Genomic DNA, 72,089 nt, shown 5'->3' with positions numbered 1-72,089 from the left:
GCTGTCATACCTTAGTAGTGAGTTACGCGCCATGGGTTTGCGATAAATTTCGCTCTCAAGGCCTTGAGGTGTAGCAAAGATGGACAGATCGAGAAAAGCCAACCTGGTCTTATTGATCTCTACGGTAAATTTAAAAAAATAATTCCGTGTATTCAACCAATGATGGAAAGCAAGAATAGATTCATGATTGCCACGCCAAATTACTAACACATCATCGATGTAACGCTTCCACAAGCGAATCGAAGCAAAAAAAGGGTTAGTGGGAACTAGAACGTATTCTTGTTCGAAGGCGTGGACATACAAATTCGCCAGACTGGGCGCAAAGACACTCCCCATGCTGGTCCCTGATATCTGCAAGTATAAGGTTTCCTCAAACTTGAAAAAAATTTCTTTCATTGCCAGCCGGGCGAGCGCCATAATGAAATGTACCGGTGTGATAGATTTCAGGTCAGTGGCTTCCAAAATCAACATTACAGTCTCCAAGGTTTCATCTTGGGGGATAGAAGTATAAAGGGATTCAACATATATGGAAACTAAAAAGTCTCTCTCCGTGTCAAATTCGATCTGCCCTGCTTAACTTCTGAGATCAGACGAGTTCAGGTGCTTTCAGGGTGGTATGGTCGTATGACCTGAAATCTATCACACCGGTACATTTCATTATGGCGCTCGCCCGGCTGGCAATGAAAGAAAATTTCTGCCGAATTTCACATGTTAGTGACATTTCCAGATACCTTGGCCACATCTGCGCATGTTGGCAGGTCAGTGCGCACACCGACGCAGGGACAGGATGTGCCTAGAAGATGCTTTAGTCCTACGTGCTTCCATGCTCCCGCACATATATATAGAGTACATGATATCTTTGGCGGGTCTGTGGGAACTCAGGGGCCTGCCCCAGCACCAGCGCAGCTCAAACCCACCTCTTTTATGGCTTCGACCCCTGGAAATGAAATAGGTCAGGTGACGCATGATTCCACACCAGTCCATGCACACCCCTGCCCGGTACCGTATCCCAACCACACATACAGCGCACTCCACTCCTGCACCCCAGAAATCCTCAGCCAGGCCAGGACTGTAGGTGTAGTCTTAATATTAGCAGTACATCAACCGTGCAAGGGCAACGAGTCAACATGTCACATGCACAACCAGCATACCACCAGCACAGCCGCCAGCTTCTCACAGGGACAGTCAACATGTCACATGCACAGCTAGCATGTTATAGGTGCAGAGAAAGCAAGTCACGGGTGTAGACACAGCATGTCACGGGTGCAGACACAGCCCTCTTCTCACAAGTCAATTGAAAGCCAAGATTCACGGGTGCAAGGACAACCAGCATCTCGCAGGTGCAGACCTAGAAAGCACCTCACAAGTGCTGCAAAGCCTGGATCTCACAACTGTAGGCACAGCCAACATCTCAATTTCCAGCAAATCTTCACAAATGCAGAAGCAGAGAGCATCTCAAAGTGCAGAGACAGCTAGCATCTGACAGGCTCAGAGACAGCTAGCACCTGACAGGCGCAGAGACAGCTAGCATCTGACAAGTGCAAAGGCAAGTAACAGTACAAGGACATGTCGCCAGCTAGTCACATGCACTCATAGCCACACCTACAGGCGACGCAACAGCACAGTGAACCTATCCGCCCAACACCGGACTGTTGGACAGGCCACATGAAGGGCTTGCTCCCTCCCCGCATGACAGGGCCCAAGCCCCGGACTCCCAGGTGTTACCCACAAGGGCAACCCGCACCCCGTCTCCCAACGGAACTCCTGCCCCCGGACAGCCATGTATCATGGGGCCGAACCACTACCGGCTCCCCCGGCCGGATCAGCCGCCGTCTTGGGCGCTACGCCACGAGGCCGCATGGCCTCGGCTCGACCCTAACCCTGGGCCTGGCCGGCCCCGACATCCCGGCACCACCATCCCCCCAGGAGGTGAACGGACCACTTGGCAGGTCAATGGGAGAAAGAAGTGTCGATGGCTCTCCCCCGCCAGGTGCCGATCACCCTCCAGCTCCCCCAGGCGCTGGCTCCACCCCCTGCTGGGTGTCTGGACTCCCTCATCCCGGACCCCCTGACCTCCAAGTGCGAGGGTCCGGACATCAAAGGGCACCAGACCTATAACTAGGGCAGCTCCAGGGCAGGAAGGCAGTTGTATCCTGGAGTCGAGAGACACCGAGAGAACTCAGCCTTGACGGACTACTGGCGCTGCCGTAGCCCTGCCTTGTGAACTATCGTCCTGCCTGCTGGCGCTGCCGCGGCCTTCTGCATCATCCATCCTCGTCGGGACCTGCTGGCGCTGCCGCGGACCATTGTAACGACCACCTTCATCGGGACCTGCTGGCGCTGCCGCGGACCGTGTAACGACCACCTTCACCGGGACCTGCTGGCGCTGCCGCGGACCGTGTAACGACCATCTTCACCGGGACCTGCTGGCGCTGCCGCGGACCGTGTAACGACCATCTTCACCGGGACCTGCTGGCGCTGCCGCGGCCCGTCCAAGCTAGAACACCGAGCTCGAGGATTGTGAGCTATCCACCATACCATTTCAGCTACCAGATTGGTAACCAGACTGTCCCGCTACCCCCCTTTTCCCAAACCAAGAGACTCGAATCGAGGGGACCCCTGAGTCCAGACCTCCTTGTACCATTTCATCGTACCTTAAGAAATCACCTATAAAGAACGCTAAATCCTATCCTTGTGTGGTGTATATCTGTGGGGGGGAAGTTATTCATCTGTACGATCGCTGGAGACGGCTCTCCCTGGAGACCTCTCCCCTTGTCCTCGGCCGACCCTCCCGGTCCGTCTAACATTGGTGGCCAGCGGCGCGATCCGAATCAACGCGTAATCGTACAGAGAGTAGCTCACCCCACGACAAACCCACGATGTCAACCAAAGAGAGCGGATCCACCGAGAAATTCCAGATGGATAAATTGGAAGAGTATAGCCATCGCGAACTTGAACAATTCTGCATGGAACTAGGCATTGCTACCACCGGCCTGAGTACCAAAGACGATTTGAAGCACGCCATTGAGTCGTGGGCGGAAACCGGGGTCGCCGGATCCCCAGACCAAAACGGTGCAGCATCGGAGGGGAACGCCACAGCTCCCGAGGAGCGAGGAACGGGCCTCTCGCAGGAAGAGATCCAAGAAAGAGAAAGAAACAGATTACATGAGTTGGAAATGGCACGACTCAAGATGGACGGTGAACTAAAATTAGCCGAGCAAAAACTGAACCTAGAACATCTGCGGCTCCGAGAAGAACGGGAAGAAAAACAGAGGCAGAGAGAGCTCGAAGAAAAAAGACTAACATTCGAACACGAGCGCAAACTGGCGGAAATAGAACTTCGGAAACAGAATAAAGAACCGGAGGTGCCTGAGCGACCGCACACCCCGGGAGCAACCGAGAAGAAAGTCCACATCCCCAAGGATGTTGTCCGAGAGTATGTCCGAGAGGACGACATACAACAGTGGTTCAAAGCCTACGAGATCGCCATGACCTCCCACCGGATCGATCGCAGTGACTGGGGAGCCGGCCTATGGGGGAGGTTCGTCAACGAAGGCCGCGATGCCCTACTGCAGCTCCCAGACCATCAGATGTCATCCTATGACCACATGAAGGCTGCCCTCCTCACCCGATATGGGCTCACACCCGAAATGTACCGCCAGAGGTTCCGAGACTGCACCCGGATCCCGGGTACAACTTGGGTGGAATATGTCAACTATTTCAGCCGAGCCTTCGAGGGTTGGATCAAGGGAAGCCACGTAACGACCTACGAGCAACTCTTTAATCTCATGGTGTGGGAGCACCTGTCTAACAACTGCTTCGTCGAGCTCAGGCAGCACCTCCTCGACAGTAAATTGACTGACCCACGGCAACTCGCCGCCGAAGCTGACCGGTGGGAAAGCACCCGAGTGGGCCGGAGAGGGCCACACGAGCCAAACCGAAACAACCAAGGTCAGCACCGTCCCCGAGGAGGAGGAGGAGGCCAGGGGCGAGGGAGAGACACCGTCCCGGCCACTCCCGCGGCCAGCACCCCGCCCCCGGCCGGCCGGGGCAACCCCCCGATGCGCCCGGGGTTCCGAGCCAACGTCACGTGTCACCGATGCCAGCGAGTCGGCCACTACGCCAATGACCCGAGCTGCCCGCAGAACCAAACGCCAAAGCCCCGCCAGGTAGCTGCCGCCGCCCTGGGGGGAGAACAAATCTCCGAGGAACAAGAAGAATATGAGCAGGCACAACAAGAGTGGGAACCGGCCGCCATGGTTCTAGCGTGCCTAGGGGGAAAAGACATGGTCCCGCGGGCTCCCCTACCCGCCAACACCAGGAAATATGGCCAGTGGGTGAACATTAATGGGCGCCGGGCCGAAGCCCTACGTGACACAGGGGCCAGTGTGACGGCCGTCCGCTGTCACCTGGTAAAACCAGAGCAGATCCTGCCGAACATTCTCTGCCCCTTCCGCTCAGCCGACAATTCCGAAAGTCTATGTCGGATGGCCTGCGTCCCCTTCGAATGGGGAGGAGTCTCCGGCATGTTGAAGGTGACGGTCCGGGATGATGCCCCCGTGGACTGTCTCCTGGGGAATGACCTTGAGAGTTCCCCGTGGGCCGCCGTCGAAAGAAGAGAGCACCTGGGGATGCTGGGCCTCCCGGACTGGGCCTGCGTAACCACCCGGTCCATGGCCGCCCGTGCCATCCCCCGACCAGAAGAACCAGAATGGCCAGCACCTCCTCCCCCGGTCGCTCCAGTAGAGGACAACGACTATACCGACCCCCCAGAGCCAACCCCCGAAGGGGTCGCCCAGCCCCAGGACCTTCCCGGCCTGGCTCAGTGGCGTCAAGAAGGGGGGCCCACCCAGGAACAGTTCCGCCAGGAGCAGAAGACCTGCCCCTCCCTCGAGGGACTCCGCCAGCAAGCCAGCGCCCAGAGCGCAGGGGACTCCACCGGAACCCATTGGGTCTATTGGGATAACGACCTGCTATACAGTGAACAAAGAATCGCGGAGTTAGGGGCCAGTCGAGTGCTGGTGGTGCCCCTCCGTTTCAGAGACTTCCTGCTAAATTTGGCCCACGATGTTCCCCTGGCTGGACACCTGGGCCAGGACAAAACCTACAGTCGCCTGGTGACCCACTTTTTCTGGCCGAGGATGCGGAACAACGTCCTCAACCACTGCCGGTCCTGCCCCACGTGCCAGGCCAGCGGGAAGAGCGGCCGCAAGCTCAAGGCACCTCTGCAACCCTTCCCAGTGGTCACCACCCCGTTCGAGAGGGTAGGAATAAACATTGTGGGGCCCCTGGACCCCCGCACAGCACAAGGACATCGGTTCATCCTGGTACTGGTGGACCACGCCACCCGCCACCCCGAGGCTGTGCCCCTGCGAACTGTAACAGCTCCGGTGGTCGGCCGGGCCCTAATGGGGATCTTCTCCCGGGTGGGCTTCCCCCGAGAAGTCGTCAGCGACCGAGGCACAAACTTTATCTCGAAATATATGAAGTCCCTCTGGCAACAGTGCAGGGTCACCTACCGATTCACGACCCCCTATCACCCTCAAGGGAACGGACTAGTTGAGCGATTCAACCGCACACTCAAGGGAATGATTGGGGGATTGGAAGAGCCCCTCCGTCGCCAGTGGGATGTACTACTTCCGTGCCTCCTCTTCGCCTATCGAGAAGTTCCCCAGAAGTCCCTCGGCTTTAGCCCTTTCGAACTCCTGTACGGGCACCCTGTGCGAGGGCCCCTCAGCCTAGTCAAAGAAGGTTGGGAGATGGCCCCCCTAAAGACCCCTCCAGACGTCTTCAAGTACCTCCTGGCACTTCGCAATCAGACCCGGCGCTTCAGGGAAATGGCAAAAGCGAATCTTGAGGCCAGTCAGGAGGACATGAAAAAATGGTACGATCAGAATGCCTCCTCCGTCGAATTCGAACCTGGTCAACAAGTGTGGGTGATGTCCCCCACCGAACCATGTGCCTTGCAAGATAAGTGGACGGGGCCCTTCAAAGTGGTCGAATGCAAGAGCCCCGTCACCTATCTCATCGACATGGAGTCCCCCCGGAACCCCCTCCGGGTCCTCCACACCAACAGACTCAAACCCCACTTTGTGCGCTCGGAACTCAGCCTCCTGATGGCTACAGACAGTGGGGCGGAAGAAGACTCCGAGCCCCTCCCTGATCTCCTGAAGACCCAGGAGAAAGACGGTTCCGTGGACGGGGTCCGGCTCTCCGATGCCCTCACCCCAGAGCAACGCCAGGGCTGCCGGGACCTCCTGCTGCAGTTTGCTACTCTGTTTTCCCTCACCCCAGGGATCACCCCTTGGTGCTTGCACGACGTGGACACTGGGGACAGTCCCCCTATCCGACACCGGGCCTACCGCATACCAGATCGGGTGCGGGCCTGCATCCAAGAGTAAGTATCCAAGATGCTCACGCTCGGGGTCATCGAGCCCTCGGACAGCCCCTGGGCCAGCCCGGTCGTGCTGGTCCCCAAAGCCGCTGCCCCCGGCACCACTCCTGAACTCCGATTCTGCGTCGACTATCGGGGCTTGAACGCTGTCACCAGGACCGACGCTCATCCTATCCCCCGAGCGGATGAATTGATCGACCGCCTGGGGGCCGCCCGCTACCTCAGCATCTTCGACCTGACAGCGGGCTACTGGCAGATCGGTCTCACACCCCGGGCCCAAGAACGGTCCGCCTTTTCTACCCCCGATGGCCACTACCACTTCAAGGTCATGCCCTTCGGCATGAAGAATGCCCCAGCTACTTTTCAGCGTCTAGTGAACCAGGTCTTGGCGGGACTCGAAGAGTTCAGCGCCGCCTACCTGGACGATATCGCTGTGTACAGCCGCCACTGGTCCGACCACCTCCACCACCTCCGAGAGGTCCTGCAAGCCCTCCAGCGGGCCAGCCTCACGATTAAGGCCGGCAAGTGCCAAATTGGTCAGGGGTCCGTGACCTACCTCGGGCACCAGGTGGGAAGCAGTCTGGTGGCCCCTCTGCAACTCAAAATTGCTGCCATCCAGTCCTGGCAACCCCCAGTCACGCAGACCGAGGTCCGAGCCTTCTTGGGACTCACCGGCTACTACCGGCGGTTCGTGAGGGACTATGGCAGCATTGTGGGGCCCCTCACGGGTCTCACGTCCAAAAACCACCCGAAGACGATTAACTGGACCCCCGACTGTCAAGCGGCCTTCGAGAAGCTGAAGGCCGCCCTGTGCACCGCCCCTGTGCTCCAGGCCCCCGATTACAGTCGGGAATTCATTGTACAAACGGACGCCTCCGACCACGGCATCGGGGCGGTTCTTTCCCAGCTGAACCCCGAGGGTCTTGACCAGCCGGTGGCCTTCATCAGCAGACGCCTCCTGGCCCGAGAACAGCGCTGGAGCACAATCGAGAGGGAGGCCTTCGCAGTGGTGTGGGCCCTCAAAAAGCTCCGGCCCTATCTCTTCGGTACCCACTTCCGGGTGCAAACCGATCATCGACCCCTGCAGTGGCTAATGCAGATGCGGGGGGAAAACCCAAAACTATTGCGCTGGTCCATCTCCCTGCAGGGAATGGACTTCACTGTGGAACATCGACCGGGCCAAGACCACGCCAACGCAGATGGCCTGTCACGCTTTTTCCGCCTCGACGAGGAGAGTCCCCAAGAGGATGGGTGACTCTCCCCGCCTTCAGCTGGGGGGGACGCATGTTGGACAGGCCACATGAAGGGCTTGCTCCCTCCCCGCATGACAGGGCCCAAGCCCCGGACTCCCAGGTGTTACCCACAAGGGCAACCCGCACCCCGTCTCCCAACGGAACTCCTGCCCCCGGACAGCCATGTATCATGGGGCCGAACCACTACCGGCTCCCCCGGCCGGATCAGCCGCCATCTTGGGCGCTACGCCACGCGGCCGCATGGCCTCGGCTCGACCCTAACCCTGGGCCTGGCCGGCCCCGACATCCCGGCACCACCATCCCCCCAGGAGGTGAACGGACCACTTGGCAGGTCAATGGGAGAAAGAAGTGTCGATGGCTCTCCCCCGCCAGGTGCCGATCACCCTCCAGCTCCCCCAGGCGCTGGCTCCACCCCCTGCTGGGTGTCTGGACTCCCTCATCCCGGACCCCCGACCTCCAAGTGCGAGGGTCCGGACATCAAAGGGCGCCAGACCTATAACTAGGGCAGCTCCAGAGCAGGAAGGCAGTTGTATCCTGGAGTCGAGAGACACCGAGAGAACTCAGCCTTGACGGACTACTGGCGCTGCCGTAGCCCTGCCTTGTGAACTATCGTCCTGCCTGCTGGCGCTGCCGCGGCCTTCTGCATCATCCATCCTCGTCGGGACCTGCTGGCGCTGCCGCGGACCGTTGTAACGACCACCTTCATCGGGACCTGCTGGCGCTGCCGCGGACCGTGTAACGACCACCTTCACCGGGACCTGCTGGCGCTGCCGCGGACCGTGTAACGACCATCTTCACCGGGACCTGCTGGCGCTGCCGCGGACCGTGTAACGACCATCTTCACCGGGACCTGCTGGCGCTGCCGCGGCCCGTCCAAGCTAGAACACCGAGCTCGAGGATTGTGAGCTATCCACCATACCATTTCAGCTACCAGATTGGTAACCAGACTGTCCCGCTACCCCCCTTTTCCCAAACCAAGAGACTCGAATCAAGGGGACCCCTGAGTCCAGACCTCCTTGTACCATTTCATCGTACCTTAAGAAATCACCTATAAAGAACGCTAAATCCTATCCTTGTGTGGTGTATATCTGTGGGGGGGAAGTTATTCATCTGTACGATCGCTGGAGACGGCTCTCCCTGGAGACCTCTCCCCTTGTCCTCGGCCGACCCTCCCGGTCCGTCTAACACGGACATTTTGCAACTTGCTTTTATATGGTGTACGCATAATTATACATTTGCCACACTTGCCTCATACCATCATCTCCTGCATATTTTTCCTTTTCTCGCATAATTTAGCCAACCCTGCCAGTTATACTATAATAAAGTAAACAAACTAAACAGTTCACAGAACTTACCCCAGTAAAACAAGCGTCTTCAAATAGGTCGTGTCTCCAATGAATTTTGCTGATTCGCCTTCTTTGAAAATGTTCAGTGCTGCACGTTTAAATAGCGCATTGGATGCACGAAAGATATCACTAATGGCACTAAGTACACAAAGTAATTGCTAAAAATGTCCTAAAACATGCCGCCCTAATTATCGCTTGCCATGCAGCTTTTATGACTAATGAAGGCGTGGCGGTGGCGCCAGTAATACGCCTGCTCCCGATCACAACACAGAAAGTGAGAATTAACACAGCATGAGACCGCACAGTAATCATTAGCACAGCATGTCGACAGGCGCCCCAAGCTGCTGGAGCACTCAACTATAATTAATGCGCAGCACGTCTTCCGGAGACGAGCACTCAACTGGAATTAACGCGTACAAGCTGTTCCACTGTGAAGCGCGTTCACAGACCAGAATCGGCTCGTGCCCAGACCAGAATCGGCTCGTGCCCAGGTCTGTCTCCCTTGGGAGTAAACACGGCAACAATAATCTCGTTGGCGGCAGTGCTTCGCGCTGCAACGCCTGCGAGACCTAAAAAAGGAGTTCCCTGAATGTGAGCAGTAGAAAGAAATAGGACATCCATCTAAAGGATGGTAATGAAGCAATGTTCCAAGAGAGGGGTACAAGAAATTATTGTTTACTGTGTTTTAAGTTTCCTAGTTTACTCAGATGCTGCTAGGTCCTGCCTCGCCACCCACCACTGCTGCAACTGAGGAAGTAGTTAAGGTGGCTATAAAATGAGATGTGGAGAATGATCAGGTATTTGTGTCCTCAACCCAGGACATATCCGGGAGGGGGTCATGACTCTTACTTTGATTTGGACAACTCTGGACATCCGATTTGGATTGATTTTGATTCTGGACTTTTTTTAATCTGATTGTTGCATTTTATATATTCCCATTTCTTAACACGTCTACTTCATTTGAATGATTTCAATCGTTATTACATTAACTATCATATCACTGCTTGCTTCATACATGTTTAATCATTGTTTACTTTCCTACAATGCTTTCCCTTTTCACATTTTTAGCTTCTTTTTGTGTATAGGGCCGGTGAGATTGTTACATGCAATTCTTTTTTTTCAATTAAATACTTGTTTGCCTTACTACTAAACTAGGGTTCGGCCACTGTCCCCACACAATTGCTTCACTCCACCAATCTGCTCCGTGCACACATAATAAATCACACTTACAGTTTGTCAACGTATGGTTTGTCACTACCTATAGACATCTCGTTTTCATCGAACTAATGCTGGTGTCCCCTCTGCTTTCCAGTGCATACCGCTGCACCTTTTGACCAGTATTAAGGCTAGGTCTATAAACCTTTTACTAACTTTATGTGCTTTAGACTTCAGAAAATCGCTGTCTGCCATGTTAAAAGAGGAAAGTAAAAATGACTTCCCTGCATTACCACATGCAGAGGCGCAACTAGAGCCAACTTTCGGGGGGGGGGGCTAAGAAAAAATTTCGGGGGGGCTGAATCTTTAAGCAGTAGGCAGAGTGGAGCTGCAGGGGCTCTTAGAAGGGGTGAAATAACAGCAAGGCCTCAGATTCCGCCGCTGTGCTGACGGAATCTTGCGCGGGCGTGGTCATGACGGAACGGTTCCGTCATGAGCACAGCTCAACCGTGGCTCATGACGGAACCGTTCCGTCATGAGCACCGAAGGGGTTAAAGACCTGTGAAGTGCTCGGGTGCGGCTGTGTGTGTGCCTGGGAAGCCGTCTCATCCCGGACTGCCACACACGAAGGGGGGGGGGCTGAAGCCCTTTGAGTCCAATGGGTGTTGCGCACCTGACCACATGTATGCGCACCCATCATGACACAAGCATACACTTCATCAGCCAGTTTGAAACAGGTTTCTTTAAAAAACACCATTGCAAAATTTCGAGCAGTATGCTTACTAGCATATGCCAATACATGCGTAATGAGGCGTGTATTCAAGTGTCAATGCCAATAACAAGCACTGGCAAAGTCAATAACACAGTTATTTAGAGCTGAGAACTATTGCCTTTGATTGATTATTTGCATGACTGACTAGGATAAGTGCATGACTGACTAGGATAAGTGCGTGACTGACTAGGATGAGTGGTGGTGTGTGAGTGTCTGTATAGGTGTATGAATGCATATGATAGTGTTGTATTGATCAGTAACTACATGTCTGAATGGTTGTATAGATGAATGAGTGCACGTGTCTGTAGACCTAGTAATTAGTGAGTGCGTTTGTAGTAACTGGTATTGGGGTGTCGATGGTTTTGAATATGGTAGTCTGTATTTTACAAGAGGTGTATCAAAGGTTATATTAGGGTGTGAGGAGGTACAACAGATTGTCACGTGGATGATGTCATCAGTGATATCATTTGAGATGTCATCAGTGATGTCATCAGTGATGTCACTGACCATGTCATGAATGCTGTAATATGTGACGTCATCAGCAGTGCATTGCGGGGGCGCGAGTTATAGTTATTGCTTTGGTTTTGTATGAGTGAAATGTCCAACTAACAATAAGGTCCCTGTTTATTTCAGTGAATTTGAAAGGTTTTTTAAATGCTGATTTGTAACTATAACATCCCTGAAACCTATGTTTTTTCCAGTGAATATATATATATATATATATAATGTAAAAAAAAATATATATATATATTCAATTTTTAAATGCTAATGCACTTTTTAAATGCTAATTTGTAACTATAACATCACTGAAACCTATGTTTTTTTTAGTGAATTTCAAATGTTTTTAAATGCTAATTTGTAACTACAACGTGCCTGAAACCTATGGTTTTTTCAGTGAATTTGAAAGGTTTTTTAAATGCTGATTATTTTCTTCTTTAAACCTATAGTTTTTTCAGTGATTTTAAATTATCACTTTATTGTTAACCTAGTTCTAACAGCCAATATCTCCAGTTTTCCAGCAATAGCTTCCACAAAAAAAGAATCGGTCACAAATGAGAACAACAACTAATGGTAATAATATACAGCGAAGACGTCCCCGTACAAAAATTAACACAAAAGCACCAGTTCCCGATATTTTCAACAAGCAGCCAGATCTGGGGTGCAATTCAAAAACAGGGAATAAGCCACGTTTGCAGTAAGAATCTAACATCTGCATTTTACTGGTGTAAACCAGGACGACTACCTACAATGTGAATGGGATCGTAGCCCAGAATCACCTCTGAAGCGCAACATATGTCATAGAGTTACTGACAACGCAGCTCAAACACCCATGAAGGCCACAACACGCACTGCCACCAGCCCCAGGACGTTCCCCCCGGACCACCCCCTCCCTACTACCACCGAGGCAGCGCAGAACAGGACAGCGGACCTTCCAAAAACGGCATGGTCCCTCAGCCACACAATAAGTGAATGTTGCCAGATATGGCAACCAAGTATGTGTGAAGGACGCAACTCCCCCATCAATAATAATAATGCACACAATACCAAGTGTAGCGGTGATGTGCTGGACAGACCTCACTATACAGATCATAAACCTCTCCATCTGTATATATACTGCTGGTGCTTGTAGTGTTGTACACAATAGACGCAAACATGTTACCCCAGGCAGTGGGGAAGATCTCGAACATGTAGCTGTGTTGTCCTCCCCTGGAAGCAGAAGCGCAGTGGGCTCGTCCAACGTACGCCACTCCAGCATAGGAGTATAAATAAATAAGCCGTGGCTCTGGGTGTGGTTCAGTTGTGAACTGTGAAGGCCAACGCGTCTGCCAGAGTGGCGGGCCTCAACTTGCCACGTGGCTGCCGCCGTGACCACGGGCCTCCTTGATACAGGCCCCCTGTGAACCCAGCGGCACAGCACCGCAGACTTATGTCTGTACAGACTACTGCCTTCGATCTACACTGTAGACAGCAGGCCTCACAATTCAGATGGAGTAGCGATTGCAGAGGATGCAGTGCAGTACGCAAGATACATTGCTCCCATTGCGACCCTCTCGGACCATGCATCATCACAGGGTGTGCACACGCTGAGTACTTCAGGTGCCACTAATTCAGTGCAGCACAAGTCATCGCCACGTGGGCTTATTAAGACAGAATTCAAAAGACATTGGTCTGAGTGTGGCCCCCCGGAACACGCATCAACGAAGGATACGTACAAGCTGAGCGTCAAAGGTACTACTTACTCAGTGCACCATAACTCATCGCCACGTGGCCTTATTAAGGCTGAATTCAATAGACAAAATACATTGCTCTGAATGCAGCCACCCCGGACCACGCATCATCGCAGGTTACGTACACGCTCAGTACCAAAGGTACTACTAACTCAGTGCACGATAAGTCATCGCCACATGGCCGTATTGAGGCAGAATTCAATAGACAAAAGACATTGGTCCGAGTGCGGCCCCCACTGGACCACGCATCATCGCAGGGTACATACACGCTGAGCGCCAAAGGTACTACTAACTCAGTGCACCATAAGTCATCACAAGGAAGAGTGAACAGTTTTATGTCAGCAGTGAGGCATACTATCACTCGAAAATCGAATTGAGGCAGAATTCAATAGACCAAAGACATTGGTTCGAGTGCGGCCTCCCTGGACTACGCATCATCGCAGGGTACGTACACGCTGAACGCCAAAGGTACTACTAGCTCACTGCACCATAATTCATTACCACGTGGCCGTTTTGAAGCAGAATTCAATAGACAAAACATAGCTCCGAGTGCGGCCCCTCCGGACCATGCATCATCACAGCATACGTACACGCTCAGTGCCAAAGGTACTACTAACTCAGTGCACCATAACTCATCACCATGTGGCCTTAGTAAGGCAGAATTCAATTGACAAAAGACATTGGTCTGAGTGCGGCCCCTCCCGGACCATGCATCATCGCAGGGTACGTACACACTGAGCGCCAAAGGTACTACTAACTTAGTGCACCATAAGTCATCGCAAGGAAGAGTGAACAGTTTATGTCAGCAGTAAGGCATACTGTCACTCGAAAATCACCCAAAAATACTTTTTATATAAAAAGAACAGAAGAATCAAAGTACATTAAGGATTACAATCCAGTGATTTTGAAGATGTGGAATACCAATATGGACATACAATATGTTGCAGATAACTCAATTGCTGTTCCTCGCTTACTATCCATATAGAAGTCCATACCTGGAAAACATATGTCTATATGAAATATTGCAACATAATATTTTTTTTTAAAAATGTTGCAGCAAAAATAAATGAAGGAAAATATGCTGTAATTGGATCTGATGTATGTTTAATAAAGCGTGCCAAAGGAAATTTGATGAATCATAGGAAATTAAGTTGTGATACTCCAGATAAGAGAGAGTTTTTCTATTTAGCTCTTCTACAATTCTTCAAACCTTGGCTGACTGAAATGGAATTACTTGGAGATTTTGACTGCTATGAAGATTCTTTCAATGCATGTAAAGACATTGCTACCAGTGCGGCCCACCCGGTCCACGCATCATCGCAGGGTGCACACACGTGTTTCAGGTGCCACTAACTCACTGCACCAAAAGTCATCGCCACGTGGACTTATTAAGGCAGAATTAAGTAGGCAAAAGACATTTCTCCCAGTGCAGCCCGCTCGGACGACGCATCATTGCAGGGTGCGCACACGCTGGTTGCTTCAGGTGCTACTAACTCAGTGCACCACTTATCATCGCTGGCTGCACACATGCTGAATTGCCAATTATTGTGCAGCTCTACTGAACGCCACGTGGCTGTGGGCCCCTGCTGACCGCTGCCACTGGCCTACACTGCGGTCAGCACGGCTCTCAATTAAAATTGAGTGTTTATTCATTAATTACAGAGTCCAGTAGGCAACTAATTACAACGTCTTCGAAACCTAAATAATATCCTTTTAGTATCCTTGCTTCAAGAACTTTGTTGATATCAATTATAGCTTTAGTACAATCACGACATTCATCTTGCAAGTCCAAAGGAACATTGAATGGTAGTCTACACTGCGGCCAGTAGAGCTCACAGTTCGAATTCAGTCTTGATTCATGAATTTCAGAGTCCAGTAGGCAACTAACTATAACGTCCCCGAAACCTACACATTTCGACAATGTAATCCATACATATTTCATCTTTTGTTACCAACACTGCGGTCAGCAGAGCTCACAATTTACACTAAGACATGATTTATTAATTGCAGACAGAATTGTACTCCATGTCCTCCGATTTTGTCAAGGTGAAGTGACAAAAAGCATTCCTCGATATCTGTGCTGACTACTGCCTTCCATCTTCATTGCGGATAGCAGGGCTCACAATTCACATCGAGTCGCAATTGCAGATGACACAGTCCAGTAGGCAAGAGACATTACTCCCAGTGTGGCCCGCCCGGACCACGCATCATCGCTGGCTGCGCCGACGCTAAATGCTTCTAATGCCCCTATCTCACTGCAGCAGAACTCATGCACCCTTTCTGATACAATATTTTGTGTATAATTTCACATCTGCTGTCCTACCTTAGTGTATCACAAGTCATGAACCCTTTACGATAGAATCCTTTCTGTATGATTTCATATTTGGTACCTGTACCTTAGTGCAGCACAAATCATTGACCCTTTATGATTGAATCTATGTGTCTGATCCAATGATTACTGTTGTACTTGTTGCCAGCACCAACCATTCCCGGAGGGTGAGCTTACAATCACCCCACACGCATCCATAACAGACGTCACTGGACATGCGACCCTGGTAATAAAAAGGAGTCGAGCGCACGTGCCCGTACCCAGTTCCACTATCTATCTGTGTCCGTGTGTTCTTTATGTATGCAACATGCTGCCCCAGGCCCTACCACATTACATAGTGCTCTGGACAGCGTATGCAACCATCTTACCTTTGACAGTGGGGTAAAACTTTAGTTATGTAACTTTGTCTTGGTCATTGTACAAGTACGTACGTAGAGACTGCATCATTAGAGTACTGCAAGCAGAGTGTATAGTGAACTTATAAGTGCCTGAGGATCGTCACAGTAATTATATAAGTACATATGTTGGCGCAGCCTAACTCCGACAACAAGCTTGTCTCTAATTGGCTGCCCTCCATGTGCCAAAAACTGAAACCTCAACTTTCCATGGCCCTGTATTGCTACAGCTGCAACACTCCACTGAATGTGCAATAAAATTCATATCCACACAGATGTCTCATGTCCACCATCTTAGATGAATATAGGGTCAGTAGTTCCCCGTAACTTCCATGTTGGACATATTGTTGGACTTGGCTTACAGAGTGACACTTTGGCTTTTGCAACCTGGGTGACAGTAGCACTCCAACACGGACACCCGCATCCAGTGTTGTCAGATTTTTTAAGCTTTCTATAGCCCAAACCCAACCAATAGGTAGCCCAAAGTAGCCCAATATTGCTACTTTAGGGAAGGAGGGGCAGGGACAGCGTTAAGCAGGCAGTGAATGCATTGGAATTGATGTTGCAGCAGGATGCCAAGTAAATATTTGTCTAATAAAGCGCTTTAACATACTACTTTGCTGGAGCGCTGTATAGATATTTTAAAATCTGGCAACTAGTACAAACCAAACTTTTACCACACAACTGGCAAAATATAGCCCAATTGTGCGTGATCTAAACCAATCTGGCAACACTGATGCCACAGCCACTCCCGCACAGCTGGTATACACTCACACCACACCCATCTAGCACAGGCGTCACAGGACATGTGACCCTACTAATAAAAAAGACCAGGCGCACGTGCTCTACTCCATTTTAGAGTTGCTTGCAATGCATGCACTGCGGCCGGTACAGTCACGGTGATGGCCCGTCCCGGTGGTCCGGACAGTAGATGTTTTGTGTGCGCTGCTGCACCGCAGTGTACGCCTGAGCCCAACAGGGAGGGCGTACCGCCATGTGCGTGGCCTCACTTCTCACTGAGTTAGTAGCACTGCAAGCACTGAGCCGGTGCACAACCTGCGATGATGATAGGTGCACTAGTATGTCCTCTGCCATGGCGATATCAAGACTCAATTCCAAATGTGAGACCTATAAGCTTGCAGAACGGAGCTGCATGATGTGGAGGGTGCCGTGACCGTGAAAAGGTGAGCAGTGAGGCCTTGGTGCGCAGCGTCGGGCAGATACCTCTGGGCGGCGGGAGTGGATGGGGTACAGCAGCCTAAATGCAGAAAGATGCAAGAGCGAACTAGGCGTACGCACTCGTATATACTCTGCCACAGCATCGGATTGGTAACGCGGGCACTGGTGCAATGCCTGAGGAGCCGGTGCCGAGTTGCAACTGTGGGCTGCTTTTTGGAGCAGTCTGGGGGGCAGATTTGGGCGGTGTTGCTGTTGTTTGGATACAGCCAGCGGCCCAGTGGGTGTCTGAATGGCCTTTCTGGAGGCAGATGGGCGTCATTACCTGACGTTTAGCAACAGGCAGAGGTGTCCCTTTCTTTCACTCGCAGAGCCGCCCATTAATGTATGCATACCTAGCAGGGCAGGGGTCCTGAGCAGAAGTGGCCTCACTTGTTTTTAAGTCACCAGTGTAAATGAATCCTTGCATTTTTGTGTATCTCCCCCACCCTTTCTTTTTTAAATAAAATTTCTCCGAAGCTGTGTTTTGAGGAAAGGCAATATGCAAATATTTTTTTTAGCGTGCCCGGGCCGATTTTGAATCCGAATCCAATGCTTCTCTGCCATTACTAATTCTGTACTATCTTTCAGATGTGGGAGCTTGAGAGTTCCACTAGGTCGCGGCTCGTGGTTGGAGACAGAGCGGTGGCGTAAAGGTAAGCTGTGACGGTTTTGTACACAGTGTGGGCACTCAGTGTCCCTCCTCATCTCTTCCTTTCTCTCCCTCACACTCTTTCTATCTCCCTCTTTCTCTTACACTGTTTGTCTCTTTCTCTCTCTCTTCCTCTCTCTCACTGTTTCTCTCTCTCTCTTCGTCTTTCTCACTCTTCATCTCTGTCTTCTACTCACTTTCTTTCTTTTTCTTTCTCTCACTCTCACTGTTTCTCTCTTTCTCAATGTTGTCTGCTCACTTTTTCTTTCTTTCTTTCTCTCTCTCTTCCTCTCTCCTTTGATGGACGCATGACGCACAATCTTATCTTGCTTTTTATCTAACAGACTGTGAATCACAAATCGACGTTCAACCCCCCAACACCACCAACACGCGAAAAATCTGAGATGATGCGTGGCCATCCTGAACACATGACCAAGTTGCTTTGGCACGTGGTGGACCCTCTTACACACATGCCGGTGGCGGGAGGTGAGCAGAGAGACTTCTTTCCACAGCAGCGGGCAGTCACCTCTGGGGGGTGGGAATGGCTTCTCTCATTCTTTCTTTTTCTCTTCCTCCCTCTCACTCTTTATCTCTCTCTCTTCCTCTCACTCACACACACTGTTTCTCTCTTTCTATCTTCCTTGTATCTCACTCTTTCTCTCTTTTTCTCTTACTCTTTCTCCCTCACTCTTTCTCTCTTTGTCTGTCTATCTTCCTCTCTCTCACTCTTTCTCTCTTCCTTTCACTTTCTCTCACTCTCACTCTTTCTCTCTCTCTCTTCCTCTGTCTCTCACACTGTTTCTCTCTTTCTCTCTTCCTTGAAACAGAGAATTACACGTGTGCAGTTGTATGTACTCTGCAATAACTAAATCTATACTATCTTTCAGATCACTAAACTTGAGGGAGCACTATGTCCCGGTACGTGGTTGGAGACACACCGGTGTCACAAAGGTGAGCTGCGAAGATTTTTTCCAGTGTCAACACTCCCTCTCCATCTCTTCCTTTCTCTCTCTCTCACACTTTCTCTCTTTCTCTGTCTCTTCCTCTCTCTCTCATTCTTTCTTTCTCTCACTTCCTCTCTCTCCCTCTTCCTCTCTCTCACACTGTTTGTCTCTCTTTTCCTCTCTCTCATACTGTTTCTTTCTATCTTCCTTGTATCGCACTCTTTCTTTCTTAATATTTCTCTCTTCCTCTCTCTCACTCTTTATCTCTCTCTCTTCCTCTCTCTCACTCTTTCTACCTCTCTCTTCCTGTCTCTCACACGGTTTCACTCTTTCTCTCGTCCCCTCTCCCACTCTTTCTCTCTCTCCTCTCTTTCTCTCCCTGTCTTCCTCTCTCTCTCTTTCTCTCTCTCGCTTCTCACTCACACTGTTTCTTTCTCTCTTCCTTGTATCTCTCTCTTTCTCTCTCTCACTCTTTCTCTCTCTCACTCTTTCTCTCTTTCTCTATCTTCCTCTCTGTCTTACTCTTTTTTTCTGTCTTCCTCTATCTCTTTCTCTTTCGCTCTCTCTCTTCCTCTCTCACTCTTTCTCTCTCTTCCTCTCTCTCACACTGTTTCTCTCTTTCTATCTTCCTTGTATCTCACTCTTCCTCACTCTCTCCTTTGCTGGACGCATAACGCACCATCTTATTTTTCTTTTTGTCTTGCAGGCTGTGATTCACAAATTGTTGAGGGATGACACGCCATGGCTGTACATAGTTTTATTTGTTTTTGTTTTCTTTTAATAAAATATTTTACATACATAGGGGCATATCAGCAACACCCAACGATAATTATTGCTCAGCACTCTTAGCGTGAGGATAATTATCGCCGGGTAACGTGGATTTTTATCGCTGAGATAGCGTGCTATTAGCAACGCTTATCTCCTCAGCGATAAAAATCCTCACGCTAACTGCCTAACGTGAGATTATCGCTGGAAACCCAGCGGTAATCTCACACAATGTGGCGTTAGCTTGCTGATAGGGACTCACAAACTTAGACATGATATCCACCCTCCATAGTATATCATGGCTAAGTCAGTCCTGAAGCAGGCGTAAGGAAAATAGCGATAATAGGGGTTATCGCTACTTTTCCTGACGCTATGCTTCATAGTGTGGGGCTTGATGATAGGAGAAATGTCGCTTAGCGACATTTCTCCTGTCATGTTAGGTCAGGAACGCCCAGCTTTGCATCTCATTAGAGATGTAAAGCTGGGCGTAAAGAATCCCCACGCTAAAGCAAGGTTTCACGCGTTTGCGTGGCCTTGCTAATTAGGCGATAAAATTATCGCCGCTTTTCGGCCGAAAACGGCCGCAAAAGCGGCGATACATTTTTATCGCCTGCTTGTAAATATGCCCCATAGTTTTTATTTGTTGTTATTTTGTTTTAATAAAATTTTTTATATGTAAATCCGTATATGACTAAGGTTCTTATTTGTCCAACCTCACAAGCATCTTTTTTATTAAAACTGCAACACCAGCCGATTTGTTAGGCTCCACATTTAAAAACGTTCCTGTCACATTTGTTTGTGGGGGGTGAGCGGGGATGGCGGACAAGCAGCTGCTGCTGGGGGATGTTGGAGTACTGTTGGGTGTCTGACCTGCATCATTGTTACCTCCATTGCATCTCCTCTCAGAGACCTGAAAACCGGCGGCCTGGTTTGTAAAAGTGCGGGCCCAAGAAGTCGCACCGGAAGAGCTGCGAGCCCACCAGTGGTTCACAGAGGGAGACTTACGGGCCCAAGAAGGTTGTTGACGGTATGCTAGTGATGTGGAAAGAGGGTGCGTTACCTGCTGATGAGGGAAGAGGCAGCGTGAAAGGGGTATCTCTCACAAACAGAGCTCCGGTATGTTTTCCAAAATGCCTCGGACAGATGCAAGCTGACGGACTGAATCACAAAATTGCTTTTCAATGCTCATATAGTTAGACTTATGAACAGTTCGCACCCAGGCTCGCAGAGGGACAACTGCGGCCCGTCTGCTCGACTCACACAGGCAGAACTACGAGCCGTCCCCTCCCAAAGGAACAGTAGCGTAGTAGCTCGCAGAGGTACAGGCACAGCAGCGTACTAGCTCACAAAGGTAGAGAGCTGCGAACCGACAGACTGGCTTCTAAAGGCATACCTACAAAGTGGTGAAGTTGGGCACAGGGAGGGTGAAAGGATTATCTTCCTACTAGTGTCCTGTAGTGGAAGTCATGCTGCCTGGCGCTCACCTGTTTCTCCTTTATTGTTAATAAATCTTATACCTTCACTGCGTCCAAATCATCATTACACAGAGCTCCGCTATATTAAATTGCCCCGGTACCTTTCTTTTATATTTTTACTCGATGCGAGGCACAAGATGGCTGCTAACTCTTCCTGGTTTCAAGTGTTAGCAGCCAATCAGACGACACTTCCTGCTTCGAAGAGTTAGCAGCCAATCTGAGGCAAGCTCGTGCTCGGGAGTAAGGCACCGACCAGATATAAATATATATTTTTTCCCTTTAATATCTCAAAAACTACTGAACGGATTTACACTATTACAACAAAACCACGCTTTCTGGACCAAGACTTTCTCCCTGCCAAATTTGGCGTAATTCCGTTCAGCAGTTTGACCTGTAGCCTTGTCTAAAGTTTCCTATGGAAAATCCATTGAGAAAACACGTTTTCACCCCCTCCCCTTTTTTCTCAGCCCCCCCTTGACCAATCACCCCTAAACTTTCAAGATAGGAGCTGATCAAAAAAGAGAAACTTTTTGGAAAATTTCGTAAAGAATCAACAAATGACTGCAAAGTTATAAGCAGATGGAGAGCTCCAGGAGGGGGGCCGCGCAACCCCCTTCCCAACATGAGTGGAGCCCCGAGACTACGGGGACCCCAGTGGGACCAGGAAGCAGCCCCAGCGAGCCCCGCTATTATTTTGTAAGAAATGCCCCAGGACCTACCCACCCCGGGGTCTCATTAAAATAATACATGGAAACTCGCGACCCGAGCGCGAATTACGGCCAGGCCTAGGGGGTCAGGGTGTTTCTACTCTGCCCCCTTCTCTTGTTTTCTACCTTTGTTTCTCTGTTTTCTAGCGACTCGCTTCTACCGAGCTACAAGATGGTTGCCAACACTTCCTGGTTTGGAGTGTTGGCAGGCAATCACAGTGAAGCTCGTGCACGGAACTTAGGCTCCGCCCAGATATCAAAACTTTTATTTTTCTAATTTCTCAGCAACTACTGAACAGATTTACACCATTTTAAAAAAAGATCGCTTTCTGACCCACGCACTACCTTGTGCCAAATTTGGGGTAATTCCGTTCAGTAGTTTCAGCTGTAGCCTTGCACAAAGATTCCTATGGGAAATTGATTTTTTCACTCTTATTTTTTTGAATCACTCAAAAATTACTGAATGGATTTACACATTTTAAAAACAGGTTGCTTTCTGATCCAAGCTCTACCTTTTTGCCAAATTTGGGGTCATTCCGTTCAGCAGTTCGGGCTGTAGCTCGTCGCAAAATTTCCTATGAAAATTAACATGGGGAAAATGCATTTTGGGACCCCCTTTTTTCTCATCCTCCGCTTGGCGAATCACCCCCAAGCTTTCAAGATAGGAGCTGCCCTCAAAAGTGCAACATTTTGGAAAATTTCATAAAGATTCGTTAAACGACGCTAAAGTTATTAGCAAATCAAAAAATGCTTTTCCTATGGAAACTAGGTTGTAACTATAACATTAGGTTAATTTTGTAAAGAATTTTCTTTCTTTTTTTATAGAATGTTTGTGGATTTTTTTTGTCTTAAAAGTTGAGCACGCCAACCAAAAGAACAGTCCGAAAATAAAAGAGGAAGAAAACAAAGGCTGTTGGCGAGGTCACTAGTAAGCCATGATTAGATCATGATGGAGGGTCATATCTCTCTCCTACAACAATGACAGTATGGCAGAGGAGACAGTCTATCGCTATACTTCTGTATTGCTCTACTATATTGCAATTCTGCCTCAAAAGATTTATTGGCACCGCGGTACCATGAGCAGCTGCTGGTAGCGGGACAGATGCACTGAGTGTTGGTGAAGGTGCTGATGGAGCAGAAGAAGTACAAGTGCTGCTAGAGGGTGTTGGAAAGTGGAATATAGCAGTGGTAAATATGCATCTACTACTGGCAATAAGGCCACTTGGGCTCAGAATAGGTCCTATTGCTGTGCTTAACCCTTGGTAGCTTGACTGCGAGCAGGCAGGAGTAACTTAAGAGACAGGTATGTAAAGCATTTAAAACACACATTTCAGTAAAAAATTAAGGCATAACACACAATAAAAATCCCAAACCAATTTATAGAAATAGGAAATATATTTATCTTTCAAAGGACACCAAAACAAAAATAATCCAATGTAGGGAACCGGAGATATGAATTTAAAAAAATTGAGCACTGTATAGCACTTAAAAACCTATTGTGCCACATTGGGACATCTGGTCACGCTTGACCGGGACAAAGTCTCAGGCCGACCGCGATGGAGCCCTGCTCAGATATCACTCGCGATAGGCCTTGGTCAAGATCTTACCTTCTGACTTCAAAACTTTTCTGGAGCTTTTTCTTCCGGGGTCCCTCGATGCTTTACACCAGTACGGGATCGATGAGGGTTCACCAGCTTGCTTACCAGGGAGCTCCAGGTCAAACTCCGGAAGTTGGACCTCTGGAACGTTTCAGCGGGATGGACCAGCAGGGCAGGCCAGCTTGCGTTTGAAGGTCGCCGGCTTGGCTCTTGCCATTGAGTCGGTCCCTCTGGAGCTTTTATCTAAAGCTGCTCCAAACTTTGCCAAACTTCTGGAACTTCTTTCTGACGATCCTCAAGGGGGATCCAAAGTGTCTAAAAAATACAGTCCAAGGGTCTGGAATCTCCATGGTGGTTCTTGAAAGTTTGGGACTTCAGTTCCCACAATCCACTTGGACAAGACCCCTACAAATCCACTGGTCTCACTCCAGGCGGCGGATTCTTGGTGGTGAGGGTCCAGGTGAAATCTATTAACCTGTAGCTTGCAGCTTGTTTCAAGCAGTAGATCTGAGATGCTCTGTGCCTCTCACATATGTATTAAGTGTTCTCTGGGGTCAAGCAGGAGAGCACTCATGTCCAATGAGGCCCAGAACAACACCTCAGAGCATGACCACTTCCTCCAAAGTGTGGCATAATCTTCTTCAAGAAAGCACTATTTCTACAAAATTCAATATGGCTACACCTGCAGCAGAGGAGCAAGAACTAGGTATACCAACCTCCAGTATGCCTCATTTCCATAGCTCTCCTCTTCCTACCATCTGGCTGGGTCAGGGGAGATTGTGGGTTGATGGGCCTGGCATTCCCTGCCTGTCCCATACCCCTTTGAAGCTTCATGGTTTACAACCTCTCCCCCCGTGCTACGGCATCCCTGTGTAGCAGAGCTCTCTCTAAGAGATAGCCTCTCCCTGGGTGTGCCTCTTATCACTTCATCAAAGAAACCTGGCTAATCCTCTTAACTCTGACCAATCAGGGGAGACCACAGGAAGTCAGAATTTTGGCTTGCAGACAAGAAAGTCTCATAACTTTTTTTCTGTATACTTCAGGATAAATTCAACATAGCTTATTGTTTGATTTATCCATACCATTCGCTTAAGTCCTTAAATCAATTTTTGTGAATTCCTAGCAATAGCTATTAATTAGTGAACTACAGCCATGTTCACCTATGTAGCTGGGGATATGCAATGGAGAAAATTAAATGTACAATTTCTCCAATGCCAGGGCATATTAAACATCTTTAATAAGGACTCTGCTTATAGTAACATGACCCCCACCACTGGGACACATAGGGGAGACATTTTGGGAAGCCCTTTACTATAATGGGGGAAGTGAAATGTGCAATCTACCCTACCCCCAGGGCATATAAAATCTCTTTTATAAGAGCCCTACTTATATGAACCCGCATCCTACCCATCAGCCACCTAGGGGAGACCCTTTGGGTCCCTAATATACCAAACTATTGTAGTTTATCACTTTTCACGTGCCCCTACCACCAAAGACAAGCTGTGCTGTAATGCAGGGCTGCTTTTAAATTGACCTCGGGCTCTCAGCAGTGCACACATGCAAGTGCAGGAAGGGCCGCTGGCCTCTAAACTGCCATGTCCTATTATATACTAGGGACCTAAAGGTAGTTTTAACCCCCCTGGCCTATTATCTACTAGGGACTTATAGAGGAGCTCATGCCAATAATAGGTACCCTTATGTTTGTGTGTGTTTTCACTGTGTGTTTTCAATATAGGACTGGCCCTGGGCCTGGTTAGACAGAGCCCAGGGACAATAAGAGTCAGTTACCACCAGTACTAGGCAACCAAATATGTGGGTGCCCAGGGCACAGGATGACTTTGCAGCAGAGGGATAGATGCAGCGGGTGGTGGTGGAGGTGCTGCCAATCTTCCTGTTTTGGCCTCTTCTATCTCCTTCTGATGCCTTCTCTACGCATGAACCAACCTGGTGGAATGGACTGTATTCTCATTCCCAGGGTTCCGAATGAGTACTGTTTCATATTCAAATGGGAAATTACTTTATTGTTTCCTACAATTGACAGAGTTCTAAGCCAACAAAATATTATAGCATTGAAAAGAGAAAGTCCTGCGATAATATCTCAATACCACTGCGGTACCCATATAGTTCACTAACACACCTCCAGTTACAATACTAACACATATATCATTACAAAACAAAACTAGCCTTCAAAACCTGGATCTGTTCTTTATATTAAAAAAAAAATGGCTGGTGTAAATATAATTTTAAAACTTTAGGGTTGTACCTCTGTACTATCAATCAATCAATCAATCATAGGCATTTATAAAGCGCACTACTCACCCGGAGGGTCTCAAGGCGCTGGGGGGGGGGGTCCGCTACTGCTCGAACAACCAGGTCTTGAGCTTCTTCCTGAAGGAGAGGTGGTCTTGGGTCAGGCGTAGGTCGGTGGGGAGGGCATTCCAAGTCTTGGCGGCCAGGTGGGAGAAGGATCTTCCTCCTGTTGTCGCTCTGTAGATGCGGGGGACGGCTGCGAGGGCGTGACTGGTCGAGCGGAGGTGGCGTTTGGGAGCGTAGAAGTTGAGGCGGCTGTTGAGGTAGGTCGGGCCTTGGTTGTGTAGGGCTTTGTGTGCTTGGGTGAGGAGCCGGAAGGTGATTCTTTTGTTGATCGGGAGCCAGTGCAGGTCTCTCAGGTGTCTGGAGATGTGAGTTCGTCTGGGGACGTCGAGGATGAGTCTCGCCGAGGCGTTCTGGATCCGCTGGAGTCTCTTCTGGAGCTTGGCGGTGGTACCGGCGTAGAGGGCGTTGCCGTAGTCCAGTCGACTGGTGACGAGGGCCTGGGTGACCGTTTTCCTGGTCTCGGTGGGGATCCACCGGAAGATCTTACGTAGCATGCGCAGGATGTTGAAACAGGACGAGGAGACGGCGTTGACTTGTCTGGTCATGGAGAGGGAGGAGTCCAGGATGAAGCCCAGGTTGCGTGCGTGGTCTGTCGGTTTGGGTGCGTTGCCCAGGGCGGGGGGCCACCAGGAGTCGTCCCAGGCGGAGGGTGAGGAGCCCAGGATGAGGACTTCCGTCTTGTCTGTGTTCAGTTTCAGGCGGCTGGTCGTCATCCACTCGGCCACGTTTTTCATCCCTTCGTGTAGGTGGCGGGGTCGTTGGTCAGGGAGAGGATCAGCTGGGTGTCATCGGCGTAGGAGATGATGTTCAGGTTGTGTTGGCGTGCGATGGCCGCAAGGGGGCTCATGTAGACATTGAAGCGGGTGGGGCTGAGCGAGGAGCCCTGAGGGATGCCGCAGATGACTTCCGTGGCTTCTGATCTGAACGGGGGCAGGCGGACTCTCTGTGTCCTTCCGGTGAGGAAGGAGATGATCCATTCCAGTGCCTTCTCCTCGATCCCGACGTTGCTGAGGCGCTGCACTAGGGTGCGGTGGCAGACAGTGTCGATTGCCGCGGAGAGGTCCAGGAGGATGAGGGCCGCTGTTTCTCCGTTGTCCAGCAGGGTTCGGATGTCGTCGGTGGCAGCGATGAGGGCGGTCTCGGTGCTGTGGTTGGCCCGGAAGCCTGACTGGGAAGGGTCGAGGGAACCAGTCGTCTCGAGGAAGGCTGCCAGTTGCTTGTTGATGGTCTTCTCGATGACTTTGGCTGGAAACGGGAGGAGCGAGATGGGGCGGTAGTTCTTGAGTTCGGTGGGGTCCGCCGTTGGTTTCTTTAGTAGAGCGCTGAGTTCGGCGTGCTTCCAGCTCTCAGGGAAGGTGGCGGTGTCGAGGGAGGTGTTGATGATGTCCCGCAGGTGGGGTGCGATGACAGCGTCGGCCTTGTTGAAGATGTGGTGAGGGCAGGGGTCGGTTGGGGATCCGGAGTGGATGGAGTTCATCGTGCTGATGGTGTCTTCGAGGTTGATCGGTGTCCAGGCGTTGAGGGTGGTGGTGGGGGGCGTTGGTTTGGTCGTGGGGAGCGTTGGTTGTGTTCTGAAGCTGTTGTGTATGTCAGCGATCTTGTTGTGGAAGTAGGAGGCGAGGGAGTTGCAGAGGTCTTGCGATGGGGTGATGTCGTTGGTTCCGGCGTTGGGGTTGGAGAGCTCTCTGACGATGTTGAAGAGTTCCTTGCTGTTGTGTGCGTCGTTGTCCAGCCGGTCCTTGAATGCTGTTTTCTTGGTGGCGTGGATCAGTTGATGGTGCATTCGGGTGGCAAGCTTGAGGGTAGTCATGTTGTCCGGCGTTGGGTCTCTTCTCCAGGCTTTCTCGAGGGCTCGGCAGTTCTTCTTGGAGCTCTTGAGTTCGTCGGTGAACCACGGGGCCTTCTTGCTTCCGGGTCTGCTGGGTGGGGTCCTCGGAGGGGCGAGCTCGTCCGCGCAGGTGGAGATCCATTTCGTGAGGTTGTCGGCGGCTTGGCTGGGGTTCGGTGAGCTGGTGGGAGGGTGCTGGCTCAGGGATGCGGTGAGTTGTTCGGCTGTGATCGTGTTCCAGCTTCTTCGTGCAGCCTGTTGCTGGTGGTGGTGGACCGTGGTTCTTTTGAAGGTGAAGTGGATGCAGCTGTGGTCCGTCCAGTGGAGTCCAGTGGCGTGGCTGAAGGAGATGTCTTTGCTGGACGAGAAGACGGCGTCGAGTGTGTGTCCGGCGAGGTGGGTGGGGGTGGTCACGAGCTGCTTGAGTCCGAGGGTGGCGAGGTTGTCAAGCAGGGTGGTGGTGTTGCGGTCATTGTTGTTCTCCAGGTGGAAGTTGATGTCCCCGAGGAGGATGTAGTCGGCAGAGGGGAGGGCGTGCGGGCTGATGAAGTCGGCGATGTCTTCGCTGAATTGAGTGCGTGGTCCCGGGGGTCGGTAGATCAGGGTGCCTCTGAGGGTGGTCTTGGGGTCGGTGTGGATCTGGAAGTGCAGGTGTTCGGCGGTTGTCAGGGTGTTGTCGGCGTTGGTCGAGATACGGATGGTGTCCCTGTGGATGATGGCGATGCCTCCTCCAGTCTGGTTGTCGCAGTCTCTCCGGATGATCTTGTAGCCCTCTTGGATGGCGATGGCGATGTCGGGCGCTGAGGAGTCGTTCATCCAGGTTTCCGTGAGGAAGGCAACGTCAGGAGCTGTGGTGTCGAGGAGGTTCCAGAGTTGAACGGCGTGTCTGTGGACGGAGCGGGTGTTGAGCAGGATGCACTTGAGGTGGTTGCTGCTGGTGTTCGGCTTGGCGGGTGCTGGTGTGGGGCAGGTCCGGATGCAGGTGAACTTGCAGGTGAGGCAGCTGAAGGGTCCGTGGGTGCGTCTCGGAGTGGCTCGGTAGCACCCGGGGGTTCGGCCGGTGTTGAGTGCGTTGAGGGTGGCGGCATTGTAAGTCCGGCGGGTGGGGTGGCCTCTGCGGGGGCCAGGGGTTCTGGCGCTGGGCGCGGTCCAGGCGCGGACGGGCGCAGACGGGCTTACCTTTGGCGCACAATCGGTGCTCCCGCTGCACGCGGTCGCTCTGGGGGCGTCATAAGAGGGGAGCCGGGAGGGAGGGTCTGTGGGGAAGCGGGGAGCGCGGGATCCAATCGGCGGGCGGGGGGGCGGGGTCTCGTGGGAAGCGGCGGGAACCTGGGGGCTCGGTGGCGGCTGGGGCGGCGCTCGGCGGCCCTGTGGCGGCTGGGGCGGCGCTCGGCGGCCCTGTGGTGGCTCAGGCGGCAGCAGGAGGCCCAGCAGGTAAGGAGCAGGCGGGAGGTGTGGGGGCGACCAGGCCGAGGGAACAGTGGTCACACCTGGGGCAGAGGAGAGGGTCCCCTTAAGAGGGGAGCCGGGAGGGAGGGTCTGCGGGGAGGCGGGGAGCGCGGGATACAATCGGCGGGCGGGGGGGCGGGGTCTCGTGGGAAGCGGCGGGAACCTGGGGGCTCGGTGGCGGCTGGGGCGGCGCTCGGCGGCCCTGTGGCGGCTGGGGCGGCGCTCGGCGGCCCTGTGGTGGCTCAGGCGGCAGGCGGCAGCAGGAGGCCCAGCAGGTAAGGAGCAGGCGGGAGGTGTGGGGGCGACCAGGCCGAGGGCACAGTGGTCACACCTGGGGCAGAGGAGAGGGTCCCCTAAGAGGGGAGCCGGGAGGGGGGGTCTGCGGGGAGGCGGGGAGCGCGGGATCCAATCGGCGGTGAGGTTCTGTAGCGATCCGAACCCGTGAATTCGGTATCGTAGTACTGACACGATTTTGGTACCAATGAACCGCAAATGATCCATTACATGCATGACAGTGTTTTCGCTACGCAACTAGCATGAATTCACTGAGAAATAGGGCATTCTGTTGTAAAGTCATGGCATCCATTTTAGTTACGGCATCCATTTTGTTTCTTGCCCTCACATAGTCAATGAACGGGCGATGACCCCGGCAGAGTCACCTTGTTAAGGACACGTAAGCCGAGCCCCGAGAAAGGCTGACACTACATGACTAGGCAGAATCAAGCTGCCTCCCCTGCCTGAGGCCAGCCCTGCCATACTGGTTCTCGTGTCCGTTGTCCTGACTGAAAGGCCGAAGACGGTAGCCATGCCCGTTTATGATCCATAAACACCTCTTATCCTCCTTTTCAATCCTTTGCACCTGGCTCTGCTCCTCTCCTTCTGGGCTTTTACAATGGGGAGGTTACGATTTTTATGATGGGGAGGATCGGGTAAAGAATGGAAAACTGACAAGGGGATCTGATCGAATACCGAAATCCTACAAATTATTGTTTGATGTCTATTTACTGTTTGTTTGGGATACCGGGTTGGGCATGAGAAATATTCGTGTAATGTAGCCTAAAGACATTTTGCGTGTATTTAAAGAGTAACCCACTTAACGCAATTTGAACAGTCTCGTAGATTCTGCCTCTGTGTGGTTCCTATGACTTCTGTGTCCCTGCAGTAAATAAACCTTGGTCTTTGACGCCACCATCGAGAAGCCCGTGTCTCTGTTTATTTGTGCACCGAGACAGGAGGAACTCAGGGGTCTTTGGGTGTTGTTTCCCTGACACCTCTGGACTCTTAAAAGTCCAGAACCTCAAATTGGCGCCCAACGTGGGGCGACGTCATCCGGTACCGGTCCAAAGCCTGAAAAGTTCGAGAAGTTTCGTGTGAAGATTCCGGAGGGAGGTACCCCGCTTCATCGATCCCTGCATGTCGTAAAAGTGGCCCGACGATCTCTTCCACGAGGGTTCCCGTTCCCAGACAGCTACAGAGGACCGCTGCCCTGACTGTCGCCCTGTCTTGGACCCGAGGTGCAGACCTTAGTACGGCGAGACGTAGACGGGTTCTCCTTGGTGACGTCTTCCACATTTCAGTTAAGTATTAAGTGGGTTACGCTCAGTTTGGTTGTTCCTTGTTGCTCTGGTTTAATTTGTAGATTATCATTGGTTGCTCTTGTCTAGATAATCTTTGTTTTGGTATTAGTTCATTTTGGTAGGCCTAAGTTCTTTGCGCATTTTGGTTGGAATTTGTTTTTGTTTGTCATGACTACCAGTAGTAATTGTTTCCTGTCCTGGTTACGTTGCAACGAGGATTCCCGGTTAGAGGATTCGTGTTCGGTTCCTCCGATTGGAACTCCTACATATGAGCTCTATTGTAAACATGGTGTTGGTCCTATTACGTATAATGAAGTATGGGTCCGTTATACCAGAAAAGATGGTGTCCTTAGTTGGCCACCGCATGGTAGCTTCGAAGCCGAAATTCTAGACAATCTAGAAAAGAAGTTGTTTAAGAGAAAAGCCCGGCCGGCAATGTTTGATTCTTTTCGCGTATGGCGTAAAGAAGCCAAACAGAGAGAAATTAGGAAGATGAAGAAAGAACAGAAAGAGAAAGGGTTGACTTTAATGGAGTCTGCTAGGCAGCTGCATGTCAACGAGACTGAGAAAGCAATGGAGATGGCGAATAGAAAATATAATTTGGCAATTGATAAATGTTACCCTGTATTGCCATCTTGTCCTACTAAGCTGATGGAGGATCATGAGAAGGATCCTCTGTTGTCTTACCTGTTGAATTCACCTCCACCGTATGCACAGGGTATTACAGTACCACAGTTACTACCTGTTGTACAGCCAGCTGCTGGTCAGCCTGGAATAGTTGCTCCACTTCCTTTGATTCCAGCTCCTGTCCTTCCCGTGGTTAATGTTCCTTCGGCACCCCCTCTTCCTGGGTCGCCTGCTCCGCCTTTTCCTGTCGTTTCGCAAACTGCTTTACCTGCTACTCCTACCCGTACTATTTCATCTGCTCCAGCTGCTCTGTTCCCGAACCCTGTGAACATTCTGACTCCGCTTTCCGTTCGTCGGAAAATAACCGACTCTGTAACTAATATTTTAACTCCTCTCTACAGGTCTTTAATTGGGACCCCCGTTTCTGACTCTATACAGAGACGTAGCCAGCTTCCTGGTCCTCAGGAACGAGAAATGTTAGATTCGACAGCTCTTAGGTGGATGTCGAAAGCTGCGAAGTATGATGCACGAAGAGTGTTAGATACTTTTATGCAATGGAATGAACCTACTCAACGTTATGTTTTTGACGTGATGTGTTCTCTTGTGCGTGAAGAATGGGAAGATGATGACTTAGATTCCGTCCCCTCTGATTTGATAAATATTCAACAGAAGTTCGCCGCAGGAATGGTGATAGGTTCAGAAGTAAGGGGAGCGATAGAACTGATTTTAGCTCATAGGGATGATTCCTCTCTTCGAGCGACAAGAGACCCTGACGGTTCATCGATTACTACTAGGAAAAAACGAGGTCAATATCCGATGAGGGAAGTTCCGCCGATATGGCGTGATGCAGTTCAAGCAGATGGGGCTAATAATATTGTAGCTGCCCCGGCACATTTCCAGAGAGTGTGGATACACATCCCTTGGAAACGGGCCGAAGTGTTAGCAGTAAAACAAGCGTTACCAGACCCACGTAAAAATCCTGCTGGTTATTACAAAGAGTTAACGCAGACAGTTCAAGCGTGCATCATGAATTTGGCAGACATTGAAATGTTATTTGGTAATGTAGTGCCACAGCCTATATGGGCCAAGATTCGGCAAGAGAACCACCCAGTCGCCTTAGGAGGTGATTGGCCAGCTATTGTAGCAGCAGATGCGCAACAAGTTGGCGGTGCTAAACCTGAACCTCTGATTGCTGCCCTACCTGGCAGAATAATTAATCTGATGAAAACGCTGATGCCAGCATTACGTGTCAATTGGGATAAACTATCGGCATGCAAACAAAAGAAGGATGAAAGCGTCTCTGACTTCTTCACTAGATTTGAAGAGACCTTCGTAGACCACAGTGGGCAAGATATGAGTACTGAGGGAGGCCAAAGGTTGTTTGTCGACAAGTTCGTGTTTAATTTACTACCTGAGCTTAGTAACAAGTTAAAGGATTCTGAAAGTGCATGGGCAGTGTCGACGACAGCACAGATACTTGCAACTGCTCAGTATTACGAGAATAGAGAGAAAGAAGAGAAGGAAAAGTCAGAAAAGAAAACAAAAGATTTAAAGACTAAAGTTCTTTTGCAACAGGCGTATCCGCCTCGCTCGAATCAGTCAGATTCACAGCAGCGACCCCAGTTTCAGCAACAGCCACAATTCCAGCAAGGGACGTCCCAAAGATCTAATTATGGTTTTTCCCGACAACAGTTAGCATGGAATCAGTGTGCCTATTGTAAAAAGGAGGGTCATTATAAGAATGAGTGTCCGGTACTGCACGCACAGACTAGTGGTGTCCCAGCTCAGAGAAGTACTGTTGGATTTACGCAAGCTCCTAGAGGTAGAGGACGTGGTACTATGACACCACAGACCGATCGCCAATCGAATTATTTCGATCAGCGAAATGCACAATCTGTGCAAACAGGTAGATCTCCACAGTATCATGTTGAAGATTACTATGATCATAATGAGGAGATTCAGAGAAGCGAGTACTAGGACAGCCACAGGCAAAGAAAGGGAGTAGTATCAGTTCCAGTTGATCAGAGTGGACCTTATGTCGCAGTAGTTACCTCAGGCGTGGTCGAACCGTTTCTGTTTGATACTGGTGCGGCAAAAAGTTCAATTATGCATGCGAAACTCCCTGGCACACCTTTGTCTGGCTTAACGAACACTTCAGTAGGTTTCTCAGGCGCCCCTGTTCACAATCCTGTTTCTAGTCCTTTATCAATATCTGTTGGGCCATGCGAACTAGAAGCACCCCTTATTCTAACAACCGGTTGTAATGAGAATCTGCTTGGTTTAGATCTGTTGAAACGCCTACATGCGACACTGTACTGTTCTCCTTCGGGAATACAGCTCACATTAGGCAAGAGAGTCATCTCTCCAATGTATATGTCGATGGATAAGCTCCCACCGGAGCTGCGTTCTCTCCCTGATACTCTTTGGGCAACTGGTCCTAACGATGTAGGCCTCTTGGAAATTCCCCCTTATGTGGTAAGTTTGAAAGCGAATGTTAAATTCCCACGAATCCCACAGTATCGGATTTCGAATGAAGGGGAACGAGCACTCTTACTGATTGTGAAAGACTTAATACAGAAAGATGTGATTGAGGAAACTAGAGGAAATGTCTGCAATAGTCCTGTTCTGCCGATTTTGAAACGTACTGACCCTTCCAAACCTCCAATCTACAGATTTGTGATTGACCTCAGAGAAGTTAACAAAATAGTGATTCCACAGTTTCCTGTGGTCCCAGATATCACTGCATTATTGACGTTGATTCCTGCCTCAGCCTCATGGTTTACAGTTATCGACTTGAAAAATGCATTTTTCAGCATTCCCATAGCCGAGGAAAGTAGAGACATTTTTGGTTTCTCCTTAGGAGGTCGCAGTTTCAGATTCAAGCGCACTCCACAAGGTTATTGTGAGAGCCCTTCAATTTACAGCCAAGCATTAAAGAGTCAATTAGATGCTCTTGTACTTCCTCCTGGTGTTGCCCTGATCCAATACGTAGATGATCTTTTACTGGCTGCTGATGACAAGGAAACTTGCAAAACAGCTACAATTTCTTTATTACGTCATTTGTCAGACTTACATCACAAGGTGTCACCTTCTAAACTGCAATATTGTTGCCAAGAAGTGACCTACTTAGGTCATCTTTTGTCAAAGGAGGGAAGAAGGTTGACCCCAGAAAGAATCAAAGCAATCTCGCAGATGACTGTACCAAGCACACAGAGAGAAGTGCGTGCGTTTTTGGGTATTACGTCATACTGTAGGCAATGGATCCCAAATTTTTCTCTCATGGCAAAACCATTGGTGGCTCTGACTGGAAAAGGTGTTCCGAGTCCTTTGCCATGGTCTGATGAATGTCAACAAAGCTTCTCGGAATTGCGTGATGCGTTATGCTCAGCTCCTGTGTTAGGTACTCCTGACGACAGTAAGCCGTTTACACTATATGTCCATGAAAGAGAAGGTTGTGCGTTGAGTGTTTTAACGCAACAGTTTGGTGACAAACAGCGGCCTTGTGCATATTTCTCATCCACATTAGATCCGGTAGCCAGAGCATTGCCGAGTTGTTTGAGAGCTACAGCAGCAGCTGCAGTGTCTATTAGACAGTCTGCTGGACTAGTCATGAACAACATGTTAATAGTCATGGTTCCACATGCCGTGGATACACTCATGAATCGAACGAAAACTCAGCACCTCACCAGTGCTAGACTATCAGGCTACGAGCTGACACTTTTGGCAAGTCACATTCAGATCAAGCGATGCAACATACTGAATCCAGCAACGTTGTTGCCGACTACTCAGAAGTCGAGTGATTCAGAGCCCCATGATTGTTGTTTCAGAACTGAGGAAGAGACAAAAGGTCGGATTGATTTAAAAGACACTCCGTTGCCAGATCCAGACGGCACTTTATATGTCGATGGGTCTTGTTTTAAGTTACAGAATGGTGATGTGACGGCCGCGTATGCAGTTACGACTTTGAGTACGATTGTTGAGACTGCAAGAGTAAGTCAGAATTCTGCCCAAGCTGCAGAATTAATTGCACTAACAAGAGCGTGTGTTTTAGCTGAGGGAAAGAGAGTGAATGTGTTTACTGACAGCCAATACGCCTTCGGCGTATCACATAACTTTGGACGTCTCTGGAGAGAAAGAGGTTTTCTCACATCCCATGGGACTAAAATCCAACATGGACAGTTAGTCAGTGATCTATTGGAATCTCTGACCCTACCGAATGAAGTTGCGATTGTGAAATGCAGTGCACATCGGAAGATTACGGATGATTTTGGCCGTGGAAATGCGTTTGCTGATGAGGTCGCCAAAGAGACGGCCAAGAACATGACGAGCCGAATGTATGTTGCAACGTCTGCAAGATGGATTGCTGAATCAGGGATGTGCGAGAATACGATTGAAAGTGTGAAGGCAATCCAGAATGAAGCAACTGAGAATGAGAAGAATGAATGGAAGGAGAAAACGGGTAAAATGGATTCAAGTGGATGATGGGTTGATTTGTCCGAACAGCAACGTTGGATGTTACCTGATGCGTATGTACTTGCGGTAGTCACGATGGCGCATGGAGCGGCGCACATCAGTTCGAAAGGGATCTGTAAAATGTTAGCTCCAGTATGGAAGAACGATGGAATTACTAAGTGTGCGGAAAGAGTGGTGAAAAACTGCATGATATGCCTGATGCATAATCCTGGCAAGGGAACCCCAACCCCAACTGGTCATTTTGCTCCCCCTTCTTGTCCCTTTGAAGTGATTCAGTTGGATTATATCCACATGGATAGGTGTAACAATCTTAAATACGTCCTAGTGGTACTCTGTGCCTTTTCAAGATGGATTGAGGCATATCCGTTGAAGGATAACACTGCTATGTCCACTGCCAAAATCCTCCTCAAAGAATACTTCCCCAGGTATGGTATGCCACGGATTGTTTGGTCGGACAATGGAAGTGAGTTTGTAGGGAAAGTTATGAAGAGTGTGTGTGCGGGTCTGGGTATTAATCAAAAATTCCACAGTGCGAATCACCCACAGTCAGCGGGTTTGGTTGAAGGGTACAATGGCACCCTGAAGCTGAAACTTGCTAAAATTCAAGCTTCCACTGGTCTCTCTTGGCCAGACGCACTGCCTTTAGCTCTACTGTCCACCAGAGCGACTGTACACTCTCGAGTAGGGCTTAGCCCATATGAGATTGTGTTCGGTCGTCCTGCTAATGTCTGGGGAGTCCCTAGGCCAAAGGAATTCAAACAGATTGAATACCCAATGTTGATTGATTATCTTTATGATCTGACTGCTAAATTAAGCCTTATTCATCAACAGGTATTCAAATCCTTGCCTAAACTGCCAGAGAGTCCAGGCCACACGTTGAAACCAGGCGACCAAGTTGTAGTTCGGAACTTTGAACGAACTCGAAACTTCCAGCCAAGATTTGTGGGTCCGTTCCAGGTACTCCTCACAACAAGAACTGCAGTACGCCTAGCTGGAAGGAAAAACTGGGTACACGCTAGCCATACGAAGCGTGTCCCTCTCCCACTCCCCTATGACAATTGGGTTAGACAGGGACTTGGTCTATCCGAGACAGAACCTGTTCCTAGGCACATCCCTTTCAGTGATGCAGAGTACATAACGGACCACCCACGAACTGAAACACAGAACTTTGACACCTCAGCAGGAACCGCTCCTTTGAATCCTGGACTGAGTATTACACAAAGTGAACATTTGCCACCTGTGGAGTCGAACATTTCCGCACCTGTAGACCAGCTATTTCAAGATCAGACAAGACCCGGAAAGTACAGATATAATCTACGTTCTCATGTTATGAACCAATGACATTGCATAATTGCCTTTCCGTTTGAAAATTGTTTTTGATCTTACTGCATTCCATTCAGTCAGGAAGTTTGCTCTAAATTTTTATCTTTTTGTTTTTATTGTTTCTCTCACCTTGCCGTCTGGGTTACCGTAGGGTCGTAACGTGTGCCTTGTTTTAATTTGCAGGGAATCAGACATAAGGTCGGTTTCTTCTGTCTATCTTGGGAATCCCCAGGGTAAACAGAGGCAAGTTTTTAACAGGTACAAACCATCCGTTGCGAACGGTTGTAGAAGATGGAGCTTCCTGAACTGCGACGGGTTAATGTCATAAATGTGCACAAGACAAAGCTATATGACATATTGTATAGCAAATGTTTTCTAATGCAATGTACTCTAACACTTCTAATTGTTTTGATAACTTTGGTAGGAGGAATTATTTTTCGTATTCAGTTGATCTTTACACCTGTTACATCTACAGTATCCCCCCATGTTCCTGTTTCTCCGACTGTTGTTTCTCTTCATTCTTTCCACCCTTTTCCTGCCCACGAGCAAGCTCGACGCTCTGAGTTTATAAATAACACTTTCATTCAACTCTTGCACCAACATCAACTAGTAGTTAATACAACAAACTGCTGGGTGTGTGGCTTGATACCACATACCATGGACAAGGGCATCCCTTATCTGGTCCTGCCCTTTAGTTATAATGGATCATTCTGGGCATTTCAGACCATGTTCGCTTATGCCCTAGAGACCTATCCTCCACGACCTCCGCGTTCCACTCGGTATAACTCTGCTAATAGAGCCTTGGTAAAAGGAATCACTGACATGGTTAGAGATGTCAATAACACTCCGTTCATTCCCAAGGATGAATTGCGAGTTTACATGGGTTGGAATGTTACGGAATATGGCATTACTCTGGGTGAGAACAAACGTAAAAGCTCGACTCCGATCTGGGTCGTACCCCACCAAGGTCAGGTCTGTTTGCAAGGAAATGGGAGGAATCCGAAAGCTCGACTAGGGAAGAGTGACTGTATCGAAACATATGTTTTCCCGTCACAGTCTTCCCCTGCATTCTTAGCTGCTAAGGGTACTTATTTTGTTTGCCAAGACAGAGCATACACATGGCTGCCTGCTGACTTCTCAGGCTCATGTTATATCGCTCAACTGCTACCTCCGACATACACTGCTACACCGGACTATCACAAAACTAGAGCTGTGAGAGGTGTTTTCAGTAAAGAAGATACTACTGGCCAAGAAGCAGGAGACTTCTTTAAAGGTTTCCTTCCGTTCTGGGGGCCTATGGCCAACAGTAGAAACTTACGTCAACTAACACGGGTAGTTGAATCCACTATCACCGAAACTGCGGGTGCCCTTAGTAACCTGACAGCTGAGCTTCAAGCGGATCGCCTCATGACGTTACAGAACCGTATGGTTCTTGATGTTTTACTTGCAGATCGAGGTGGAGTGTGTAAGATGATCCAATCGAGTTGTTGTGTTTTTATCCCAGATAATGCGCCATCTCTAAGTTACACAAGATCTCTGACTCTATTCATGTAGAGGAAGGTGACTGGTCATTAATGGGATGGTTCTGGAGCCTGTTGTCTGCGTGGGGATGGAAGGTTCTGATAGTCACTGGTGTTGCATTAGTATTTTTATTTTCGTGCTGTCTCATTGTTCAGTGTGGTCCTGCCTTATGTAACGTCTGCATTTCAACATGCGTAAGAAGACCACCTGTTTTTAGAGATACGCCATGGGATAGAGTAATGCTCCAACAACATATCAGTGACCTGATGAACATAGAAATGGATTCTGACATAGAGTGAGTTATTGCCTATGTAAGGGCAAAAGGACGGTCTGAGGTTCTGTAGCGATCCGAACCCGTGAATTCGGTATCGTAGTACTGACACGATTTTGGTACCAATGAACCGCAAATGATCCATTACATGCATGACAGTGTTTTCGCTACGCAACTAGCATGAATTCACTGAGAAATAGGGCATTCTGTTGTAAAGTCATGGCATCCATTTTAGTTACGGCATCCATTTTGTTTCTTGCCCTCACATAGTCAATGAACGGGCGATGACCCCGGCAGAGTCACCTTGTTAAGGACACGTAAGCCGAGCCCCGAGAAAGGCTAACACTACATGACTAGGCAGAATCAAGCTGCCTCCCCTGCCTGAGGCCAGCCCTGCCATACTGGTTCTCGTGTCCGTTGTCCTGACTGAAAGGCCGAAGACGGTAGCCATGCCCGTTTATGATCCATAAACACCTCTTATCCTCCTTTTCAATCCTTTGCACCTGGCTCTGCTCCTCTCCTTCTGGGCTTTTACAATGGGGAGGTTACGATTTTTATGATGGGGAGGATCGGGTAAAGAATGGAAAACTGACAAGGGCATCTGATCGAATACCGAAATCCTACAAATTATTGTTTGATGTCTATTTACTGTTTGTTTGGGATACCGGGTTGGGCATGAGAAATATTCGTGTAATGTAGCCTAAAGACATTTTGCGTGTATTTAAAGAGTAACCCACTTAACGCAATTTGAACAGTCTCGTAGATTCTGCCTCTGTGTGGTTCCTATGACTTCTGTGTCCCTGCAGTAAATAAACCTTGGTCTTTGACGCCACCATCGAGAAGCCCGTCTCTCTGTTTATTTGTGCACCGAGACAGGAGGAACTCAGGGGTCTTTGGGTGTTGTTTCCCTGACACCTCTGCGGGCGGGGGGGCGGGGTCTCGTGGGAAGCGGCGGGAACCTGGGGGCTCGGTGGCGGCTGGGGCGGCGCTCGGCGGCCCTGTGGTGGCTCAGGCGGCAGGCGGCAGCAGGAGGCCCAGCAGGTAAGGAGCAGGCGGGAGGTGTGGGGGCGACCAGGCCGAGGGCACAGTGGTCACCACTATGGAGGAGGAACTGCTATTGAAAGCAAAACAATCATGCAGATGACACTGCCATTTATAATTAACTTTGACCTACCTCGAAAGTACAGTTGTACCCAAAAAAGAATCATATAATTAATAGCATAAAAAGAAACATTATACAATTATAAACAAAGTTTGAAAAAAATCTATACAAGTTTAATAAAATAGCAAATGTTTAAGACTAGTTATAGTTAGGAAGACTTAATTTATTTGATTTGATTCAATAAACGTAATTCGATTTAGCATCATGACAGTTATACAATATTATATGAATACATAAACAATGCCATAAAATAATCTTTTAACAGAATTATAAAATATACAGTGAATTTAGATAGAAACATGGCTACCCTATGGCAGAGTAAACCATCCTTAAACTCATACAGAAATTGAAAGGCCTTTGAAATGCTTTCATTAACAAAAGTGGTTTAAGATATCGTTTTCTATATGACTTGACAACATTTACAAAAAGGGCAGTATGTAGGGTCGATTGGTCCAATCTGTTATTACAGGATCATTTTTGGTTAAGAGGGCCCCACCCATCATTCCTTGGAGAAGGGACCAGTCGATGAAAGATGAACAATCCAAAATCGGGGTAAAAGAAACCTATGGTCATTGTTATGGACTAGCGTAAGATACTTTTTAAACCAGGACTGAACATTCATAGCCAAATATCTTCCCACAGAGTTCTTGGAATATTCCAATTGAACCCTTTCCTCATGGCAAATTGTGAGGATGTGCTCTTAAGACATTTTTTGGGATAGCTAATAATATCCCCTGGGTGGGCCCAAAGGTCCTCAAATGTCTTACCAAGCCCTCCTAGGATGTGCTTTATATCTTTCAGCCAGGAGATCTTACTTGCCTGATCAAGACCCATACAGTCTTTAAAGATAGATCTAGTGAATTGTGTCTCTGCTTTAGACCAAACATAATGCCATAATAATAGTGTTTTGTTTTTAATAAAAGTTTTATCAAAACTGGACGAACCCAATGGTGTTGGTACGATCACTGACAAGCAGTGCTTGGGAACCCACCAGGTGAGTAAAAGGCCCCTCACACACCAACCTAGTTGGTGTCATGCTTCATCATAGGGGCCCCAACCGGGTGGCCGAGCGCCTCCCGGTTGTGCTGCGACGCCTGACTACAGCGGAGCTGGTGTGGTGTAATAGTGTGATGTGGTGGAAGTTTAAAAATACCTCTGAGAATCCTTGCCGAGGGAAATTTATTAATGGCGGCTCAGGATATATTAAAATTAAGATTATGTGATGCAACTACGAAAGAGTTTAATTTCTAATAGTTGACTATGTGGTTGGTCTACATGTTTCAGCCCACGTCAGGGTGTAAGGGGCTTTCTTCAGGACCAGGAAGTGCAGTGAGTGGCAAAGTGGAGCCACGTGAATAGTGAAAAAATTAAAAAGGTAATTTACCTACACACTCTCTAAGGTGTGTGGAAACGGTATCGGCTCAGTGGCAGACACCGCAGCGAAAAAAGACCTGTGGGAAAAAGAACACAACACACAGACACATATAGCAAATGATGCTAAGAATCGCAACAATTATAAAATGCAATCTTTTACTGGCTGTGAGAAAATCAATACTTGCAAACGGTCGTACCTGTGGCAACACACACAATGTGACATGCTGCAAATGTCTGATGCTGATCGATGTCAAGTGATAGAACGGGCGTGATACGCCCTGTGTAAACTATCGGTGAGGCCAGCAGAGAGCGTGTGGGCTGTCCTCGTGGGGTGCCTGGTTGGTGCAGCAGGCAACTTATAGCGGTGATTCCGTGTAGCCACTGACTGGAATGGTCGGGCTCGATCGCAAAAATTACCCAGTGAACGTTAGTGCGATTAGCATGCTGGATGGCTGTGCGTGTACCTAACTGAGTGCTGGGTACAATGGCGGGGAGGTATCCCCTGGGTGGCGCGCTAAAAAGAAAATAAGGAATAAGAGGAATTACACTATGGCTGATTTTGATCGCTGATCAGGAAAGGGAGGAGTGCGCTCCTCGGAACACAGATTCTGTGAAAAGACGAGACAATGTCAGGTATGAGCACTAGGAAGTAAATGGCCCGGCAAATCCAGCAATAAGAAGCGCGCGTCACCTTACTTGGTCAGGAAGCAGCACCCGCTTGGCACCTACTGTGGTCTCCCGGATCCTGGATGGTATGGAGTCCAAGTATGTGGAGGAATATAAGGAGACTGAGGCCATTGGGTACGTGCTGATGGACCAGTGATCGTGGGTGGGGCAGAGCAGTCTGCGCATGTGCCGGGAAGAAATGCTGGTTACACGCAAATGCGTGATGGAGGTGACTGAGGCACGCATGCGTGCACAATGCTGATCGGGCGCGCGTGCGCAGAAGGACCGGGAATGCTGAGTAAGAAGTGACGGAGCTCATAGGGAGCTGGTTAGGGTGCTGAGACGAAGGTGTTGACAGCGGGCTGGCATTAGGCAATGTCTGTGATATCTATGAGCGAAAAAGCAGCCACTTTGGAGAATGTAATGTTATAAATGGTGTCAGGCAGGGATACATGTGCTTTTGACACTGTGGGTCTGGCCAGAGAAAGAGGGCACGCAATTAGGGTCTCCTCAGACTGTTCCAGGGGATATTGTCGTTTAAGCCAATGGTATGGCTAGAAAGGCGATATATCCATCTCTGTTCCTGTTCCAAAAGGCGGCTCTGAATGTTGGGTAGGTTGTTATCTAGGGCCTCCAGAACGACCCATCTCATGTCGTTGGTAGTATGGCCTTTCTCTAAAAAATGTTTCGTCATTTTCGTGATGTTTTTCTTGCAGCGTATTGTGCTGCGATGTTCGCAAATCCTGGTTTTCACCTTGCTGGTGGTCATGCCAATATAGATGAGGTTGCATGGGCACGTTATTCGGTACACGACATTTTCAGTATTACAGTTCGTGTGTTTGCGAAGTTCCCATGTTTTACCGGGTTCAAGATTCAGGCATTTGGTCGTCTCAGTGATGTGGCAGACACTGCAGTTGCCACATGGAAAATGTCCTTTGATGTTAGGAAGACCCCAGGCGTTGAGGACCGTATTGGTGGGTCTGGGAAGGTATGGCAGTCTTGTGGATACAACAGTGTCTTTAATGGTGCGGGCTCTTTTGTTAGATGGGGAGGTTCCCAGTTGAGTTTGCCCGTGTTGAGTATTCTCCAGTTCCTTTTGATGATTTGGGCAACCTTATGCGTCACTGTGTTATAGGTAGTCACGCATGTCAGTGGCGGATTGGTGGGTTCCTTGATGTAGTTATCTAATAGGCCATCGCGATTTTGATTCCTGGCCCTTTTGTTGGCTGCCTTGGTTATTTTTTGTGGGTAGCCTCGTTGGTGCAGCTTCTGGCAGAGATCAGTGGCCTGTGTCTTGTAATCCTTGATGTCACTGCAATTCCTGCGGAGGCGGAGGAATTGGCCATATGGAAGATTTTCACGGAGGGCTCGGGGATGGAAACTGGTAAAGTGCAGTAGGGAATTGCGGGCCGTAGGTTTAAAGTGAGTCTTGCCCATAAGGCCTCCCGAGGCTGCTTTTATATCCAGGTCAAGGAAGGTAGTCTGGTGCCTTTCTGCGCTGTGTGTGAATTTAAGATTAGGGTCACACGTGTTAATCCATTCGCAGAAAGAGGCCAGAGATTCTTGTGATCCCTCCCAAATCAGAAGGATATCATCAATATATCGCTTATAAAACTTGATTTGGGGAATGCGTGGCATGCTGTTATTGAGAAGGTGTTTGGTCTCAAAGTGAAATACATACAAGCCTGCTATGCTGGGGGCGAAAACGCTCCCCATAGATGTGCCGTACTTCTGTAGGTAGAGCTTGCCCTGGTATTCAAAGTAATTTTCTTTGAGCGCTAAGGTAGCGCATTTCAGTACAAAGGATGATGGGGTTCTGTATTGCCAGTTAGAGTCTTTTAGAGCCTCTTCCAATACTTTCAAAGTGTCATCTTGGGGGAGACTTGTGTATAAGCTCTCTACGTCGAGTGACACTAGAAAGGAGGTGTTTGGGTCGTAGTGCATATCCGCTAGAAGTCCTAGAAGGTCCTTGGTATCTTTAAGGTATGTGCTGGTGGATTGAACCAATGGTTGTAAGAAATGATCACAAAAACGTGATAGAGGTTCTAGTAGGGATCCGATGCCCGAGACGATGGGGCGTCCAGGAGGGGGGGTTTTGTTCTTGTGGATCTTTGGGACTGTGTAAAAATATGGGATTTTGCCTTGTGTAGTAGTGAGGAATTTGGCCTCGTTCTTTGATATTTGGCCAGAGTGTTCCGCATCGTCCACTATGGATTGTATGCGAATTTTCAGGGTGGGGTAGGGTCGTGTGTGAGTAACTCATAATTCTTGGTGTCATTTAGTAAGCGCTCACATTCATGATGGTAGTCATCCTTGTTGAGTATGACCGTGCCTCCCCCTTTGTCCGCTGGTTTGATGACAATGTCTGGGTTATTTTTCAGAGACATTAGGGCCATGCGTTCTGCTTTGCTAGTGTTTTGGAACGTGTGGGGTTCTTTAGGTGCTTCTATTTCTTTATACACTGTCTGCTCATATACCAAGATCTCGGGTGGTATGGAGCACGGTGGGGGCATAAATGAGGACTTAACTCTGAGGGTGGTGTCCCCATGGTCTTCTGGATCAGTGGTTGTGGGGGCGTTTTCAAAGAAAGCCTTGAGTTTGATTTTGCGGAAGAATTCCGCCAGTTCACAGTGTAATTTAAATTTATCCAATTTGGTTGTGGGAGCATACCCAAGGCCTTTTTCTAGGATGGCTACTTCTGTGGATGTAAGAACATGATTGGAGAGATTAGTGACAAGACTCAGCGTGTGCTCGTGCCTGGTTGTTGGTCTCTGGTTTGGCTCCTGGTCTGGGCACCTTGCTGTGGGTTGTCTTGCCAGTGTACTGTGTTCCCTCTGCGTCTCCTTCCGCGTCCTCGTCGGCCTCTTCCTAAAAAAGACTGTGAATGATTTTGATTCAGGTATGGCGGTGGGGGTCCAAAAGGTGGGTTCCAACCGTATCCGAACTGGGGGTGCACAGGTTGGTACAAAGGTGGGTATACCATGTTGGGTCCCTGGGGTCTGTGGGGCCAGGGTGGTTGCCATCCAGGTTGTCCATTTCTCCCTTGCTGGCGTCTGCGGTAGCTGTTGTTGCTAGAGCCACTGCTTGCTGATGAATCATCGTCTGATGAAGTGCCTGATGTGTCAGCACGGTGAGGTGGTTGGTAATCAGCTTCGGCATAGGGGTAGGTCTTGGCGTAAGAGAATCTTTTCAGATCCTTCTGGAATTTGTTAATCTTACTTTGTGTAAGGCCTTCTTTGTATTCGTTGATTTCTTTGTTTGTTTCGTCCAGTCTTTTCTTAAATGAGGAAAGTGTAGCTTTGAAATGAGTTTCTGTAGCTTGTATTTCGATGAGAAAGGCATCAGAGAGACGTTTGGATGTTTGGATGATAAGAATCATCCAGTCACGGGTACATCTCCATGCTATCTGTGCCCAATCTTTCCGAAAAGTGGGATCTTCAAGGAAGATTCGCGGGGCATTGGTGACAATTAGGCCCCTAGGTGCGGTGTTGTTCCGTAGGTATTCGGTCAGAATAACTCCATGGAGTATTGTTCGTATTCTGTTGCGTTTTTTTTCATTGAGATTTTCCCAATCTGCTGTTTGGGCAATGGATGATGCCAGATTGAAATCTGCCAGTAGGGGGGGATTGTCAAGTATACTGCTGACGTCGTCCAATGTGAACCCTAAGCCTGGGTTTTCAGCCATAGTGAAAAAAAGGGGGGGGGGGAAGGGGGGAAAAGGTTTTAGGAAGCGAGCGTCGTCAGTAGAGGAGGCTCTCACAGCTGTGCGCTGCGAATAAATGAAGAGAACAATGGGAGAGCTAGGGAGGCAGGGGTGCGTCCATATCCCCTGTAGTATATATAAGTTTTATCAAAACTGGACGAACCCAATGGTGTTGGTACGATCACTGACAAGCAGTGCTTGGGAACCCACCAGGTGAGTAAAAGGCCCCTCACACACCAACCTAGTTGGTGTCATGCTTCATCATAGGGGCCCCAACCGGGTGGCCGAGCGCCTCCCGGTTGTGCTGCGACGCCTGACTACAGCGGAGCTGGTGTGGTGTAATAGTGTGATGTGGTGGAAGTTTAAAAATACCTCTGAGAATCCTTGCCGAGGGAAATTTATTAATGGCGGCTCAGGATATATTAAAATTAAGATTATGTGATGCAACTACGAAAGAGTTTAATTTCTAATAGTTGACTATGTGGTTGGTCTACATGTTTCAGCCCACGTCAGGGTGTAAGGGGCTTTCTTCAGGACCAGGAAGTGCAGTGAGTGGCAAAGTGGAGCCACGTGAATAGTGAAAAAATTAAAAAGGTAATTTACCTACACACTCTCTAAGGTGTGTGGAAACGGTATCGGCTCAGTGGCAGACACCGCAGCGAAAAAAGACCTGTGGGAAAAAGAACACAACACACAGACACATATAGCAAATGATGCTAAGAATCGCAACAATTATAAAATGCAATCTTTTACTGGCTGTGAGAAAATCAATACTTGCAAACGGTCGTACCTGTGGCAACACACACAATGTGACATGCTGCTAATGTCTGATGCTGATCGATGTCAAGTGATAGAACGGGCGTGATACGCCCTGTGTAAACTATCGGTGAGGCCAGCAGAGAGCGTGTGGGCTGTCCTCGTGGGGTGCCTGGTTGGTGCAGCAGGCAACTTATAGCGGTGATTCCGTGTAGCCACTGACTGGAATGGTCGGGCTCGATCGCAAAAATTACCCAGTGAACGTTAGTGCGATTAGCATGCCGGATGGCTGTGCGTGTACCTAACTGAGTGCTGGGTACAATGGCGGGGAGGTATCCCCTGGGTGGCGCGCTAAAAAGAAAATAAGGAATAAGAGGAATTACACTATGGCTGATTTTGATCGCTGTTCAGGAAAGGGAGGAGTGCGCTCCTCGGAACACAGATTCTGTGAAAAGACGAGACAATGTCAGGTATGAGCACTAGGAAGTAAATGGCCCGGCAAATCCAGCAATTCTCTTGATGCTGGAATGTGCCTTTACATTCCATGTGTCATGACATAAACGGAATGAGAATGTTGGTTAACCCTGGCTCTGGCAGTTGGAGTTGAGTGGCTGGTTTGAGCTGGTGGTCCTATGCTGTAAACCTGATTAAAGCTATATGGAAACTTCAACGCTTCATTAGCTCTTTTTAGCACTGGCGACGAGTTGTGCCTGCGTGGGGACAGGAATTCAGGACCATCAGTTTCCCCATCAAACCCGAATTTGGATTTACTACACAATCTCTGGATTATTCTATGGGTTTTGCTTCACAAAATCTGATGTACTTTGGAGACCTATTGCTGGTCTGTGAACTTCGTCTTTCTTATATGCAGTAAGCTGGGATTGAATTGGAGCGTGCAACTTATGGTTTGCTTCCCTCATTCCATGTGAAGTTGCGCTATTTTACTACAGCTTGTCGTGTTTCCACCTCGCTGTGCTTCTATGCGGAAATAAAAAAAATAAAAAAAACAGTGGGAGGTTTAATTGGGCACATCTTACCTCTTCTGACTCATCTCAGCACCGTTGGATTTGTTGGAGCAAGAGGTGTTCATCCGTCTGCTTCTCCTCCAGAATGATGACGCACTAGATCGTTCAGTTGGACTTGGGACGCGCTAAGACTCTCTGTGGTACGTCAGCGCTTTAGAGGCACGCTGAGACTCTGTGTTGAACGTCTCTCGTTGCAGAGCGTCAGCGCGTTTTGGCATCCATCTTGGATTGGGTGTTTAGCTGGAACTATTCATTGTTCATTTCGCTGATACGCACAGCAGTGAGTATTGCGTATCATAATTGACTATAAAAAAAACTTTGGCCCAATTGATAAGAAATCCTTGCTGCAGATCCTGCTTAATCTTTACAGCAGCATCATCCTCGTTGTTTCTGGTACGACTTTGGCAGTCATCTTTATGATATTTCAAGCGCATGCGCGATAACTCGCATGTTTATTCTTGGTCGTGTTCAGGAGGACTTATAGAACCAACGCCAAGGGTACTATTAATTTTCAACCGGTGCAGTGTTCACTTTGACGAGGTACTGTTCCATGAGAGTGTGTCAGTGATGCGCTCACTATCTTCGTTGTCAAGTTATCTAATTTAAGGAGACTGGATTTAATTATTTGTTGTATACTGATTTTCTTGTTTTTTTATTTTCTCTTCTTGTCTTGTTTTTTTTTTTTTTTCGTTTTCAACGATGACTTCATAACTGTAGAGAACTTATTTAAAGCTGTAATTATTCAATTTGTTACATTGACATGGCTTCTACTGGCTTGTCTCAACCACCACAGTTTCTTGCTGATTCAGGTGATCCCATCTTACCGTGGAAGAGATGGAAGCCTTTGTTTGATTCCTATTTACTAGCCATTGGAGGGGAAAATTTTCGGCAGTACGTAAACAAGCGACATTGCTGCATAATTTAGGGGTTGAGGGCAGACACGTATATGATAGCCTTGATGAGATTGTTCTTGGGCGTGGAGAAGGTGAACCTGAAAATGTTTTTGATATGTCTGTTATGATGCTTGAACAACATTTTGGATCTAAGATTAATGTGGTTTTAGAGCGCCATAAATTCTTTAGTAGAGTACAGGGTAAACGAGAAAAAATTTGTAGTTATGTGGCTACCTTGAAGGCGTTAGCTCGTACTTGTGATTTCGAGCAACTTACTCTTTAGTGAGAGACCAAATTGTTAGATGTACTAATGATGTAAAAGTCCAACAAAAACTCCTTGCCAAGAATCCTGATCTCAAAGAAACCCTGGCCATTGTTGAAGGTATGGAGAACACTAATATGTGGGTGCAAGCGATGAGGCCTGAGAAAGGTAGTGATGTTTCAATTGAGGAGAAAGCGATTCATGAAGTTAAGAAAAATGATCCTAAAAAAGAAGATTCTGATGAGAGTAAAGGGATTTCTAAAGGAAGTTTTAGTGAAAAGAATAATAAATTTCTTGAATCAGAACACTCTAATTACAATTATAAGGTCACTGGTTCTGAACAGAGTGGGTTTAGGAATGTCAGACCTGGTTTCAAATGTTTTAGGTGTGGTAGCAAGAAGCACTTACCCAACAGCTCCAACTGTTTTGCTAGGTCTGTAATTTGTGACATGTGTGGGAAGAAGGGCCATTACGCACAAGTTTGCCAGTATAATGGTAATCAGGTTGTGCGTTACGTTGAAGAAGAAAAGAAATTTGTGTGTAGTGTCAAAGAGGATGGAATTGTAGATGGTGATGATTTGGACATGCCTGTGTGCGAAGTGTTGATTGGTGGTGAACAATTTCATGTTTTGGCAGATTCTGTTATGTTATTTAAATTTATTCAGCGCACAGCTACTCGGAAGTGTCCCGGCGCTATAGACCGCTGGGGAACCCGTCCTGGCTATCCCTGTGAGATGGTACCTTTCTGGGTATCTCCAAGGTGAAACCAGGCATCCCCGGCGTCTGTGGGGGGCCGTTGTGGAGATGAGGCAAGCTTAATGCCCAGAGTTGCCGAGTGTGTTCCTGGTTAGAGTAGGTACCGAGGCGAGAATTATCAAGTCCATTTTGACCCTGGTCCACGAACCTGCCGCGTCGGGAATTGAACCCTGGTCCCTGGCCGATTCTCTGCTTACGGGTCTGCCGCCTCTAACCAGTGAGCCACACCTCTCCACATTCTGGTTCACCTTATACAATGGTTGGTGATGCCAATTGGGATGCTGTTATTGGTTTAGATAAAGTTGAACTATTTCTTCCAGACATCAACCCAGTTGGGTATGGTGGTGTCAAAATTGAAATCTTAGGGTATGTGGTCAGGAAAATTCAATTCAAGGATAGAGAAACTGTGGAGAAGGTATATGTGGCAAAAAGGGGAGATACTCTCCTTGGCTGGAGACACCAGAGAGACATGGGGATCACTTTGAATCCTAATTCTCCTGAGAAGGTATTACTTTTGTCTCCTGGGTTGTCATCCATTGATGTGAGTTCACGTTTCCCTAAAGTTTTTAGTGATGAGTTAGGATTACTTAGGAATTTTGAACATAAGATCATATTGAAACAGAATGCCCAACCTTTTGTTTGCAAGGTAAGGAAAGTCCCTCATATGATGATGGAGCCTCTAAATCAAGAGCTTAAAAAATTGTTAGCTATGGGGGTCATTGAAGAAATTGAATGCTCTGAGTGGTTGGCCCCCATCGTTTTGGCACCCAAGGATGGTGGTAAAGTCATCCGCATGTGTGTGGATTTACGCGGCATAAACAAACATATTTGGGTTGACAGACAGCCTTTGCCTAACATCTCGGAAACTCTTGCCCTCATTAAAGATGCTAAGTGTTTTAGTGTCATGGATTTATCTTCTGCATACCATCAAATCCTACTCGATCCGGACTCTAAGCATTTGACATCATTTGTGACACCTCTGGGGGCTTTCAGGTTTGTTCGTATGCCCTTTGGCCTAGCTTCTGCTGCGGCCTGTTTTCAGAGGGTCATGAATAAGGTCCTTGAAGGATTACCAAAGGTTCTCATTTATCAGGACGACATTCTTGTTTATGGGAAGGACCAACAAGAACATGACAAGCATTTGTGGAAGGTATTATTGCGGCTCCAGGAAGCTGGACCTGTTATCAAAAAGGAAAAGTGTAAGTTTTGTGTGTCATCTGTGAATTATTTAGGACATACCATCTCTGCTGAAGGGATCAGTCCCAAATTGGATCTTGCAGAATGTGTTGCGAAAGCTCCAGTACCCATCAACAAGGAACAAGTACGATCATTTTTAGGACTTGCGGAGTTTTGCTCTAAGTTTGTTCCGAATTTTGCTGGTGTTGCTTCTCCTCTCAGGTTGCTACTCAAGAAGGGGGCACAGTTTTCATGGTCTGATGATTGCTTTTCTGCTTTCAATTCTATTAAAAGTATAATTGGATCTATGCCCACCTTAGGGCATTTCGATGCTTGCAGAAAAACTGTGTTGTCCACCGATGCTAGTATGCTCGGTTTGGGGGCGGTCTTGTCACAAATTGTGGATGGAGAGTCCAGAGTTGTTGCCTTTGCGTCTCGTTCGCTCAGGGGTGCTGAGGAGCGTTACTCTGTGATTGAGCGAGAGGCATTGGCGGTTTTCTGGGCTATTCATCACTTGAAGTTTTACTTTTGGGGTATACCTGTTGTGGTTAAAACTGATCATCGCCTTTTATGTCAAATATTCACTTGTAGAGAAGTTGATAATATATCACCCAGGATGAAGCGTTGGATGGAAGGATTGTTGGAGTTCAATTTTGTGTTTGAGTATGTGCAGGGACCGAGAAATGGAGTTGCTGATTGTCTTTCAAGGTTACCGTTGCAACAGTCTGGTGTGGAAGTGGAAAATTCTCTTGTGGCATGGGTGTATGAATCTGCTGTTAATTCTAATGAGTGGTCCTTTACTTCCCATGGAGACAATGATTTAGAAATGCTTAAGGAGTATTCTAAACAAAAAGAACAAACGGCAAACCAAGGTCAAGCACTTCCAGTCCATGTATAATACCAATTCGTATGGTGGTGCAAACTCTTCCCACAACCGCCGTCCAAGGGTGTTATATAGAAGCCAAAACAAAATAATTGGAAGGTGCACTCGATTCAGAGTCAGTGAAGTGAAGTGAATCGCTTATTCCATACAAAGAGTCCTTTTATTCAACAAATTGTTCAAAACTGGCACACAGCCAACGCGATTCGTTCCCAATTCTTTGCCAGGGGGAACTTCGTCAGGGCTCCTAAGTAGTCGGTCAACAATTGGCCTCAATAGTGTAGAGCATGTGTAGAGCTCTCTCAGGCTGAACAATCCCAATCGGATAATTTATATAAACTTAACCACTCACTTATATTTGGTGAGAGAGAATATCTCTAGATTACAATATATCAGAAATGAGTCATTCTTCTTCAATCCATCGTAATTCAGACATTCAGAACTTAAACGATGTAGAGTAGTGTCTCGTATGGCATAATAACCGGCAGTAACACTATCCAACACTTATCCTACTGTTGCACTCACTGGATTTAGAATAGTAATTTTTACCCCTACACTATCCAACACGTACCCTACTGTTGCACTCACTGGAGTTAGAATAGTAATTTTTACTACAAAAGTTTTACCCCTACACTATCCAACACTTACCCTACTGTTGCACTCACTGGAGTTAGAATAGTAATTATTACCCCTATACTATCCAACACTTACCTTAAATGAGATGTAATGGTATGCATTGTAATGGTATGCATTGTAAAGGTATAATGCGATGTATTGGAATGCGTTGTAAAGGTAGTTTTTGAAAATGCGATGTAATGGCATGCGGTGTAAAAGAATGCATTGTAAAGTATGTTGCGATGTAAAAACTGCGTTACAAAGGCATGCATTGTAAATGTATGTGTTGTAATGTCATACATTCCTTAAAAATAGCACAACGGGCCCTCGCCACACCATATTCTGTTTTCATACTAAATTTCATATAAACCTGTCCAGCCATTTTGCCATTAGGTCTGTTTAGAAAGTCTATGGAAAATGTATTGGTGTAAAAAACATGTTTTAGGACATAATTTTTTCTTTGTACCCTCTTATCTAATCACAAAGAAACTGTGCATCATCAACCAATGTAGAAAATAGAATAGGTCTGCAAAGTTTTGACAAGATTCTTCAAATTGTAACCCAGTTATTATCAAGGAAAAATCTGAGAAATTCCCATCTCTTGAAATCATAACTATAACTTCAAAGTGGCTACTGCCACTCTGTAATATAAATATACTTACAGTCATAACTTACGCCCTGTGTGCAACACCCATGCATAGTGTTCTGATAAATGATTTCATTTGACATGTAATGAGTATTGTTAGGAATCATTTAAAATGCGATTTGAAATATGATGGGTATAAGTAGTGCATGGAGAAGGTGGTAGTTACAGTAGAGTGAAGTGGCATTGAGTGGAGTGCAGTGTAGTAAAGAGGAGTGTAGCAGAGAGAATTGTCGTAGAGTGGAGTGGCATTGAGTGTAGTACAGTGTTGGAGAGTGATGACCCTAGAGTAGAGTAGGGAGGCATAGAGTGGGGTGGCATAGAGTGGAGTAATGTAGAGTAAATTTGAGTAGTGTGTTATTCAATAAAGTGGAGTAAATTTCCTTGAAGCGTCATAGAGGGAGTTGCATAGAGTGTCATAGAGTGTAGTACAGTGTTGTAAAGTGGAGTGGCATCGAATAGAGTAGTGTTGTACTGCGTGTCATAGAGTAGAGTGGAGCTGTGTGTCATAGAGTGGCTTCTTTTTCAGTGTCTTAGAATTGAGTGTCATAGGGTCGAGTGTTGTTGAGTGGAGTGTTGCCTAGTAGAGTGTTGTAGAATAGCATAGAGCGGAGCAGAGTGCTGCAGAGTGGAGTAGCACGGAATGGAGTACAGTGTCATAGAATGGGGTATCGTTGGGTGGAGTGTCATAGACAAGATTGGAGGAGAGGGTTCTACCGTGCAGTGTCGTAGAATGGACTGTAATAGACAGGAGTGTCATGCAGTAGAATGTTGTAGAGTGTTATAGAGTGGAGTTGCATAGAGTGTTGTACGGCGCTCTAGAATGGAGTTTCATAGAGTGGAGTAGATTGTTGTAGACTGTGGTACAATGGAGTGGCATAGACTGTCCAACAGTACAGTGGCATGGTGTAGAATGGAGTAGTCTAGTAGATTTTAGTACATTGGAGTAGTGTGTCCTGTAGTAAAGTGGAGTATATTAACATGGAGAGGCATAGAGGGAGTTGTATAGAGTGTTGTACAGTGTCTTAGAGTGCCATACAGTAGCGTACAGTGTCATACTGTGCCATAGAGTGTCATACAGAATTGTAGAGTGAAGTGATATAGAGTGCATTAGAGGGCTGTATAGTGTAGGGGCATAGCGTGTTTTAGAGTGTTAGACAGTGGGGACATTTCTTGATGAAATGTCAATTGACCCTTCTGGCAGTCGATGTATGAAACATGTTGACCCTACTCCACTCACACTATAGCTATTAAGGTACATTAACCTTACACTCACCTGCATTCATCATACAGCTTTTTGATCAAAAGATCTCAGCCAAAGAGCTAACGGACCCATCACACATTGCAGCTACGGCTTGACGAGGATTGCCCAGTGATGAAGCACGAAACCCTACCAGGTGTGTGAGGGCAATTTGATCTGATCACTCGGATCCCCCTATGATCCATCTGGTCGGACCCTTGTGGGACACCCCCGCGCCGCACGGCCACCAGCTGCTGCGTGTGCCCCTTTGCCTTGCCTAACTGCCTCGCCGCCGGCCTCGCTGCCGTCTTGGTTTCTCCCCATTTGTTTTCGCCACTTGTTTTGCCCCCCATTTGTGCTTGTTTTTCTGTAATCATTGTGCCGTGTTAACGTTTTTCTGCCTGTTTTCGCCATTTGTTTTTGCCCTCCATTTGTGCTTGTTTTTCTGTAATTATTGTGCCGTGGTAACAGTTTCCTTCCTGTTTGCCCGCCTACCTCGCCGCCCTCCGCTCTCCCTCCCCGCTTCCCGCCACCGCCATTTACCCCGCCCCTTTCTCTTCTGTACCCTCCCCGCTCCCGCCTCCCAGCTGCTCCGCCCACCCGCGCACTTGGCCTTATATGGCGACCGTGCGACGCAGGTGAGTGTGACCCACTTGTGGGACACCCCCACGCCGCACGGCCACCAGCTGCTGCGTGTGCCCCTTTGCCTTGCCTAACTGCCTCGCCGCCGGCCTCGCTGCCGTCTTGGTTTCTCCCCATTTGTTTTCGCCACTTGTTTTGCCCCCCATTTGTGCTTGTTTTTCTGTAATCATTGTGCCGTGTTAACGTTTTTCTGCCTGTTTTCGCCATTTGTTTTTGCCCTCCATTTGTGCTTGTTTTTCTGTAATTATTGTGCCGTGGTAACAGTTTCCTTCCTGTTTGCCCGCCTACCTTGCCGCCCTCCGCTCTCCCTCCCCGCTTCCCGCCACCGCCATTTACCCCGCCCCTTTCTCTTCTGTACCCTCCCCGCTCCCGCCTCCCAGCTGCTCCGCCCACCCGCGCACTTGGCCTTATATGGCGACCGTGCGACGCAGGTAGTGTGACCCACTTGTGGGACACCCCCGCGCCGCACGGCCACCAGCTGCTGCGTGTGCCCCTTTGCCTTGCCTAACTGCCTCGCCGCCGGCCTCACTGCCGTCTTGGTTTCTCCCCATTTGTTTTCGCCACTTGTTTTGCCCCCCATTTGTGCTTGTTTTTCTGTAATCATTGTGCCGTGTTAACGTTTTTCTGCCTGTTTTCGCCATTTGTTTTTGCCCTCCATTTGTGCTTGTTTTTCTGTAATTATTGTGCCGTGGTAACAGTTTCCTTCCTGTTTGCCCGCCTACCTCGCCGCCCTCCGCTCTCCCTCCCCGCTTCCCGCCACCGCCATTTACCCCGCCCCTTTCTCTTCTGTACCCTCCCCGCTCCCGCCTCCCAGCTGCTCCGCCCACCCGCGCACTTCGCCTTATATGGCGACCGTGCGAATGCGCAGCGGCCACGCGCAGCGGGTGCGCCAATTGTGCGCCGAAGGCGCGCCAAAGGTAAGCCCGTCTGTGCCCGTCCGCGACCGGATCGCGACCAGCGCCAGGACCCCTGGCCCACGAAGACCCCGACCAACCCGCCTGACGTACTCCGCCGCCACCCTCATCGCACTCAACACCGGCCGACTCCCAGGATGCCACCAAGCCACACCACGACGCACCCACGGACCCTTCAGCTGCCACGCCTGCAAATTCTCCTGCATCCGGACCTGCCTCGCACCAGCACCCGCCAAGTCGAACACCAGCAGCACCCACCTCAAGTGCATCCTGCTCAACACCCGCTCCGTCCACAGACACGCCATCGAACTCTGGAACCTCCTACACGCCACAGCCCCTGACGTTGCCTTCCTCACAGAGACCTGGATGAACGCCTCTTCAGCTCCCGACATCGCCATCGCTATCCCAGAGGGCTACAAGATCGTCCGGAGGGACCGCACCGCCAACCAGATGGGAGGAGGCATCGCCATCGTCCACAGGAACACCATCCGTCTCACGACCAGCACCGACAACACCCTGACCACCGCCGAACACCTGCATTTCCAGATCCACACCGACCCGAACACCACCCTCAGAGACACCCTGATCTACCGACCTCCGGGACCACGCACCCAATTCAGCGAGGACATCGCCGACTTCGTCAGCCCGCATGCCCTCCCCTCCGCTGACTACATCCTCCTGGGGGACCTCAACTTCCACCTGGAGAACAACAACGACCGCAACACCAGCACCCTGCTCGACAACCTCGCCAATCTTGGACTCCAGCAGCTGGTGTCCACCCCCACCCACCTCGCCGGACACACACTCGACACAGTCTTCTCTTCCTGCACAGACATCGACTTCAGCCACGCCACAGAGCTTCAATGGACGGACCACAGCTGCGTCCACTTCACCTTCAAGAGAACAACGACCCACCACCACCAGCAACAGGCCGCCCGCAGAAGCTGGAACAAGATCACAACAGACCAGCTCGCCACCTCCCTGAGCCAGCACCCTCCTGCCAGCTCAGCAAACCCCAGCCAGGCCGCCGACAACCTCACGAAGTGGATCAGCATCTGCGCGGACGAACTCGCCCCGCTGAGGACCCCGCCCAGCAGACCCGGCAGCAAGAAAGCCCCGTGGTTCACCGACGAACTCAAGAGCTCCAAGAAGAACTGCCGAGCCCTCGAGAAAGTCTGGAGAAGGGAACCTACACCGGACAACAGGACCACCTTCAAGCTGGCCACCCGGAAGCACCACCAGCTGATCCGCGCCGCCAAGAAAACTGCATTCAAGGACCGGCTGGACAACAACGCACACAACTGCAAGGAACTCTTCAACATCGTGAAAGAGCTATCCAACCCCAGCGCAGGAAACAACGACATCACCCCATCGCAAGACCTCTGCAACTCCCTCGCTTCATACTTCCACAACAAGATCGCGGACATACACAACAGCTTCAACAACCAACCAACGCACACCAAGACCGAACAAACACCCCCCACCACCACCCTCCAAGCCTGGACCCCGATCAGCACCGAAGACACCATCCGCACGATGAACTCCATCCACTCCGGATCACCGACCGACCCCTGCCCTCACCACGTCTTCAACAAGGCCGACGCTGTCATCGCACCCCACCTGCGAGACATCATCAACACATCCTTCGACACCGCCACCTTCCCTGAGAGCTGGAAGCACGCCGAACTCAGCGCTCTACTCAAGAAACCCACTGCGGACCCTACCGAACTCAAGAATTACCGCCCCATCTCGCTCCTCCCATTCCCTGCCAAAGTCATCGAGAAGACCGTCAACAAGCAGATGGCCGCCTTCCTCGAGACGGATGGATCCCTCGACCCCTCACAGTCCAGCTTCCGAGCCAATCACAGCACCGAGACCGCCCTCATCGCCGCCACCGATGACATCCGAGCCCTGATGGACAACGGAGAAACAGCGGCCCTCATCCTCCTAGACCTCTCCGCGGCATTCGACACTGTCTGCCACCGCACCCTAGTACAGCGCCTCAGCAACATCGGTATCCTGGACAAGGCGCTGGAATGGATCATCTCCTTCCTCGACGGAAGAACACAGAGAGTCCGCCTACCACCGTACAAGTCAGAGGCCACCGAAGTCATCTGCGGCGTCCCTCAAGGATCCTCACTGAGCCCCACCCTCTTCAACGTCTACATGAGCCCCCTCGCGGCCATCGCACGCCAACACAACCTCAACATAATCTCCTACGCCGACGACACCCAGCTGATCCTCTCCCTGACCAACGACCCCGCCGCCGCCAGAGCTAACCTGCACGAAGGGATGAAAGAGGTAGCCGAGTGGATGACGACCAGCCGCCTGAAACTGAACTCGGACAAGACGGAGGTCCTCATCCTGGGCTCTTCACCCTCCGCCTGGGACGACTCCTGGTGGCCTCCCGCCCTGGGCACCGCACCCAAACCGACAGACCATGCACGCAACCTGGGCTTCATCTTGGACTCCTCCCTCTCCATGACCAGGCAAGTCAACAACGTCTCCTCGGCGTGCTTCAACATCCTACGCATGCTACGGAAGATCTTCTGGTGGATCCCCACCGAGACCAGGAAGACCGTCACCCAGGCCCTCGTCACTAGCCGACTGGACTACGGCAACGCCCTCTACGCCGGTACCACCGCCAAGCTCCAGAAGAGACTCCAGCGGATCCAGAACGCCTCAGCCAGACTCATCCTCGACATCCCACGAACCAGCCACATCTCCGGACATCTGAGAGACCTTCACTGGCTCCCCGTCAACAAAAGAATCACCTTCCGCCTCCTCACCCACGCACACAAAGCCCTACACGACCGAGGCCCGAGCTACCTCAACAGCCGAATCAACTTCTACGCTCCCAAACGCCACCTCCGATCAGCCAACCACGCCCTCGCCGCCGTCCCCCGCATCCGAAGAGCGACTACAGGAGGAAGATCCTTCTCCTACCTGGCCGCCAAGACCTGGAACTCCCTCCCGTCCGACCTGCGCCTGACCCAAGACCACCTCTCCTTCAGGAAGAAGCTGAAGACCTGGCTGTTCGGGCAGTAACGGCACCCCCCTTCCCCCAGCGCCTTGAGACCCTACGGGTAAGTAGTGCGCTCTATAAATGTCTTTGATTGATTGATTGATTGATTCCACCTAATACGGCCTGTCTTGTCCCTTGAGGAACTGCTCCCTCGTGTTTTTCATAAAGTACCATATTATTGGTCAATGTAAGCCCTCACAAAATTAAAAGGCATCCAAATGGTTTAGATAACACTTAAACGTTTAATGTACATTTATTATTCCTTTTATAAGTAAGAAACACAATATCAAGCAAAATGATATGGTAGACACTATTTATGCCTCTCGATTTTTTTAATACAATATTCTGACAATTAACTGTTGGAGGCAGTTCAGATGGCAGCTTATAGAAGCAATAGGGTTTCTCCTTAGATTGCATTGAGTAGAATGGCGTAATTGTTCGGCTGATTGTCCCATGGTGCTGCAATGTCAGCGCATGGACAGTTGGAAATTATGTATTTGAAATGGTGGAGAGGAATGCTGTCTCAAACATCAAAACATGTAGTAATCTAACTTAAATGTACAGAGAACACTGTGACATAGAGAGATAGAGAGATGGGACAAAACTTTGAAATATATGCATGTCTCTCGCTTGGCATGAGCTAGGATAGTGTCCTACCTGGCAACAAGTGTGTTGCTCTTATCTGCCTGAGGCTAGAGATCTGTGGAACAAGCAGACCATACAGCATGTGCATTGTGGAGCGCTTACACCCTCTGAGACCAAGGTGGGATTTAGTCACGCCACTAGACAGGGGTTAGCCACCTCTATCCTGGCAAGAATATTATTCACCTGCCTCACCTCATATTTTGTATATTATGCCACAGTGATAGCTACGCTCCCAATGCATTTACACTGCGCTTACCTCTTGCCAAGGTGGAGTGGAAACAGACTACTCAGTACACCGTACTGAGTCACTAAACTACAAGTTTTGCGCTCTCCTCAGTGAAATTCCTCTTTCTCTTGAGTGGGTTATCCTAACCATGGTGACTGTAGGTGAAGTGTGTCATAGTATTGTTTAATTGCACAAGAGGGTCGAGCCCAGCAAGTGAGCCGTATTTATCTGCTTCAAAATGTTTCTCAGTGAGTATGAATTTTCTGTGTCGGTCTGGTTCCCACCTTTTTATTTTAAGTCAGAGCTCTACATAGTGATGTCAGACATCTCAGCCTGTGGTACACAGAACGACACTTGTCCGATGTATGAAAATAGTACACTGGTAAAATTACTAGTACACTTCATCTCCGCCTGATTCTTTTTCATGCTACAGGGCATACATCTCTACTAAGAGTTTCTGTACTGCAAAGTGTGAAGATCTCCGCCCGTGGATTTCTCTTTGTGAATTGGGGTCAAACATTTCAGTGTGAAACAGATTCACATCTAATTTAACAAAATTGCTTAACTTTTAGTATTCAATATTTTAACACTGCTGCATTAAAGACACACTGAGCCACATCATGTAAACTACTTTTCTGGTGGCGGTATATACATTTCCCTGCCTAAAAATTGGGCAAATGTTGTTGGTGTTATTGAAATATATAGTATTGTTTCATTTTTTTGTGAGCCACAAATGACATTGTTGTGAAATATTTAGTCCATGTCAAAAACAAAGGTAAACATTCTTAAATCCTCAAAGGGCACAATACATTACCTATGTATCCTGCAACCCTGCCCCAGCTATTATGAATGAGAGTGTGACCTCCGCAGACAAATCAGGAAATGCGGTAACCCAAGTCCCGCTCATTCCTTTCTGGGCAGAATTACTGCTTGATTTAACCAGCATACTCCTGTTTTGTTTTATCCACCTCTAAGTACAGAGATACATATTTTGTTAATTTAGACTTGCTTAGTAGGTACCGGCAAAATGATTATTAAAACGTTTTCCATTTTTAGGAGAATTCTGTCTGTATTGGGCATTCTGATGTGGGGCGTCCTGGACTCTGATGAAGTGTTCCTGCTGCATATATGCTCAGTGAATCAGGAGAGAGACAAAGTGAACATGACACAGGATTACTGCAAAGAGGGAAATTGAAACAGTAGAAACATAGGTAATTGCGAGCAGCCCGGTGGCAGTGGGCTTGCTCGTGGGAGCTGAGGGCTGCGACTGAGCTTCTAGTGCTTTTAGCGCGTTGTCACGCCGATTGAAAGCGGCGACACGCACTCGTTTTTAAATTGCTTGATTCTGTTGAATAACCTGTACTGAAATTCAACAGGTACCTTTTAACCCTCACCCTGCTTTTTCAGGGGCCCAGCGAGGCTGGCTGGCAGCTGATTCCACCTCAGGCGCCTAGCGGTAGTGGCCGCCATCTTGGATCGGGCTGGTTCGCCCGACCCCACCCACGCCACTCCCCCCACGCTGCTCCTCTATTTAGGAGTGCTTCACAGTCTCCCCAGCGATTGCGAGCAGCCCGGTGGCAGTGGGCTTGCTCGTGGGAGCTGAGGGCTGCGACTGAGCTTCTAGTGCTTTTAGCGCGTTGTCACGCCGATTGAAAGCGGCGACACGCACCCGTTTTTAAATTGCTTGATTCTGTTGAATAACCTGTACTGAAATTCAACAGGTACCTTTTAACCCTCACCCTGCTTTTTCAGGGGCCCAGCGAGGCTGGCTGGCAGCTGATTCCACCTCAGGCGCCTAGCGGTAGTGGCCGCCATCTTGGATCGGGCTGGTTCGCCCGACCCCACCCACGCCACTCCCCCCACGCTGCTCCTCTATTTAAACGTCCCCCATGTGTCAGCGCAGCGGACGAGCGCAGCGGGTGCGCCGTAGGCTCGCCGGAGTCAAGCCAGAGTCCTGCCCGTCTGCGCCCGTCCGCGGCAGGCCGGGTCAGGGGGCTCTCCTTTATGCCCTCCCGCTGTCGTACACTTCCTCTGAGCTTCTTTCTCACTGGATCCCTGGCACCATTAGTCCTACTGTGTCTAATACATTACAACATTTAAATCTCCTTACGAGCCCCCCCGCTGCACCTCCTGCCGTTATTCAAAGTTGTCTTCCTTGGCCTCGGGCTGCTGCGCCTACTCATTCCATCTTGCCTGTTCCCCACACGCCGTCCTATAATACCACTGCCACGCTCCTTAATACCAGATCTGTCGTTAGCCATCAGCATGAGCTACACGATTTTCTCGACAGCCACAACCCGGACCTCTTGTTTTTAACAGAGACCTGGCTTAAGGCAGACTCCCTCCCCAACGTCCTAGCCGCACTCCCTCCCTCTTACTCCATCATTCGTGCGGATCGCCCGGAGGCCAGGAGAGGTGGTGGAGTAGCCCTGATAACACATACTGACTCCCACTTTCAAATACTCCCCTCTCCTCTTATCCCTGAGGTAGACTGCCTAATAATACGTGCTAGCTCTTACTCTACCCCCCTTACTGCTGTTCTCATCTATCGACCCCCTCACACAACTTCCAATTTTGTTTCCTGCCTTCAAGACATCCTCGCCACACTGGTTATTAACAACTCCTCAGTGTTGGTGTTGGGCGACTTCAATTTTTGGCCCAACGATCCCGCTGAAACCCCCCTTTCCAAAGAATTCACCAGCCTCATGACTAGTCTTAACTTTTGTCCCCTTGTTCACAGCCCCACCCATGCTCATGGCCACTCGCTCGACCAGGTTTGGACCCTAAATATCCCCACCACCTCTCCTGTCATCTCCCCCTGTTCTTGGTCGGACCATTTTTCAATCTCCTTCTCCCTCGCGCTAGCCCCAGTGCCTAAACCTCCTCTCCCAAAGAACACCTGGGCTAGAAAATGGGGTAAGGCAGACATGCCATCTTTTTGCTCATCCCTGGCCAACTCCTGCCCTGACCTCTCGGGCCTCGCCGCCCCGGACCAGCTGACTACCATCGATGGCTGGCTGACCCGGGCAGGCGATGATTTTGCTCCCCTGAGACGGATCACGGTGAAGCGTGCCCATGCTGCCAATCGCTGGTTCACCCCTGATCTTAAGGAGAGGAAATTAGCCGCACGCAGAGCAGAGCGCGCATGGAGAAGAGAATATAGTCCCGCCAAAAAAACCATCTACCTCTCTGTGCTCAAAGTATACAAACAAAGCATACTCGATGCCAAGACCCTGTTTTACTCAAACAGGATACTAGCAGCTGAATCTCAATCTAAAGAGATTTTTGCCACAGTACATGAGCTTGCCTCATCTAATAGAGCCACGGCCTCGATCCCCCCTTCTCAACCGCTTTGCGACTCCCTCAACGACTTCTTCGTTGACAAGGTCGCAACGATCAAGGCTAATATCTCCCCCCCTTCCCCCACCTTCACTAATCCCTCCCCCCCTGCCATCACCTCCAAACTCACTTCCTTCCCCCCTCTGACCACAGTTACACTTCCTTCCCTGCTCCAAAAGGTAAAGTCAGGTTCCCCCCTAGACTTTGCCCCTGCTCGTATCTTGCGAGAAGTCTTCCTACACTGCCCTACCCCTTCCCTTACACTTTTAAATGACTCACTCAAATCTGGAGTGGTCCCCACTGCCCATAAATTTGCGGCAGTCATTCCCATTCTAAAAAAACCCGGTGCCGACCCTTCATCCCCTTCCAATTACCGTCCCATTTCCCTATTACCCTACCTGGCCAAGGTTTTGGAGACCCATGTAACCAGCACCCTGAGCACCTATGTGGAAGCCAACCACTGCCTCTCCCCCCGGCAGGCGGGCTTTCGCCCCCTCCACTCGACGGAGAAGGTAGTGATCTCAGTGATGGACAGCCTACGCGAGGGCATCGATACCAACGTCCCCCAGGCCCTCATTCTTTTAGACCTATCCGCCGCATTTGACACGGTGGACCACTCCATCCTCCTCACCCGTGTCAAGGCGGCGGGTATAGAGGGCCTGGCCCTCACCTGGCTTAAGTCCTTCCTGAGTGACAGGGCTCAGGCAGTCCATCTTGCTGGTTTCACCGCTGCCTCTCGTAAGGTTGCATGTGGAGTTCCCCAAGGCTCTTCCCTTTCCCCTCTTTTGTTTAATTTATACATTTACCCCCTCATTTTTATGTTACAGCAGCTCGAGGTCACGGTGTTCAATTACGCCGATGACCTCCAGCTAATTTTTGACCTTTCCCACTCCTCTTCCTCTGCTTCAAATGTCCAATCCGTCATGCTGTTCATCCAGGATTGGATGAACTGCAACCACCTCAAACTCAATCCGGACAAGACGGAATTAGTCCTGACCAGAGGTGGTTGCAGTCCCTGGTCCCCCTCTCACTGGCCCTCCTCACTTGGTGTTCCCCCGCTCCCAGTTCCTAAGGTCAAGACCCTTGGCATCCTCCTGGATCCCTCACTTTCTGTTCACTCTCAGGTTAATTCAGTTGTTTCCTCCTGTTTCTTTTCCCTTCGAATCATCAGGAAGATTTCTCGTTTTTTTTCTTTACCCGCTCTAAAAATTATAGTGATGGCCATGGTGCTTTCGCGCCTCGATTATGGGAACATCATTTACAATGGCGCTCCAGCCTACGCCATTCGCCGTTTGCAGCTAGTGCAGAATCAGGCTGCCCGCCTGATTCATGGCCTGCCTAAATACCATAGAGCTACTCCCCTATTGCAGGCCTTGCACTGGCTGCCGGTGAAAGAGCGTGCTCTGTTCAAGCTTGGCTGCACCACTTTCCAGGCTAAAACAGGCACTGCCCCGGAATTTATCTGTTCTGCCATCACCCCCTACATACCTGGACGAGAGCTTAGGTCTACTCATCAGGCTTTGTTAACCATCCCCCGCTTCAGCAAGAAAAAGACTGGCGGTACGAAATTTGCAGTGCTTGCTCCAGCATTTTGGAACTCCCTCCCCCCGGAACTCCGTATGTCATCTTCCTACACTGAGTTCCGGAAGGGTCTTAAAACTTTTCTTTTTCCCCGAGCCTACAATGCTTAAATTCCCCTCTGCTCCTGCCTGCTTCTCACAATCTAACAGCGCCAAGAAACCGCATGGTAAAAGTGCGCTATAGAAATGTTTTTAAATTCAAATTCAAATTGAATGTAGTACAATGTAAAGGAAGCTATGTGTTATTGTTTTGTCAGACTACACCACCCACCTCAGACAAAGACCTGTCCTCTTTTAAAAACAAAAATGCCTTTAATCTGGAACTACAGGCCATTTTGCTCATGTGCAGAAGACAAGAAAAATAAAATGTTTCAACTATTGAGGAAATAAACATAAGTCAGTCAGGTAGTGAAGATGAAGATACCAGCAGCATCATACTTAGAGTAAACCATGATGTAATATTAAATGTAACAGTATGTGAACATATAAGAAAAACATTTGTGTGCCACATGAGAATTGAAGGTGAGAAGTTGCACGTTGTTTGAGGTTCTGGTTTATTATATTGCATTTTAGAAGAATAACTTCAAAAGAATACACTTATTGTAGAAATTAGGGATGACGTTAGTACCTGCTGTTTTGAATCTAGGCAGGTATACAGTTGACCCCATTGATACAACAGCTTATAGGCTTGACAAAACCATTAATGAGTACTTTTTTATGTACTCTTACATGCCTTTGGAAATTAGTCCTCAAACATCTAACTCACTATTATTGAAAGAGTTTAGAGGGTATAGTAATTTTTATCTGTAGCAACTGTATATAAATATTACCTGAATATGTTCCCACTTTAGATGATTTGGAGCCAATTAACAAAGGCATGTAAGTGTTGGCAAAAAGGTAATACAGCAATATTTCATGTATTCCAGAATGCCATTGTAAATAGGTCCGATAATGTTTAATTTTAATAACAGGAAGACATTATGAAAGTTGTGTAGCTAAAATGGGTCCCTCCATACTTGGCTGACTAGATCAAAGATCGTTGTACATTGTTGTAGAGCCCAATGCTATAGCGTAAGCACTGGAATAGGAAATAAGATGTTAATAAAATTTGAGTGTTCAGCGGGATCACTAGATAGCTGAAAGGTTTTAAACACACAATGTGCTTAGGGAAAATTAGATGTTGCACATAAAGCATTGTGCATGGCACTAGCTGCCAAAGTTACTGGAAAATGGATGAATTCAAAACACTACAGTTATCAAACCAATTGAATCTTATGATGGATTAGCACTTTTTATGCTGGCATTTCATGGCAATGGTAGCGTAAGGCTGAGTGTTAACCTTGGAGGGCGTAACAATACCATACTTCTGGATTTCTCTTCCCTTTCACAAAGCTGTTGAAATTACTGCATTGACAAAAGCTATCAAATGGTTCTCCACCCTTGAAATTTCCTCTCTTTACCATCATGTTCCTCTACACCCAGAAAGAAGAAACCTCACTAATTTCATTACTCATATGCTTTTAGAGTTTGCGTTTCAGCCTGCCTCAGCATCTGAAGTGTTCCAAGGAATAATGAATGACCCTGCATGCGGGTGAGTGCTGGTGGGCTTGGCAATGCAGTCACGCGAAAAGAGGCTCGCTCTCTGATTCTCTTTCAGGTGCGGCCGAGGGGCAGGCTGTGCTCTCTCTGTGCACTCCTAGAGCCTAATTTCCCTCTGAGAGGCTTGCGGACTGCGTTTTGACTGATCCAGAGCCTCAAGCTGTCCGGGAGGCTCACGGACTCCTCCAGGGGCCTCCTGCTCCCAGGCACCCTTCCATCTCTGTGATCGAACTTTAGTGGCTGCGGATGACGGGTCATCAGACGACGGGGGCGCCCTTGCACTACATGAGACGCCTTTGAGCCCAGGCAATAGTTCTGATTGCTGGGCCGTGAAACTGAACTTTGGAAGAGTTTTTCTCCACGCCATGGGAGAATACTGGAACTTCTGGGCCAGATGCAGAGCAGGAAAGCCTCACTACAGCACTGTTAGGAGGCACTGGCCCCAGGATGTTTACAATTTCTCATGCATAGCTGGCCACAGGTTCAAAATGGCCACCCAATAAGTGGTCCCCAAGACCTCTTACAAGGATAGAGAACAATCACAACAGAAAGTAAAATAGGACTTGAGTGATCTTTTGCAAAGAAGCGGCCATTATGGAACCTCCTCCAGCAAAGAAAGGAAGGTACTAATAATGGTCCAACTCTACTCGGACACTTGGTTCCCTTCCGTACAAAGAAGCAACCATCTTGCAACATCCCCCAACACAGGGCATGGATTGCAATAGAGGTGCAGCTACACTAGCCATAGTAATTAGCTCTGACTAGAGTGAGCTTTCTTTTTGTCTAACCTCACTGCCCCAGACAGTCCACTATCATTCAAAGGTAAGAAATAGACAAAGCAGAAGGAATCATTAATTTTTTTAATCTGCATTTGCGCCTCCCAGCCATGGCAGAAATGTGCTTGATAGCAGCAGGATGTAACTCTTACTTTATAGTATACCCCCAACCTTTCCAAAACTGCTACTAAAACCTAAAAATACAACCTTCTGAGAAGATACCCAGAGACTCTGATCTCTGACCCATACTATAATATGCAACAGGGCGTCATTGTAAATGACCTAATTTTCTACACCAGGAAAATAGCAATATGGCTAGCAGCCATTATAAAAATATTGAACATTCTTGAAACAAGAAACATTCCGTATGGCACAAAACTACTGTTTGCTCCTTCACAAAGTCTAAGCGCTGATCTAAATGTAACAACTTATAATAATGGCACCGTTCTGATCCAAGCAGCCAACAAGGATAGTAAAAAATTGATTTCTTCTTTACCACCCTAAAAGAGCAGGTCCATAACAATACTCCCTCAACTCACATTCATGCACAAACTAACACACTTCAAATCAGTCCCCTTACCATATCAAAGTCAGGTTCTCGGGGTAGAGACCCCCCACTTACGGTGGTCAAATAAGCAGGAACCCCCTCATGCACCTTAGCTCCTTCCCTCACAAAAAGGTCCAGTCCTAATCTCCCCAACTCTTTGCCCATCCTGCACGGTGCTCAAGGCAGCATGCCCCCTAAGTACAATAGAGCTCTGCCCAGCCCGTCTTCTCTAGATCTCAACTTCGCAGTCCCTGTAATTTCTTCAGCCATACATTATCCCCATTTCACACCCCGTACGTCAAGCACACAGGACAGACAAAGATCATCGCCTACTCCCCCTAAATTGTCCTTCGGTCACCCCTCTGAGTAGGAAGGTCCCCTCCCCACCCTTCCGTTTAGAATATCTCACAGAAGGAGGTTGAAATCTACCCCTTCCCCCATGGTCACCGAACCTAATAGTAATCCTAACTCAGGTCCCTGGGATGCCTTACCGCCTTCTCAGCCAACACTAACGGACCTAGAAGCACTGAATCACCAAACAGTCAGAATATTTCAGAACATCCATAACGCAATTCTCAAAATGAAGAGCATCTTACACCTCAGTAAAAACTCCCTCTCTAAACTCAAACGCATTCAAAAAGCAATACTCATCCTACAGTGCAAGCCCAGCCATCAACCCATGTCACTAGCAAATAGGCAATATCATACTAGTAAACAGCTTAACTATCTATCGGAGCAAGACACTCTAGCTCTCCTTCTATCCTATAAGCCTACTCTCGATCCTGCCAGTCTCCCTGACAAGAAAGATGAAAAATAAATTTGAACGGTCACAATCCACACAAATAGAGTATCTTTAACAACCTCGTGTCACAACTCAATCCCGGGGAACCAAAAGACGTCGCTCTCAGGAGCTCCACTCAGCTGCCATTCAGCAGTGAAGCACGCCTCCGACACCACTGACCTCATCTTCAGCCAAGAAGTAGATGTGGCGATCTTGAAGGAATTGTGGCTCAACGAAGCTTCATCGCTCTACATGGATCTACTGGTCCCTCCAAACTACAACATCGTTAGACTAGACAGACCAAGGAAAAAAGGGGGCGGTATCGCCTGCATTCACTGCTCCGTTCTTGCCATTACTTAACTTCACTCAGAACCTCTTGATTCCTGTGAATACCTCATACTTTCCATTAGGAACGAAACCAACCAACTGTGCAAACTGCATACCTTTTACAACCCCAAGGCTAAGAATGACCGTTTCACCAACCAACTCATGGAATTTATCACTGCAAACATCTTCCCCCACTTCGACGATATTTTCCGGGGTGATTTCAATCAACATTGGAAAGACCTTAACTATAGTCAGGTCAATAACTGTAAAGACTTCTTAGCAGACCAATCTCTTACTCAAACCTGCACTTTGCCAACTCACATGAAAGGCTCTACGTTGGATTAGATTTTCTCAAAGGAAAAGGCCATCAGGTTATCTTCGATTGCTCCCTGAGACTGGTCAGACCATCAAGTTATTACCTTCCTTATAGAGAGCATAATCAAGAAATGGCCAGCGCAATCGGTGAAACCAAAACACTGGGTCAGGGATACAAAAAGCTTAGACCATGAGAAACTGGCAGCACGATGCAAGACGGAACTTCCCCCGCCGCTAAGCTTTCAAATGTTAGCGAACTTACGATACACTACAACTCAACAATGTCAGATATAATTGACTCTCTACCCCATTAAAATTGCAAATAATCCAGGTGAAAGTCAATAATCCTTGGTTTAATGGGTCCCTAAACTTAGAAAGGAGAAATCTGAGACTAACAGAACAGAAATGGATTCAACACCCCTCATCCCCTCAGCTAAAACTTCTTAGAAAGACCATAAAGATGTACAACAAAAGCATTCTCAATGCAAAAAAAGATTTCTTAGACTGGAGCTGGAGAACGTTAAAAATAGACCGTGTAAGCTCTTTGAAATGGTTAAACAATAATCAAACTAATTGGCCAAATCCTCTAAAGAAACACTGAAACCCCTAATAAACTGTGACGAGTTCTCATCTTTTTTCTCAGCCAAAATCGATGCATTGGAAATGGATCTGAGATCTGCCGCTGTCAATTTGTCTCATCCGTCGGCTGTGCAAATCAATGCATCTACACACTCCCATCTGAAAATTCCCAAAAATGAAGCTCACTGGTCTATCTTCAATCTATATGATGACCACAACATCTCTAAAATCCTGGCATTCATAAAACTGAACAATCACTTCAATGACCCGCTCCCCTCTAACTGTCTGTCCTCAGCCAGCCAAGTTATCATACCCATCTGGACCACAATAATCAACTAGTACTTAACACAAGGTCTCATACCTGACTCTCTAAAATTGGACCCAGTCATCCCCATTCTAAAAAAAACCAGCACTGAACCCTGCTGTGCCAGACAATTTCAGACCAATATACAATCTTCCATTTCTAGCGAAAGTGCTTGAAAAATGCGAGCAACAACTCAGCCAACACATCGCTAAATACAATCTGCTTGATGAATGTCAATTCGGCTTCAGGCCAAATCACAGTACTGAAACTACAGTCCTCCATATTGTGGATGATGCCCTGCAAGCACTAGACCAAGACAAAACATGTCTCTTAATTCTTCTGGACCTATCGTCGGTGTTCGACTTAGTCAAAACAATGAGAAATTACTAGACTGACTCAAAAACAAGATGGGTTTAGGGGAAACCATTCTCGAATGGTTTAAATCCTTTTTGCAGAACCGCTCTCAAAGAGTCTAACAGGTACATGCATCAAACTCCAAATTAGCGATTCCTTCTTTGCGAAATGTAAGGAATCGCAAATAAGGAGTCAGTAATTCCTATGCATGAACAAATTTTGCGATAAATCAGCGATTCGCAAAAAATCGCAATCGCTATTTGCGAATTTACCTAATCCACCCGCAAATAAAGAAAACCTATTTGCGATATAGAAAATTGCGAAATCGCAATTAGCGAGGTCGCTTTTTGATGCATAGTGATGACATCACTACCAGGAAGTCAGCCAGCCCATGCTTCATTCAGTGCTCAGTTGCTGTGAGAGGAGGAAGCTGAGTACAGGAGCAGGACATTACATCCAACAACTCTGTTTGCAGACCTGTCCCTTCTCAAAAATGGATCAAACTACATCTGGCGAGAGTACATCAGGCAGGAAACGGAAAAGTAAATTCAGTGAAAAGGAAATGGACACACTCATAGAGGATGTAGTCATAAGCCATGACAAACTCTTTGGCAAACTTTCACTGAAGGTCCCAGAGGCACAAAAAAGAAATATCGGGCTCAGGATCCAGAACAAAGTAAATGCAGTGGGGGTCACACACCGCTCTATTGATGAACTGAAAAAGCGCTGGTACGACCTGCGCAGCCGGGCAAAATAAAGGATTGCTGAGAAGCTGAAGGAAGCCAAGAAGACCGGAGGGGAACCACAAACACAGCCTGTGAACACGGCCATGGAGGACCTGGTGGACCACACTCCAGCCTGAAGCTGCGGTGGGAGTGACGCAGCTGGACACATCTGGAACGGCCAACACATCTCAAGGTAAGATGCATGCAAGTGACCATTACAATAGACATATTGAAATTAGCACATCACCTCAGTTCAGCACAAGTGTATAGTAAGAAACTCCAGTCCACATTTTCCAGCCACAACCAAGTGCATTATGGGAGACACAGGCAGGGTAGGCAAGTCCGTAGGCAAACATACAATGAGATGTCAGAACACGTGAACCATGTGTGACAGTCATTAATTTATTTTGAGCAAAATAATGCTCAATGTGACATGACATCACACACAGAATTAATTAAGATTTCCACTGTTTAACATCACAGATGCAGAAGAAGGAGAGGCTGAGGGCAGTGACTGCATGGACGCCGAGGATACTACGGCTGTGGATGACATAGACACACCTGTGGTCCCACAGACAACAGCCCGTGCTCCCACTACATGCAGGGCAACAGTTGCACCACTGCAGACCATGGATACTGAGGATGACAAGCCAAGCTCAAGGTACACCCATGCCGACACCCCAAGCACAGGTCCGGAATGGCACAGTCCCAAATCGGAGGCGCAGAGCAAGGTCAGGCGTCACACTGCAGGAGGAACAATCTACTGATGTCTAGGGCAGTCTGGAGGCCTAGATGTTCCGGGTGCAGTGCCTGCAGGAAAGAAACATGCAGGTAGTGCAGGCACAGATCAGCAAGATAGCAGGTAACATCACAGGACGGACTGATTGCGTGAGGGAACTACCTACAGCTGTGTTGGAAAGCACCAGGCAGACACAGAAGCTGACCAGGGTAATGAAGGAGGGACAAGTGACACAGACGAAACACCATCGCCAGTTGATGCAGCACTTGCACGGCTATGTACTAGCAAAGAATCGCCTGAGCACCAACACTGCACTGCTGGCCCGTCAGTCCGTCAATATGCAGATTGAGATATCCCATTGCAGTGGGGGTGTGGCCAAGGCACTGGGCAAGGTGACAAATGCTGTGGAACAAATGCATGCTGCCACTGTTGGGGCCCACAACGTGACAGGGAAAGAGGGGAGTGAGGAGGCCTCAAGCCTCAGTAGTTTGTCAATGCCTGTCACCACTTGCAGGAGACACAACACCCTCCGTATCCAACATGAGGGAAGGAGAGGAAGCAGGCGAGAGGCGTCTGGGCGTGTGTGGGAGGAGGAGATAGACTGGCATGTCAGAGACATTCAACAATTGTGAGGTAACCATTGCCAAGGACATTACTAGTGACTGATTTTCAAGTCAAATGTGTATGTCTTTGTATAATTTGTTAGTAATGCTATCCATGTGCTACTGTGCACCTGATATGTGTGCCTCAACACTACAAGATATTTAATTTGAGGAAAATATAGTTAAATCAAAACAGCTGTGTATTGTCTCGTCATTACTCACATCAGAAATATTTACATGTGATTT

This window comes from Triturus cristatus, chromosome 6, assembly GCF_964204655.1.
Source record: "Triturus cristatus chromosome 6, aTriCri1.1, whole genome shotgun sequence".
NCBI lineage: Eukaryota > Metazoa > Chordata > Amphibia > Caudata > Salamandridae > Triturus > Triturus cristatus.
The sequence above is the reverse complement of the archived record's forward strand: the minus strand, read 5'-3'. Positions refer to the sequence as shown.